General features: G+C 41.4%; 1 long non-coding RNA gene across 1 annotated transcript; it reads right to left on the bottom strand.

Moving 5' to 3' along the window:
* Positions 1 to 32,983: 32,983 nt before the first annotated feature.
* Positions 32,984 to 66,577, bottom strand: LOC138369144 (uncharacterized). The gene is made up of 2 exons (XR_011229767.1): positions 66,375 to 66,577; positions 32,984 to 33,317 (listed from the first exon to the last, which is right to left on the bottom strand). It is a non-coding gene; the product is annotated as an uncharacterized lncRNA (long non-coding RNA).
* Positions 66,578 to 72,089: the final 5,512 nt, after the last annotated feature.

The following is a 72,089-nucleotide window of genomic DNA, read 5'->3' as shown; positions in this document are numbered from 1 at the left end:
GCGACCATCAAGGAACGGCTTTTTCAGGAGTGGTGTGCTTCTCGGAAGGTGAAGACAAAAGAAGACCTCTAGCAGCTCATACTGTTAAAGAACTTCAAAGACTGCCTATCAGGGGATCTAAAGACATACTTAGAAGAACAACAGGTGGAGACCTTAAATGCAGCAGCCACTATGGCTGAAGAATACATCTTGACGCATAGGCCTTCTGCTAGGTATGTCCCAAAGACCTACTCAAGATATTCGGCCAAACATAAACCGGAGGATAAGACCGCCCCTCGTAGTGCCGCCAAGTCAACCCCAGATAGTCCTAGGAGGTTTAGTCCAAAAAGGGACATAATGTGTTGGACCTATGGAAAGAAAGGGCACTTCGCTGCTAGGTGTCGTAGCAGTGCGGGTAACAATCCACGTAGGGAAGTTATGCTGGTAAGTAGTATAGTACCACCGACGGCCACCCTAGAGAAGAGTAAAGAGTTGTTCGCCCCATATACTTCCCAAGGGGATGTATCAAGTGACCACTCGGGTAAGCCCGTGGTAGTACTCAGAGACAGTGGAGCTGCCCAGTCTCTGATTTTGGAAAAGTCATTACCCGAAGGTGTATCAGCGAATGGGACACAGAAGGTAATCCTAGATGGTTTCGCTGGACGAGGAGACCAACGTAGACGTTGTGGACTGGCTATCCACAAATAAAGGCAGGTTGTTCTCTGCTTGAGAAATGGCAAAGAAAACCTTAGAGGATACTCAGAAGACCATCAAGAGCAGGTACGATAAGAAGACCAAACAAAGGGATTTCCTAGTAGGGGATCTAGTTTTCGTATGTACTCCCACAGTGACTGGAAGTTTGAGCGCTAAATTTGTAGGTCCTTACCAGGTCATGAGAAAGGTCACAATTACCTTCTTAACACTCCAGACAGCAGAAAGAAGGAAACTTTAGTTCATGTCAACATGATTAAAAAATATGAGGGCCAAGATACACTCCCAATAACCATGGTGACAACTAAAGATGACACTGAGGAGGATGAGGATGTACTAACTAACTCAGAGGTTCTATATAATTTGCAGGCATAATTGACGCATGTGAACGGAGGAGATCAACCATCATTGCTGAAAATGATCCGGAGATACAAGACAATCTTCAGAGATGTTCCAGGACTAACATCTGTCCTACAGCATGACGTTGTACTGGAGGAAGGAGTCCGGCCTATAAAGCAACACCCCTACCGACTCAACCCCCTGAAGAAAAAGGTGGTGGAAGATGAGGTGGAGTACATGTTGAAACACCATCTGATAGCCCCAAGCACGAGCCCATGGTCATCCCCGATACTACTAGTGCCCAAACCTGGTAAGAAATACCGTTTCTGTATTGATTATCGCCAGGTGAATAAGGTCACAGTAGCTGATAACTATCCTCTCCCCAGGGTAGAGGAATATCTCGATGCCATAGGCAAAGCTAGCTACCTGACGAAATTTGACCTATTTAAGGGCTATTGGCAAGTTCCCCTCTCGGATAGGGCCAAACCCATCTCTGCGTTCGTGACTCCCGACGGCCTGTTTGAATGTCAGGTGATGCCGTTTGGGATGAAAAACGCAGCATCCACCTTCCAGAGGCTGATGGGTATTGTTTTGCGTGACGTAGAAAACACCTTGGTCTACATCGATGATGTATTAATATATGATGTTAATTGGCAGGACCATCTACGTCACATAGAGGACTTCTTCGAGGCCATGCTCCAGTCAGGGTTGGTAGTCAACCTGCACAAATCTGAGTTAGTCAAAACCTCTGTCATCTTTTTAGGTCATAAGGTAGGAGGAGGATGGATTGCGCCAAAGGCCAGCAAGGTAGAGGCAATAGTCCAGTACCCTACACCAGCCACCAGGAAGGACATCTTGCGTTTCCTTGGCATGGCTGGTTTCTACCGTAAGTTTGTCCCTAACTTTTCGTCCATCGTCGCCCCCCTGACAAATCTTTTGAGGAAAGTTGTGAAACTGTTGTGGGATGAGTATTGCCAGGAAGCTTTTGAGAGCCTCAAGGCAATTCTAATCTCTTCTCCAATCCTCAGGTCCCCGAGTTTTGAGGATAGATTTATCCTGACAGTCGACGCTTCCGACTATGGCCTGGGGTCCGTATTATCTCAGACGGATGAAAAAGGGGTGGAACATCCTGTAGCCTACCATTCTAAGAAGTTTACCCCCAGTCAGCTAAACTGTTCTGTCATAGAGAAAGAGACGTTGGCTTTGATCAGTTCAGTCCAACACTTTGAAGTGTATCTAACTAGTAATAGTCATCTTATCCTAGTACGAACTGACCACAACCCTCTAAAGTTTCTCGCCCAGTTTAAACAGAAAAATCTTCAACTCACCAGATGGAGTCTACATCTGCAACAATATCCCCTCCAAATTGAGCACATCAAGGGAGTGGATAACGTTGTAGCTGATGCATTGTCACGCATCTAAACTACTGATTAATTTGGTTTGTTTCCTTTGTTTTTAGAAACCCAAACCAAATTCTTTTGGTGGGGAGGTGTTACGAACCAAACTTCCTCGCCCGAGCACGAAGCCTTGGAGTTCGCGCCATCTGTGAGTCGGCTGCCGAAAACCCCACACCATGGACAACGCCATCTAGTGAGGACGGGAGATGCCGGCAATAAGTGCTGGATGCCTGTCCTAGTCGGCTCATGACGTAGCTGCTACTGACCTCTGGTGAGGTGGCGCTTAGACAGCAACGCCATCTATGGAGTGAAGAGGTGGACGTTTCTGTCTAAGCTAGTAAGTGAAGTTTCCTAGTGACCCTAGGTAGTGTCCCCAGTACTGATGATGTGTCTGGTTTCAGAGTCGACCTAGGACTGCTGTGTTGGACGATGGGGCAGTCTACCCAAGGCAGCCAAGGTCTCTTCACCAGTCTGCTTTGAAGAAGCTGTGAGCCACCCCTAGACGAACTCTGTTGAGAGTATAATAGCCTGCCTGAGGAGTGGCAGTGTCGGTAATCGCCTTATCCGGGGCTGGCTGGTGGAAGAGACTACCCACTGTGGTGCTGAATGAGGAGTGACCAGTGAGTCACATGAAGCTCCTGCCTAGGGCTCCCAACTCTAGTATCAGTCGTAGAGTAGCCTAAACAGCGAGGCTGATCGGTACCTGCCAGCTACAGGCTGGATTGTGGTTGAAGGCCATCACGACGAAGCACCCAGTGGGACTGTGATTCCTGGCCAGGGTAGATTCGTAGTAGTCATCGTGGTTTCATCGTGGGCCACGGAAGAAGGAACCAGGGCTACCCAGAGTGAGCGTGGCAGTGTCAAGTGTCTTCAGAGGAAGACTAAACTTTATATAAGTGTAGTAATAATTCCTGTGTCTTTTTACATATGGTGGTGGGAATATATATATATATCTATATACATATATATATATATATATATATATATATATATATATATATATATATATATAAATATATATATATATATATATATATATATATATATATATATATATATATATATATATATATATATATATATATATATATATATATATGGCACAACTCTCCTAAACACGAGAGTGAAATATACAAATTTAGAAACACTTTCCCACCAGGAGACTCGAACCCTAGCCAGCACAGAAGCCTTCCAGCAACTGGCATAACAGGTACGCCTTAACCCACTCCACCACCTGCTCAGACCCTTAAAAGAGATGGTAATTTCGGAGTATTTAACACTCCAAAGACCAACACCTCCCAAGAGCACTAGAGCAAGTGAGGGGTCATTTTTACGTTTTTTTCATCAAGTCCCTGTTAATATGGGAGAACACTGTGTCTATGCTTAAGGCACAACTCCCCTAAACACGAGAGTGAAGTATACAACTTTAGAAACACTTTCCCACCAGGAGACTCGAACCCTAGCCAGCACAGAAGCCTTCCAGCAACTGGCATAACAGGTACGCCTTAACCCACTCCACCACCTGCTCAGACCCTTAAAAGAGATGGTAATTTCGGAGTATTTAACACTCCAAAGACCAACACCTCCCAAGAGCACTAGAGCAAGTGAGGGGTCATTTTTATGTTTTTTTCATCAAGTCCCTGTTAATATGGGAGAACACTGTGTCTATGCTTAAGGCACAACTCTCCTAAACACGAGAGTGAAGTATACAACTTTAGAAACACTTTCCCACCAGGAGACTCGAACCCTAGCCAGCACAGAAGCCTTCCAGCAACTGGCATAACGGTTACGCCTTAACCCACTCCACCACCTGCTCAGACCCTTAAAAGATATGGTAATTTCGGAGTATTTAACACTCCAAAGACCAACACCTCCCAAGAGCACTAGAGCAAGTGAGGGGTCATTTTTACGTTTTTTTCATCAAGTCCCTGTTAATATGGGAGAACACTGTGTCTATGCTTAAGGCACAACTCTCCTAAACACGAGAGTGAAGTATACAACTTTAGAAACACTTTCCCACCAGGAGACTCGAACCCTAGCCAGCACAGAAGCCTTCCAGCAACTGGCATAACAGGTACGCCTTAACCCACTCCACCACCTGCTCAGACCCTTAAAAGAGATGGTAATTTCGGAGTATTTAACACTTTTGCGCTATCGGCGCTCAAAAAAAAACAATACCCCAGATGCTTTCCGCACTTCGCGCGCCTACGCGGTAAGACCGAAAAAGTGTACACTCTTTTGACTGTCCTGACAATAATTGAAGGCACACGTATTTAAATTTGATATCACTGTGTTCGCAATGTTCTCCCAAGACCAGCCCAACATCTTCAGCTGGTAAAACATAGAGGTATAGTTGCTATTGTTATGTATAGGAATAGTCTTCATTGCCATTCAGGTCAAGTAGGGAGTGTTAAAGTGACAGGGAGTGAACATATTTAGATTTTGTTTTAGTTTTTCTTTTAATAAATTAATTAGGTAATAAATTGCATTTTTATTATTTCCATGTGTTTTATGTGTATACTTGTCCTGGTCACGTGGTCCACACGAGGCAGAGTTGGATTGGGCGCCGATTCTAACATCGAATCGGAATTATCATTACCGTGCAATTTATTCCACACTCAAGGTCATCGGTTATAGTGGGGATCAAGCCCCTAGGTTGATTAATTAGCGTGATCGATCCAGACCTCGATCATTGCTCTTGTGTTACTGGTCTGGTGGTGGCAGCGTAGAGGCGACTCTAGGGTTTTGCTCAAAGCCTAGGTCACGCCATACTGGTTGTAGAATCCTAAGTCGGTCAATCGTCTTAGGACCACGTGGCGTGGAGTTGGCTTTGGTAAAAGTTTGGAGTCCCTTGTAAATTTATAAAGTAAGAATACGGGTAGAGGGCGAAGAAGGAAAGAGAAGTAGAGAGAGAAACCCAACCCGTGTTACATATATATATATATATATATATATATATATATATATATATATATATATATATATATATATATATATATATATATATATATATATATATATATATATATATATATATATATATATTATATATATATATATAATATATATATATATATATATATATATATATATATTATATATATATATATATTATATATATATATATATATATATATATATATATATATATATATATATATATATATATATATATATATATATATATAAGAATATATATACCTTCACTACAGCACACGTGAAAGCGGTGGTGCTGCTTCTTTCAGGGAATCGCAGAAAATTATTAAATACAGAGGTCTAGCACACTGCTACAGCTTTGTTCCGATCGGCTCGGAGACCCTCGGTTCGTGGGGAAAATGTGCATTGAAGTTCCTGAAGGAATTGGGGGTCAAATTGATCAGCGCTACAAAAGACCAGAGAGCAAAAAGTTTCTTGTTCCAGTGCCTCAGTGTTGCGATTCAGAGGGGAAATGCCTGTTGCGTCTTGGGCACTAGTCCAACTTCAGAGGAGTTCGAAGAAGTGTTTGACTTGCAACAATGATCGAACCCGTCTGTGACATTCATCAATGTTTCCCATTGTTGTGTTTTTCAAGAGATCCATAACCTTTAAGCACCTTTTTGCATTATTATTTTTGTATCAACCCATGTATATCTTGTAACCATCAAATGCATAATAAAGCACAAAAAATAAAAAAGGAAGGGGGTGGTAGGAGAAAAGCACACAGAAACTGTATTGGAGGGGGATCTAAACATTCCCTCTAATGCGTTATGTGTGGTTTCCTCCGAGGCTATGGGTCCCCCTTCGTCCAGCTAGAGGTGGTACTCCCTTCTATATAAGAATATACATATATTAGAAAACAAGAGTATTTGTGTACCTCCCCTATTGTTTTAACTTGCGTTACGGGGCTCACCCCTTGAAAGCCTCTACTAACTAGGGGCCGGATTCCCAAACTCTACTACCATCAGAGAAGAACCCGGTTGCGTCCCAGTAGGGCCGTAACATATAAACACTAGCTCTGGCTACACAAACTACTTCACACTTTTGCCAGAGACCGGTACACCATATACAATACTTATCTTGTAGAACTGAGAATCAGGATATGGTAAGGAGAGAGAGAGTGAAGGTAAAGGAGTACAGAACCCACGAGGAGGAGTGTGAACCCAACCACAGCCAGCACCAGACAGCGTGACCCAGAGCCCTCCTGCCTCCTACTCTGATGGCTGCTGGACTGATACTCAGCTGATGGTACAGCAGACATCATTCCAAGTTTACTCAGACATTCATTACTAGTTACTTTAATCATTCTAAGAATAGCTGATAATTAGTTCAATATTATATTTAATAATCAACAAGCCCAAAGTCTTAATGCTCTGTGAGAAACAAGATTCGTCTTACGTCTGGCAGGTAAGATAGGAACAGAAGCGCATCAGTGGTGAGAGAGGCCAGAGTATAAATGTTATTGTTAATTAACTATCCTTCTCACATGATCCAATCCTATCAATTAATGTAAAGTAATTATTTAGAGCTCAATTTGACCTCTGGTTTCCAACTAAGGAACCCAGGGTCGTAACAAACTGCCAGAGCCAGACTAATATAACTGCCAGTCAGACTAATATAACTCCCAGAGTCAAACTAATATAACTACTAGAGTCAGACTAATATAACTACCAGAGTCAGACTAATATAACTGCCAGAGTCAGACTAATATAACTGTCAGAGTCAGACTAATATAACTGTCAGAGTCAGCCAAATATAACTGAAAGGTTCAGACTAATGTAACTGCCAGAGTCAGACTAATATAAATGCCAGAATAATATAACTTCCAGTCAGACTAATATAACTACCAGAGTTAGACTAATATAACTGTCAGAGTAAGACTAATATAACTGCTAGAGTCAGACTAATATATCTGCCAGAATCTGACTAATAATAACTGCAAGAGTCAGACTAATGTAACTGGCCAACATGAGAACTGCCTTTAGAAACTTGTGTAAGGAAGCGTTCAGGACCTTGTGTACCACTTATGTCAGACCAATCTTGAAGTACGCAGCTTCAGCCTGAAATCCATACCTAGTGTGGTTATTTGATGATGTTTTGATGATGATGTTAGTGCCTTGATTCAAACCGTTGACAACAAATTCTCTTTTGTTGTGCTTACTGAAACGTGGTTAAGAGGGGATACTACTCAACTCTACAACATACCAAACTACTCAGTAATTCACAACTGTCGTCCTATTCAAAGAGGTGGTGGTACTGCTCTTTTCTACCACCAAGAACTGACTTGCTTAAAAGTAATTAAAACTAAGACACCCCTGTGGAGAGTATATCGTTGCTTGTTTCAGAGTCAAGGGTGGCGAGGCTATCCTGACTGTGGGAGCAGTCTATAGAATTCCTAACACTGATGTGTCTGAATTCAACTCTAACCTTAGAAATCTCATACTAGAAAACAGACTGAACAAAAACCACTTAACTATTTCTGGGGACTTTAACATTGACCTCTACGAGCCTGAAAACCCTCCTTCTGCTAATGATTTATAGATAGAGGTAGTTTCCTCAACTGTATGAATTCCTGCTTCCTCATACCCTTAATCACTAGACCTACTAGAATCATTGATAGTACTGCCACGGCTCTTAACCACACCTGAACTACCATAACCTCTCCGCTTACTTCAGGGATAATCATTGATAAAACCACAGACCATTACCCCACGTTTCTCATGACCAACATTACAAACCACCACCATATTTAAGGAAGATAAGCTTTAGGCTGCATACTGAAACTTCTATAGACAGTTTTATAGCTGCTGCTGCTAATATCAACTGGGAGTCCGAATTAGGTACATAGGGGACATCAACCTAGCAGTGCAATCATTTATTAAAAAACTCTCAGCCTTTATAACACCCACTGTCCTATGCTAACGAAACAAGTCACAACTAAAAGGCTAAACAATCCTTGGCTTACAAAGGGAATACCTAAATCTATTAATAAAAAACATGAACTTGAGAAGAAGTATAGGTTAGGAATCGTCTCCAAAGAATTTTCCAAGAATTACTCATCCGTGCTTCCTAAAATTATTAGGAGAGCCAAAAATAAATACTTCAAAAATAAATTTACCCAAATAAAGGGCAACATTAAGAAAACAGGAGCACTATTTCACAAATATTGGGATCAAAAAAGATCTTAAATAAAAAAACCAACACTCCTGTCCAATAACGATGGTTTGCTTTCAACCTCTGATACTGCTATTGAATTCAAATCAAATCAAATCAAATGTTTATTCAGGTAAAAGTACATACATAGAGGATTAGTTTCAAACATAATGTTGGATTTATAGATAGAAGTAGTACATACAAAATCTAAAGTCACTAGTACGCATAGCGTTTCGGGCAAGGTGAGGTGGGGAAAAAACACTTAGACTAATATTTAATAGTAATTGAGCTTAAAGTATAAATTGCGTTGAAAGCAAAAATAAAAGATAAAAAAAAGGGGGGGTAACATGGTAGAAAATAGCCAATATACAAGTTGGTCAACAAACAGCATTGTTTAAAAACAGTAGGAAATGGGTTGACATTTAGGGGTAAGGTAGGTTACATGGAGTTAATTAGGTAGTACTTAATTTATATCTGAAACTGGTTGAGAGAAGTACAGCCTTTGACATGATTGGGAAGGTCATTCCACGTTCTGGGTCCCTTGATTTGTTGAGCATTTCTAGTTTGATTAAGTCGTACCTTGGAATATCAAATAGGTATGTGTTTCTTGTGTGGTGCCCATGGGTTCTGTTACAACCTTCTAAGAAGCATTTAAGGTCAATTGACATTACAATTCAATTTTAAATATATAGAGTGCACATGAGAGGATGTGCAGTGACTTAATATCTAACATATTCAGAGATTTGAGTAAGGGTACCGAGTGCTGTCTGCGGCAAGAGTTAGATATTGTTCTAATACAATTCAATAGAGTCTTCTCATTCATTAGGTCATCCCTTGTTAATGATATTCCATCCTCCCGTACTAATGTTCAGGACTACCTTGCAGGTAACTATGCACAGCCTCTGTACCTAACGCATACTAATTCCACTGATGTTAATGAGATAATCCTTTCCCTTAAAACAAAGTCTAGTGCCCTCGCGGAGTTACCAACTCTAATTTACAAAAAAATCCTCCAGAATTTTAGCTCCTGGCATTGCATTGCTCTACAACAAGTCACTTGAACTCCAAACCTTTCCAGATATTTAAAAAAAAAAGCGAGAGTAACCCCCGTCCATAAATGTGGTGATCTCACTGTCGTCAACAACTTCAGTCCAATATCAGTTCTGCCAAACTTGTCAAAAATATTTGAAAAACTAATCTCTAAGCAGCTTTATTCTTATCTAGCCAAACACAATATACTTAGCTCTTGCCAATATGGCTTCAGACTCCTAAAAGCACTAACGATGCACTTATTAGTATGATTAACTTGATACATGCAGAGCTTGATAAAAATGAGTTTCCTGTTGGGATATTTGTTGACCCACGTAAGGCTTTTGACACTGTCAACCACCAAAACCTTCTTTTTAAATTACATCATCATGGAGTTAGAGGTCACTCCCTCCAATATCTTCAGTCTTACCTTACTGACAGGCTCCAGTATGTTTCTGTGAATAATTCAATTTCTCCCACCCTACTCATCAATATTGGTGTTCCTCAGGGCAGCATACTTGGCCCTCTCCTCTTTCTCATCTACATTAATGACCTTCCAAATGCCTCTCAACACCTCAAACCAATTCTATTTGATGACGACACAACCTTCCTTTTCTCCAGTCCTGACCCCCTTGCTCTAAATGTTACAGTGAATACTGAACTAAATAAAGTCCATCTTTGGCTAACTGCCAACAAACTCACCCTTAACATTGACAAAACTTTCTATATTTTGTTTGGCAATAAATCCTCAAATCAAATTAATATAAAATTAAACAATACCCAAATTAGTAACAAAGTAAATGGAAAATTCCTTGGTGTTCTCATGTAACAAGCTGAATTTCCAGGGACACATTCTAAATATATCATAAAAGTTTCTAAAACTGTTGGCATTCTTTCTAATAGATATTATATACATCGCCCTGCCCTGGTGACGCTCTATTACTCTCTCATCTATCCTTATCTCAATTATGGTATTTGTGCTTGGGGGTTCTATTACACAAAATCATTTACGTCCTCTAATTATTCAACACAAAACTGCTATTAGAACAATATTTAATTCTGGCCTCAGACAGCACTCGGTACCCTTACTCAAATCTTTGAATAAGTTAGATATTAAGTCACTACACATTCTATCATGTGTACTCTATATATTTAAAACTCTGAACTGCAATGTCAATCCTGACCTTAGAAGCTTCCTAGAAGGTTGTGACAGAACTCATGGGCATCACACCAGAAACAAGTACCTATTTGATATTCCAAGAGTGTGATTTAACCAAACTAGAAATGCTCTACAAATCAAGGGACCCAGAATGTGGAATGACCTTCCAAATCATGTCAAAGGCTGTACCTCTCTCAACCAGTTTAAGAGTAAAACCAAGTACTACCTAATTAACTCCATGTAACCTACCTTACCCCCTAAATGTCAACCCATGTCCTGCAGTTTTTAAATAATGTTGTTTGTTCCCCAACTTGTACAATTGATGATTTCTTCCATGTTCCCCCCTTTTTATTTTTTTCCTTTTTTCAACATAATTTATACCTAATCCCAATTACTATTAAGTTTTAGTCTAAGTGGGGTTTTTTCCCACACCTTGCCCGAAACGCTATGCGTATTAGTGGCTTTAGGTATTGTATGTACTAACTCTATCTATAAATCCAACATTATGTTTGTAACTCCTCTATGTATGTACTTTTCCTGAATAAAAATTAGAATTTTGAATTTGGAGTTAAACATAAGTCAAAGTTAGAGAAAGTTCAGAAGTATGCCACCAGACTAGTTCCAGAACTGAGAGATATGAGGTACGAGGAAAGGCTATGGGAGCAAAAGCTCACGTCCCTGGAGGGCAGAAGAGTAAAGGGGAGACATGATAACCACCTACAAAATTCTCAGGGGAATTGACAGAATGAATAAAGACAAACTATTTAGCATGGGTGGAACACGAACAAAAGGACACAAGTGGAAACTTAGTACCCAAATGAGCCACAGGGACATTAGAAAGAATTTTTTCAGTGTCAGAGTAGTTAACAAGTGGAATGCATTAGGAAGAGATGTAGTGGAGGCCGACTCCATACACAGTTTCAAATGTAGATTTGACAGAGCCCAGTAGGCTCCAGAAAGAGCCAAAGCTCAACCCCCCGGCAAGCACAAGTAGGAGAGCACACACACACACACACACACACGCACACACCAGCAGGAAGGTCACGCTCATTCTTGGGTTTATTAAGGATACAGGGTCAGATCACAGATCTATGGTATCACTAAGTGTATAACCGCGAATAGGAAAGAAAAAAAGTACGGTGCTATCACTAGAACTTGGTGTAAAACAGTGAACAATCTCTAACACAGGCCACGTGGGAGGGCCACGAGGCTTTTTGTTTACATATTGGTGCCTAGGGATCTACAGTGGTACAGTAAATTAGTGAACAGTAACACAACAGTCACAACGATACAGTGACTGACTCCAGAACTTTGTTTTAGATAGAGAAGAACCCATGTATGTTTTTTGTTTCTCAAATCATCGCTGTTTGAATGTAATTTTCTGTAATAATTTGTAATTGTATTTGTGCTGCTTTTTCAAAAATGTTCCCCCCTCTTTTATCTCTATTTTTTATATGTACTCATCACATCTTTTCTTTTTACCCATTAGTTTTAAGCTTTAGTCATTAATGTTTTTCCTGCCCGAAACGCTTTGCGTAATAGTGGCTTTAGGTATTGTATGTACTAGCTCTATCTATAAAGCCAACAAACTTTGTAAAATCTCTTTTTGTATGTACCTTACCTAAATAAAAATTATTATTATTATTATTATTATTATTATTATTCTTATAACCACTATCATCAATCTACTGGAACTTAGTGAATCACCACTGTGGTGTTTGTGTGTTACTGAGGAAGTCTTGTTTGTAGGGTTGATATAAAACCATCGCTTGGTTACTGACTTTAATATTTATAAACAATTACATGACTAGTAGCTTCCAAGCTGGTAGCATCCTGTGTGCTCCTGTTTACCTTCTCTGGCGTGTGCTCCGCCACACATAGAAAACGGATGGTACCATTTTCTGTGAACATGACATCCCTCCTTTTCTTTAAAAAGAATGAATACAGGATGTCTACCATGCTTGTAGCACAAAGCAAAGTTATTGACACAAAGTAAGCTATTAACATATCAAGAGATATTGCATACATTTAACATTAATTAAGCACACAAAGAATTTAAACAACTTAATCTTTACCACAAAGGATTTCAATGTTAAAAACACAAATGCAATGTTAAACAAACATGAAAGAAACTGTAATACAAAGTTACAAAATATTGAATGAGAGATCTGCATTATTCAAACAATATTAAATTTAGTTTAGAATAACAAGTAAATACTTTGCATTACATAGGAACACAATTAATCATCAAATCGTGTAGGGCGTTTAACATGACGTTTAGGACGAGTCTCTCCAAATACAATAATATCCCTTGATGAATTGTTTATTGAGTTATAACTCATTTTTTCTTTTTCTTTTGCACGACTTTGCACTTCATCATTTTCTACACTAGTTGGAATCACTTTGAAATAGGCCATATTACGTGTTATACTATGATCTCTATTACTAGCTGTTACCATAGTTCCTTTTACACTAATCACTTTATATGGTTTTGTATCATACAGCATATCTAGCTTTCCCTCTTTTTTTCTTTTTAACGAGAACAGTATCTCCAACCTTTATGAATTGTTCCTTTGCACGTTGATCATGAGCAATTTTCATTTTATCCTTGGCTAGTGCATCCTTCTGAGCGAGACGTTTATCCGTTACCTCGGCTGGCATGACAGGTAGTGAGATTCTCATAGGACGTCCAAATAAAAGTTCACCGGGTGACTTGCCCAGTGTTCCATGTGGTGTTGCACGGTAGTTCCTGAGAAAAGCATACATAGCTTGTTTCCAGGATCGTCCTACGGCATGAGCACAGCGTACCGCTTTCATGAGAGGTTGCATGAATCTCTCAACTTTTCCATTTGCTTGAGGATGTAGTGGCATCACACGGCGGTGTTTGAATCCAATATGCTCAGCAAAGTTGACGAAGTCTTGTCCATTGAATGACGGTCCATTGTCCGTCTTGACAACTTCAGGAATGCCAAAGTTTGAAAAGATGTTGTCGAGTTTCGGGATGACAGCCTTTGCAGATGTGGAAGTGATGATTTCTACTTCTGGACAACGTGAGTGATCATCAATGACTACCATCAAGTACTCTCCAGTTGGTAGTGGTCCACAGAAGTCCATCGATACTTCCGTCCATGGTGCGTGAAGGTTGTAGAGGTGTTGGTCTTGAAGTATCCACTGCAGCTTGGCAAGGGACACAGGCATCATTCATGTCCTTTGCTTGACGATCAATGCCAGGAAACCACACCTTTTCTCGTAGCAGCTGTTTGGTCCTAACAAGACCTTGGTGTCCTTGATGTGCAAGCTTCAGAGCACGTTGCTGGAGAACAGCTGGAATGACGATACGAGTACCTCGCAGCACAGTGTCGCGTTGTTGCGTAACACTTAATTCTGTCTGGATGCGTTCAAGTGCTTTGAATGCATCTTGGTCAACTCCTGAGGGTGGGATGCGTGGAAACTTTTTCTTAGTCAATGCATCCACTGTTGCTTGCAGAGTTGGGTCCTCTAGGGTTGCAGTATGTATTTCATCAAGAGTGAGAGCCTTAGGGACTGCATCACAGGTTACATATTCCTCGGCAACTTGCTGATGCTTGGTGATGGTGAAACGGTTGGCAGGATGTGGACTGATATAATCAGCGGGATTGCCTGCACCCGGCTTGTATTTCACCGTAAAGTTGTATGGTTGCAGACGAAGAGCCCATCTCTCAATGCGAGCTGGTGGTTTGGACTTTGGATTATTGAAGATGGTCTCCAACGGTTTGTGGTCAGTGACTATCGTGGTGAAGGGTGCACCAAGCAGATACACATTGAAGTGTTCACAGCCCCATACAAGAGCAAGAGCTTCCTTCTCTGTCTGACTGTATCGTTGCTCAACATCTGTGAGAGAACGGCTGGCGTAGGCAATTACTACTCTGGAATCTGGTTGACCAGGTTTGTGTTGGGCTAAAACAGCACCTAAACCAACAGGACTAGCATCCACCGTTAACTCAGTGTCCATTGATGGATCAAAATACGCAGCAGTCGCATTCTCTACTAGTGCATCTTCCACAGCATCAAATGCATTTTGCTCGATATCGCTCCAGTACCATGATGCATTTTTCTTCAGGAGCTCACGTAGAGGCTTCGTAATGGTAGCAAAATCTGGAATGAAGCGAGAACAGTAGTTTGCCATTCCCCGAAAACTATGTACTTCAGTGGACGTTGAAGGAGATGCAGCATTCTTGATATCTGCAACTTTCTTAGGATCTGGAGACAGACCTTTGTCACTAAGTACATGTCCAAAGAATTCAATTTTATGTTGATTGAACTCACACTTTGCTCGGTTTACTGTCAAATTCTTTTCTCGTAAGCGTTGCAATGTTGCACGAAGAGCTTTGTCGTGTTCAGCTTGGGTACGACCATAAACAATGATGTCATCAGACATGTTGTCAGCATTAGGTATATCTTGCAATACCTGGCTGATGATGTGCTGGAATACCTCGGCAGCACTGTTGATACCAAAACTCAGGCGCTTGTACCTATACAGACCTCGATGTGTCGTAAACGTTGTGATGAAGCGACTCTCATCATCAAGTTCAAGCTGATGATAGCCCTTGTTTAAATCTAACTTGCTGAATACAGTTGCACCATTCAAGCGGTAGATCATATCATCTACAGTGGGTGTAGGATGGCGTTCACGCATTATTGCCTTGTTGGGAACACGCATGTCTACACAAATGCGTATCTCATCTGGATTCTTCGGCATTGGTGGAGTGACAACTGGGCTTACCCATGGTGTTGGGCCTGTTACTGGTTCAATGATATCTAGTTCCATCAGCCTATCCAGTTCGGCATCGACTTTCTTGCGAGTATGGAATGGTTGTCGGCGATGTGGTTGGGCAACTGGAATTACATCTGGGTTGATATGCAGATGTACTTTGCTATCAGTATAACAACCTATGGATTTAAATCGATCAGAAAATTCAGCAACAATACCGTCAACATTGTTTGCAGATTCCACTGCTACAGCATTAGAAAGCTGAAGTAGCCCGTAGCCCCAATTTGGTTGAAATCTTGTAACTGAATAAAGACTCCTTTGCATTCCTAACAACATGGAATGTAGTAGTGAGCATTGCACTCTTTGACTTAATCTCTGCAGTGAAAGTTTCAATCACTGGCACGGCTACCTTTGAAGCATAGGCAGTGGCTTTACCATTATAGTTTTCAAGCATCGGGAACTGTTTTTTAAATTTTTCATAGTGGCACTCAGCAATGGTGTCAATGTTTGATCCAGTGTCAATGAGAACTTTGAGACAAATACCAGCTATGTATACTATAGTCTCTGGGTTGTTTTGAAGATCATTCCATTCTGTGATTGATTGTACTCCATAAGTATAATCACATTCACTGTCATCTGAGACTGGTTGTAATGAAATGTTGTCTTGTACATTATTAACATTCTGGATATGAGGTGCAATATTGTGTTTACCACCTCGACACCTATGGCCTGATCCTCGTACAGTGCTTTTATTCACTGACTGTGGTTTCTTTAGTGCAGACCGACACATAGCACCAAAATGACCTAGTTTTCCACACTCATAGCACTTCTTACCTTGAGCAGGACAAACATTATCTTGGTGTGGGTAGTCTCCTCCACAATTGTAACATTTATTGTTGACACCCTCTGATGTGAGTCGTTGTGACTGCTTGAGTCTTGTTCCATGACTCCAGGTGTGATGTGGCTCTCGGCTCAATTTGCTGTTAGGTTTGCCATGATATCTTCTTTGATCACGGTGTCCTCCCTGAACCTTACGTACCTCATCACTGTTAGTAACAGTGGCAGAACCGTTGTTGGCACTGCACTCCATGACACGAGCATCACGTGCAGCATCTTCCATTTGACGAGCCATATCCAGTATCTTGGTCAGAGAACTTTCATCATCAACAAGTTCTAGAGCTCTTCGATGGAGACGTGTAGATGTGCATGTTTCAATTATTTGCTGTTTGATTTCTTTGTCTACATCAGCAAACTCACAATGGGCTGCAAAACTTTGCAGACGTGTGTGGTATTGATCAACGGTTTCATTAGAGAGTTGTCTGGCTCTCCTGAAATGCATAATTTCCATTGCAGTATTTTGCTTTGGTTTGAAATGCTCTGTTAGTTTGGCTTTGGCAATGTCATAATCTTTGGCACTACCAGTGTCTTTCAGTGTATCAAAGATGTCACAAACTCTATCACCTGCATAATGAAGTAGAAAGGCACGCTTTCTTTCAGCACTTTTGATGTCAGAAACTATCGACATATTTTCAAACCTTTTAAGCCATTTGATCCACCTCTGTGACAGGTTTGTCTGGTCACAGTCAGGATTAAATGCAGGAAACTGAGGTATATTTGCCATTTTTTACTGAATAAATGTAAACTTATCACTTAAATGTTCCTCAAAATATTAAACACTTACTGCACTGTATATGTTAGTTAAGAATTCACTGTAATTATATTAATTTTGCAAAGCACACAAGCATTTTAATGCAAAAGTTCACAACAGTGCACAATATTTTTTTTTTTTTTTTTTGAGATATATACAAGAGTTGTTACATTCTTGTACAGCCACTAGTATGCGTAGCGTTTCGGGCAGGTCCCTGGAATACGATCCCCTGCCGCAAAGAATCGTTTTTTTATCCAAGTACACATTTTACTGTTGCGTTAAACAGAGGCTATAGTTAAGGAATTGCGCCCAGTAAATCCTCCCCGGCCAGGATACGAACCCATGACATAGCGCTCGCGGAACGCCAGGCGAGTGTCTTACCACTACACCATGGAGACTGTAAAGAGAATATAGCAGCAACTGACTTCTTACCTAGCCCTTGTGTACATGTGTTGTTCCTACTCACAGCAGTTGTCAGCAGTTGGCACAACCGTAGTTAGCAGTTGGTACAGCAGTTGGTACAGCAGTTGTCAGCAGTTGGTACAGCAGTCAGTTCACAGCGTGAAGAATTTTGTAGCACGGAGCGTCGTTTCGTAACCAAAACATCAGGTTTTGTACACATCAAAGCGTCGTTTCGTACACAGCATCGGCTCGCAGATTACTCAGTACACAGCTTGAGTCAGCACATAGCTTGGGGTAGCACATAGCATTGGTTAGCACATAGCATTGGTTAGCATATAGCATCGTTTAGCACACATCATTGGTTAGCACACAGCATTGGTTAGCATACAGCATCGGGTATGGTGCTCACAGTTTCTCTTCCTCCTCCAGGCAGCATGCTTCTCCCTTGTGTTTTAAACTGAACAAATACCTGCGCTCACAGTTCATCCTCGTCGCCAATGTGGTGTTTGTGTGTTACTGAGGAAGTCTTGGTTGTAGGGTTGATGTAAAGCCATGACTTGGTTACTGACTTTAATATTTATAAACAATTACATGACTAGTAGCTTCCAAGCTGGTAGCATCCTGTGTGCTCTTGTTTACCTTCCTTGGCGTCTGCTCCACCGCACATAGAAAACGGATGGTACCATTTTCTGTGAACATGACAACCACGTGGGAGGCGACGGCACCTCGTCATCCATACATTGTCCTTATTCATCTAGTTGTGCGAGCGGGAGGCTGGCTGGTAGGTACCCCTCTCTGGTCAATTATTCAGGTGTACAGAGTGAGGTAAAATATCAGATTCTTGTTCAGTATATCTTATATATATTTAAAATTTCAAAGTGTCTCATCCGGGCAGAGGTTGACACTTAATGGGCTTTTGTGGCACACGCATGCACGCACACCACTGGAACCACTGGAAGAGTTTGAGATTACCAGCGGGGAAGTAAGGAGGAGTTTACTAGAGTTGGATGTGACAAAGGCTAAAGGCCTAGATGGAATCTCCCAAGGATACTAAAGGAAGGAGAAGAAGAACTGTGCCTGCCACTCTCCATAGTGTATAACAAATCACTGGCAACAGGGGAACTGCCAGAAATTTGGAAAGCAGCTAATGAAGTCCCAATATACTAGAAAGGGGATAGACAGGAGGCACTGAACTACAGGCCAGTGTCCCTAACCTGCATACAATGCAAGCTGATGGAGAAGATTGTGCAAAGAAAGCTAGTGAAACATCTGGAGCGAAGGAATTTTGTAACACATCATCAACATGGGTTCAGGGATGGCAAGTCCTGCCTCACATGGCTACTTGAATTCTACGACCAGGCAACAAAAATCAGGCAAGAAAGAGAAGGGTGGGCAGACTGCATAATTTTTGGATTGTCAGAAAGCCTTTGATACAGTACCACACAGGAGGCTAGTGAAAAGTTTACCCTACCCATCAACATCGGTGTTTCTCAGGGCAGCATACTTGGCCCTCTCCTGTTTCTCACCTACATTAATGACCTTCCAAATGCCTCCCAACACCTCAAACCAATTCTATTTGCTGACGACACAACCTTCATTTACACCAGTCCTGACCCTCTTGCGCTAAATGCCACAGTAAATACTGAGCTAAATAAAGTCCATCTTTGGCTAACTGCCAACAAACTCACCCTTAACATTGACAAAACTTTCTATATTCTGTTTGGCAATAAATCCTCTAATCAAATAAATCTCAGAATAAACAATACCCAAATTTGTAACAAATTTGATGGCAAATTCCTTGGCGTTCTCATTGACCACAAGCTGAATTTCCAGGGACACATTCTAAATATATAAAAAAAAGTTTCAAAAACTGTTGGCATTCTTACTAAGATCAGATATTACTACCCCTCCCTGCCCTCCTCTATTACTCCCTCATCTATCCATATCTCAACTATGGTATTTGTGCTTGGGGTTCTACTACCCAAAATCATTTACGTCCTCTAATTACTCAACACAAAGCTGCTATTAGGACAATTTCCAACTCTGGCCCCAGACATCACTCAGTACCCCTACTCAAATCTCTGAATATGTTAGATATTAAGTCGCTGCACATTCTATCATGTGTATTATATATATATATATATATATATATATATATATATATATATATATATATATATATATATATATATATATATATATATATAACATATATATATATATATATATATATATATATATATATATATATATATATATATATATATATATATATATAAAACGCTGAACTGTAATGCCAACCCTGACCTCAAAAGTTTCATTGGAGGTTGTAACAGAACCCATGAGCACCACACCAGAAACAAATACAGTTTTGATATTCCAAGAGTACGACTTAATCAAACTAGAAATGCTCTACAAATCAAAGGACTCAGAATGTGGAATGACCTTCCCAATCATGTTAAAGACTATACCTCACTCAACCAGTTTAAGATAAAAACGAAGCACTACCTAATAAATTCCCTGTAACTACCTTACCCCTCTATTGTCAACCCATGTCTGTTTTTTTAAACAACGCTGTTTGTCGACCTAATTGTATTTGTTCCGCTTTTTCAGCCATGTTCCCCCCCTTTTTTATCTTTATTTTAATTTGTTCTCAACACATTTTATCCTTTATACTCAATTAGTATTGTTTTAGTCATTAATGTTTTTCCTGCCCGAAACGCTTTGCATAATAGTGGCTTTAGGCATTGTATGTACTAGCTCTATCTATAAATCGATCACTTTTTGTAAAATCTCTTGTATGTACCTTACCTGAATAAACATTTATTTATTTACTTATTTATTTATTTAAAAAAGCTGGAGATGCAGGCTGAGATTGGAGAGACGTTACATGTAGAGTCCCACAGGGTCTGTCCTTGGACCTATAATGTTTCTAATATATGTAAATGATCTCCCAGAGGGTATAGACTTATTTCTCTCAATGTTTGCTGATGATACAAAAATTATGAGGAGGATTGAAACAGAGGATGACAGTAGGAAGCTATAAGATGACCTAGACAGACTGAATGAATGGTCCAACAAATGGCTTCTAAAGTTCAAACCGAGTAAATGCAAAGTAATGAAACTAGGCGGTGGAAACAGGAGGCTAGACACAGGATTCAGAATAGGAGATGAAGTACTTAATGAAACGGACAGAGAGAAAGATCTTGGAGTTGATATCACACCAAACCTGTCTCCTGAAGCCCACATAAAAAAAATTACGTCTGCGGCATATGCGAGCTAACATATGTTCATATGCATATGTTCTGGCTAACATCAGAACAGCCTTCAGGAACCTGTGTGAGGAATCATTCAGAATCTTGTATACCACATATGTAAGACCAATCCTGGAGTATGCTGCCCCAGCATGGAACCCGTACCTTGTCAAGCACAAGACAAAGCTGGACAAAGTTCAAAGATATGCCACTAGACTAGTCCCAGAACTAAGAGGCATGAGTTATGAGGAAAGGCTGCGGATGCACCTTACGACACTGGAAGACAGAAGAGTAAGGGGAGATATGATCACTACCTACAAAATCCTATGTGGGAATCAACAGGGTAGACAAGGATAAACTATTCAACACTGGTGGTATGCGAACAAGGGAGCACAGGTGGAAACTTAGTACCCACATGAGCCACAGGGACGTTAGAAGGAACTTTTTCAGTGTAAGAGTAGTTAGTAGATGGAATGCATTAGGAAGTGATGTGGTGGAGGCTGACTCCATACACAGTTTCAAATGTAGATATGATAGAGCCCAGTAGGCTCTGGAATCTGTACACCAGTTGATTGACAGTTGAGAGGCGGGAACAAAGAGCCAAAGCTCAACACCTGCAAGCACAAATATGTGAGTACACGCACGCATGCGCAAGCATGCACATGCACACATGCGCAAGCATGCACACGCACGCATGCGCAAGCATGCACACGCACACACACAAACGTTCATTCAGGGTAGAAAGGATTAACACTTTTGTGGAAAGGTGATAAGGCCTCAAACACTCATACTCCACCCCTCTCTTACCCCCCATCTCACTAACTCAAATCACTCCTCCCCCCACTCCCACTCCCCCCTACAACTGACCTGAAGTGACCATCTCCGCCCCCTCCCACCCTCCCAGTTTCCCACGCATCCCCCCCCCCTGCAAATACACACCTACTCCCCCCACCTCTCTCTCCCTCTCTCCCTCCCCAATCTCTCTCTCTCTCTTTCTCTCTCTCTCCCTCTCTACCTCCCTCCATATCTCTTACTCCCCCACTTCTCCCGCTCTCTCTCCCTTTCCACCTCTTTCTTGCTCTCCCACCTCTCTTGATCCCCCACCTCCTCCCCCCCTCTGAACCACCTTTCTCCCTACGTCTCTTCCTATCTCCCTATCTGTCTAGCTCACCTTTCAGGCCCTTATCTCCCCCCCCCCAGCATTCCAAGCCTTAGCACTATCCAAATCTCCACCCCCCCCCCCCTTCCTCCTCCTAAGCACACCCCTTCCTTTCCACCTCCAATTCCCCCACTATTCCACTCCCCTCTCTCACCCCACTCTCCCACCCCTTTCTCTCACCCCTCTCTCCCACCCCTCTCTCCCACCAACTCTCTCTCTCTCTCTCTCTCTCTCTCTCTCTCTCTCTCTCTCTCTCTCTCTCTCTCTCTCTCTCTCTCTCTCTCTCTCTCTCTTTCCCCCCACTCTCTCTCTCTCTCTCTCCCCACTCTCTCTCTCTCTCGCTCTCTCTCTCTCTCTCTCTCTCTCTCTCTCTCTCTCTCTCTCTCTCTCTCTCTCTCTCTCTCTCTCTCTCTCTCTCTCTTTCTCTCTCTCTCTCTCTCTCTCTCTCTCTCTCTCTCTCTCTCTCTCTCTCACCCTGCTTGCCCTCTTGACAAATCCTATCACAGCATAAAAGGAACAGGGGCAAGCATGATAGCCAATGGTAACAAGGGAATAGGGAAAAGTCAAGGTGATGAAATGAAGGAAATGTTCGCCCAGTTTTTGGAGGATATCAAGAGTGAGATGCAGGGAATGATGCAGGAAATGAAGAATGAAATAAGCAACCTGAAAAGAGAGCTGACAGCAGCAAAAAGAGATTAAAACCCTCAGAGAGAACAGTGTTGATGCTGAGACTCAGATAATCATCCAGGAAGAAGGTGGAAATAGTATACCGGAAGAGAATGCCACTATAAAAGCAACATTTGCAGAAATGCTGAAAAAATAACTCTGAAGTAATGTCCACAATGATGGAGGTGGCCATGAATGTAGCCACCTCATAGGAAGCAGCACGCTCCACAAGCCAGCTGCTGGAAATAAAAAGATCAGTAGTAGCTGTGGGTATTAAAGAGCAGGAAGGCTCCAATTTGACAGAGTGGAATGATAAGCAGCAACGCGGCAGTGAATGAAATACTGAAGGCACTATAGAGATGAAAGGGGCTGAGCATAGCATTGAGAAGGTTTTCAGGCTAGGCTGGTACAACAAAGACCGAGACCGTGTGTTAAAGATAGTATTTGCAAACGAGAACACAAAGGAGATGATTCTAACAAGGAAGAGCCAATTTTCCTAAGAGTGGAAGAATTAAAAAAAGTATTCCTCCAGAAGGGCATGATGAGGGAGAAGAGTGCCATGGCGGCAGAAGCAAGGAAGAAGCGCAGGGCGAGAGGGGAAAATAAGGAACTCACAGCTCCCAACACAACATCCCCAGATGCGAGGGGGGAACCCACAACCAGCTACCCAGTAACACCAGAGGGGAGGGCAACCACACTGCCCTCCTCTGCACAGAAAACTCCCCTACCCCAAACCCTCCCTGCCCCCACTCAAATGCTCAGCCAAATCTCCTATCCCCCCCACACCCCATTCCCACCCTGCTACCCCTTCCCTTATCCCGCCATGTCCCCCCCTCATCCCATACCCTTCCTGTCCCCCCCCTTCACTTGATGCCCTGCCCCTCACCCCAGTATCCTCTTGAGACCCTGTTATCCACCTCACACCCATGGAACAGCTTCCCCCACCAGCAGAACACTCACCAAGGAGGCGATTTCAGAAGGGACAGAAGAAAGTGAGCCTCAAGGCAATGTACACTAACATAGATGGAAATACAAATAAAGCAAATGAGCTTGGAGAATGGGTACTAGAAGAAAACCCAGACATGATAGCACTCACAGAAATAAAGCTAACAAAAACCCTAACAAATGCAGTGTTCCCACAGGAATATTATGTTATGAGGAAAGACAGAGAAGGAAGAGGTGGTGGTGTAGCTCTGTTGGTAAGAAAGGGCTGGGATTTTGAGATGGTTATTCAGGGCTGTGAAGGTTTCAGTGACTACATAACAGATACCATAATAACTGGAGGACAAAAAATTATAATCATAGTCATATATAATCCACCACCAAATAACAGAAGGCCCAGACAGGAATATGATAGAAACAACGTGGCCATCATTAACATAATAGAGAGAGCAGCTTCTGTTGCTAGCAGGAATGGATCTGGACTACTAATCATGGGAGACGTCAACCATGGGAAGATAGATTGGGAGAACAGAGATCCGCATGGAGGACCAGAAACATGGAGAGCTAAGCTGCTGGACGTGGCAACAAGACACTTTCTAAGCCAGCACATCAAGGAACCAACAAGATTGAGAGAAGATGAACCAGCCATGCTCGATCTGATATTTACACTAAATGAGTGGTATATAAGAGAAGTTAAGATGGAAGCACCCTTGGGAATGAGTGACCATAGTGTATTGAACTTTGAGTACCTGGAAGAGCTAGGAATTATCTCCCCCAAAAAAGAACTAGGAAACAAAAGGCTGGCATACCGAAAGGGGATCTATGAGGAGATGAGAAGTTTCCTAAGGGAAATACCTTGAGACACAGACCTCAGAGCTAAGCCTGTACAAGATATGATGGACTATGTCACCCAAAAGTGTCAGGAGGCTGTAAACAGATTCATCCCATCCCAAAGGGAAAAATCTGAGAAGAAAAAGAAGAATCCGTGGTATAATAGGGCATGTATGGAAGCAAAGGGACTGAACAAAAGGGCGTGGAGGAACTTCCAGAATAACAGAATACCAGAACAGAGAGAGATACCAGAGAACCAGGAATGAGTATGTTAGGGTGAGAAGAGAAAAATTATGAAAATGATATAGCAAACAAAGCCAAGACCGAACCAAAGCTACTCCATAGTCACATCAGGAGGAAAACAACAGTGAAAGAACAGGTAATGAAACTTAGAACAGGCGAGGACAGGTATACAGAGAATGACAAAGAGGTGCGTGAAGAACTCAACAAGAAGTTCCAGGAGGTCTTCACAATAGAACAAGGTAAGGTCACTGTGTTAGGAGAAATGGAAGTAAACCTGGCGGCCTTGGAAGGGTTCGAAATTACGAGTGAGGTCAAGAGACACCTGGTAGATCTGGATGTTAGAAAGGCTGTTGGTCCAGACGGGATCTCACCATAGGTACTGAAAGAGTGTGCAGAGGCACTTTGCTTGCCACTCTCCATAGTGTATAGTAGGTTACTGGAGACGGGAGACCTACCAGAAACATGGAAGATGGCGAATGTGGTCCCAATATACAAAAAGGGCGACCGGCAAGAGGCACTGAACTACAGGCCAGTGTCCTTGACTTGTATACCATGCAAGGTGAGGAGAAGATTGTGAGAAAAAACCTAGTAACACATCTGGAGAGAAGGGACTTCGTGACAAATCGCCAACATGGGTTCAGGGAGGATAAATCTTGCCTGACAGGCTTAATAGAATTCTACGACCAGGTGACAAAGATTAAGCAAGAAAGAGAGGGCTGGGCGGACTGCATTTTCATGGAATGTCGGAAAGCCTTTGACACAGTACCGCATAAGAGGCTGGTACATAAGCTGGAGAGACAGGCAGGTGTAACTGGTAAGGTGCTCCAGTGGATAAGGGAGTACCTAAGCAATAGGAAGCAGAGAGTTACAGCGAGGGGGTGAGACCTCAGATTGGCGTGAAGTCACCAGTAGAGTCCCACAGGGCTCTGTACTCGGTAATATCTTGTTTCTGATATATGTAAATGATCTCCCGGAGGGTATAGATAAATTTCTCTCAATGTTTGCTGACGATGCCAAAATTAAGTTATAATTTAATATTGTACTTTATAATTTACCTGCTCAAGTATCTAGGTAATTTTCCAATTGTTTTGGAATGATGATAGATTAAGTCGCCTTCAGCGATCAGTACAAGATTAATCTTTGTTAATCATCCTTGAAGATTAATTTGGCAACTAGCCTAGGTTAGTCTCTCAGCTTGAGAGAGCAGGCTAAGAAGTTTAGGGTGGTTTGGGCAGGGACTGGTGGAGGTGGCTCCTCCTCCTAGGAGGAGGTCAAGGTCACGACACCTGGTCCAGGACTTCGCAAGGGGTAAAGTAAAAGTCTGTTTTGTTAATGTATTGTTTAAGAAATCATGCCATTGCCCACTTTAGGATATTATCAGCTAGGGAGTGTTCGTGTGTAACTAATTGGTGTTTTAATAAATTTGATTATTCATTTATTCGTGTTTAATAAGTTCCCTTTCTTGTCTTTCATGATTATGCGCATCTTTAGATCCTGGGCTTTGGGCGATAACACCATAGACTCCCTGTAAGTTTCTTTACCGTTTTCAATAGCTTTTCCCTTGTTCAGTAAGCCACATTTAATAGTAAATTCATCACTCCTATTCATAACTGGGGAGCCATATTCGGGGAAATATATCTAATTGGCGGTTTCCTGTTTGATCGTCAATTAGGGAGATTAATCAGGGTTGGAGTGAATTAGGTGGTGGCAGTGGAATGTTCTAGAGTTCTCTAGAGTTACAGGTAGCTGATAAAGTACAATACCTTGTTGGTGTAGTACCTAGGTAATCAAATACCTAGGTGACAAGGTTTTGAGTTAGAGAGGTTGCAGTGGAAGCTCTGGGGGATCTCTAGAATAGTTAATTAAGGGCGGGATAATCGATAATAGAGAGCCATTTCCCTCGTCCCCGTTACAATGTGTAGTGAAGGTGGTGAAGGGTAGTGAGGGTGGTGAAGGGTAGTGAGGGTGGTGAAGGGTAGTGAAGGTGGTGAAGGGTAGTGAAGGTGATGAAGGGAAGTGAAGGTGACGAAGGGTAGTGAAGGGTAGGGAAGGTGGTGAAGGGTAGGGAAGGTGGTGAAGGGTAGGGAAGGTGGTGAAGGGTAGGGAAGGTGGTGAAGGGTAGTGAAGGTGGTGAAGGGTAGTGACGGTGGTGAAGGGTAGAGAAGGTGGTGAAGGGTAGTGAAGGTGGTGAAGGGTAGTGAAGGTGGTGAAGGGTAGTGAAGGTGGTGAAGGGTAGGGAAGGTGGTGAAGGGTAGGGAAGGTGGTGAAGGGTAGTGAAGGTGGTGAAGGGTAGTGAGGGTGGTGAAGGGTAGAGAAGGTGGTGAAGGGTAGTGAAGGTGGTGAAGGGTAGTGAAGGTGGTGAAGGGTAGTGAAGGGTAGTGAAGGTGGTGAAGGGTAGAGAAGGTGGTGAAGGGTAGTGAAGGTGATGAAGGGAAGTGAAGGTGGTGAAGGGTAGTGAAGATGGTGAAGAGTAAAAATAAGTTTTTTTCGCACCAACATTATAGTGAGTAAATATATCATATTTCTTCATTACTTACGTAATGTCAGGAAGCTTTGTGTAGATCTGGTTAGTTTTGGGTAATTAGACAGACCGGGTGTGTACTCACCTAATTGTGCTTGAGGAGGTTGGGCTTTGGCTCTTTGGTCCCGCCTCTCAACTGTCAATCAACTGGTGTACAGGTTCCTGAGCCTATTGGGGTCTATCATATCTACACTTGAAACTGTGTATGGAGTCTGCCTCCACCACATCACTTTCTGATGCATTACATTTGTCAACTACTCTGACAGTCCAAAAGTTCTTTCTAATATCTCTGTGGCTCATTTGACCACTCAATTTCCACCTGTAATTACCTAAGTGTAGTTACAGGATGAGAGCTACGCTCGTGGTGTCCCGACTTCCCAGCACTCTTTGTCATATAACGCTTTGAAACTACTGACGGTCTTGGCCTCCACCACCTTCTCACCTAACTTGTTCCAACCATCTACCACTCTGTTTGCGAAAGTGAATTTTCTTATATTTCTTCGGCGTATGTGTTTAGCTAGTTTAAATCTATGACCTCTTGTTCTTAAAGTTCCAGGTCTCAGGAAATCTTCCCTATCGATTTTATCAATTCCTCTTACTATTTTGTATGTAGTGATCATATCACCTCTTTTTCTTCTGTCTTCTAGTTTTGGCATATTTAATGCCTCCAACCTCTCTTCGTAGCTCTTGCCCTTCAGTTCTGGGAGCCACTTAGTAGCATGTCTTAGCACCTTTTCCAGTTTGTTGATGCGCTTCTTAAGATATGGGCACCACACAACCGCTGCATATTCTAGCTTTGGTCTAACAAAAGTCGTGAACAATTTCTTTAGTATATCGCCATCCATGTATTTAAAAGCAATTCTAAAGTTAGAAAGCGTGGCATAGGCTCCTCGCACAATATTCTTTATGTGGTCCTCAGGTGATAGTTTTCTATCTAGAACCACCACTAGATCTCTTTCTTTATCAGAATTCTTTAAAGATTTCTCACATAATATATAGGTTGTGTGGGGTCTATGTTCTCCTATTCCACATTCCATAACATGGCATTTATTAATATTAAATTCCATTTGCCAAGTGGTGCTCCATATACTTATTTTGTCCAGGTCATCTTGAAGGGCATGACAATCATCTAAGTTTCTTATCCTTCCTATTATCTTAGCATCATCAGCAAACATGTTCATATAATTCTGTATACCAACTGGTAGATCATTTATATAGACAATAAACATCACTGGTGCAAGAACTGAACCCTGTGGTACTGCACTTGTGACATTTCTCCAGTCCGATACATTACCTCTGATCGCTGCCCTCATTTTTCTATCAGTCAGAAAAAATTTTCATCCATGTTAGAAGCTTACCTGTCACCCCTCCAATATTTTCCAGTTTCCAGAACAACCTCTTATATGGAACTCTGTCGAAAGCCTTTTTTAGGTCCAGATAGATGCAGTCAACCCAACCATCTCTTTCCTGTAATATCTCTGTTGCTCGATCATAGAAACTGAGTAAATTCGATACACAGGATCTTCCAGATCGAAAACCATACTGTCTGTCTGATATCATATCATTTCTCTCCAGGTGTTCTACCCATTTAGTTTTAATTATTTTTTCCAATATTTTGACTATTACACTTGTCAATGATACAGGTCTATAATTAAGGGGGTCTTCCCTGCTTCCACTTTTGTAGATTAGAACTATGTTAGCCTTTTTCCACACATCAGCTAAAACTCCTGTAAACAGGGAGCCTGAAAAATCAGTTGAAGTGGAATGCTGAGCTCAGGTGCACATTCTCTCAGAACCCATGGTGAAACTCCATCTGGACCAACTGCTTTGTTCTTACTGAGCTCCTTTAGCATTTTTTTTCACTTCGTCTCTAGACACCTCTATGTGCTCTATGTCGTTCTCTGGAATTCTTATTGTGTCTGGTTCCTTGAAAATTTCATTTTGTACAAACACACTTTGGAACTTTTCGTTTAATGTTTCACACGTTTTACATTTGTTTGCAATCCCTTTTTCAAAATTTCTTTCTGCCTCTCTCCTCACTGCCGTGTAGTTGTTTCTCGCATCTTTGTATCGCTGGTATGTTTGGGGGTTTGGCCTCTTCCAGTATTGATTCCATTTTTGTGTCTTTTGGTCTCTGGCCTTCTCACAATTTCTGTTGAACCAATCCTGTTTCTTAGTTCTGCATCTCTGTTTTGGTATAAATTTTTTGTGCCTTTATCATATATTTCACAAAACTTGACATACATCTCATTCACTTCCTTGCCTAGCAACAAGTCTGTCCAATTATACTCACTAAAAATACTGTGTTCCCCTTCTTCAGGCCAGAGGTGGTACTCCTTCCCAATTTAAAATATTGTGTGTGTGTGTGTGTGTATATATATATATATAAATATATATGCGTTATGGTGGTTATATATATGCGTTATGCGTGGTTTCCTCCGAGGCTATGGGTCCCCCCTTCTTCCATCTAGAGGTGGTACTCCCTTCTATAAATATATATATATATATATATATATATATATATATATATATATATATATATATATATATATATATATCACTAAGTACTCTTTGACCCGGCCAGGATTCGAACCCATGCCGTCCAGGATCACCCCTAAACGTACACAGTATTGTGACCACCGCACCAATGATTGCGCATTCATGCAGCTTTCTCATATATATACATACATATATATATATATATATATATATATATATATATATATATATATATATATATATATATCACTAAGTACTCTTTGACCCGGCCAGGATTCGAACCCATGCCGTCCAGGATCACCCCTAAACGTACACAGTATTGTGACCACCGCACCAATGATTGCGCATTCATGCAGCTTTCTCATATATATACATACATATATATATATATATATATATATATATATATATATATATATATATATATATTATTAAATATGACCGAAAAAGTAAGATTAATAATTCTAACACGAATTTTCTCAATCTTTCGTACATTATGCTTCACTGTTGGAGGTAAATCAAAAATCACTTCTCCAAAATTCATTTTTATTTCTAGTCTGACGCGACACGGGCGCGTTTTGTAAAACTTATTACATTTTCAAAGACTTCACAAATACACAACTGATTAGAACTTGCGTTTCTCTGATTTTATATCTACATTTGAGTGAGGTGGGAAGGATGATGTGGCATTAACACAAGACAGAACACTAGGGGATATTAATAGGGTATTAAAAGTATCAACACAAGACAGAACAGAAACAATGGGTATTGAATAGAAGTGTTTGTAGAAAGCCTATTGGTCCATATTTCTTGATGCTTCTATATTGGAGCGGAGTCTTGAGGTGGGTAGAATATAGTTGTGCAATAATTGGCTGTTGATTGCTGGTGTTGACTTCTTGATGTGTAGTGCCTCGCAAACGTCAAGCCGCCTGCTATCGCTGTATCTATCGATGATTTCTGTATTGTTTACTAGGATTTCTCTGGCGATGGTTTGGTTATGGGAAGAGATTATATGTTCCTTAAGGAACATATAATCGGGCCTTGCATAGTAGGCCGAGAAGTGCATTCTAGCTACTAGGTACGACATATATATATATATATATATATATATATATATATATATATATATATATATATATATATATATATATATATATATATATATATATATATATGTTATATATGACCGAAAAAGTAAGATTAATAATTCTAACACGAATTTTCTCTATCTTTCTTACATTTATTTTCACTGTTGATGGTAATTCAAATATCAATTCTCCAAAATTCATTTTTATTTCTAGTCTGACGCGACATTTGAGCGCGTTTCGTAAAACTTATTACATTTTCAAAGACTTTAGTTTACAAACACACAACTGAAACTGAATAGAGCTTTACACATCTTCGAGGTTTATATCTACATTTGGGTGAGGTGGATGAGGTGAAAAACGAACTTTCAACAATGGGTATTCAATAGGTATTAAATTCCAACACAAGACAGAACACGAAACAATGGGTATTAAATTCAAACACAAGACAGAACACGAAACAATGGGTATTGAATGGAAGTAATTGTAGAAAGCCTATTGGTCCATATTTCTTGATGCTTCTATATTGGAGCGGAGTCTTGAAGTGGGTAGAATATAGTTGTGCATTAATTGGCTGTTGATTGCTGGTGTTGACTTCTTGATGTGTAGTGCCTCGCAGACGTCCAGCTGTCTGCTATCGCTGTATCTATCGATGATTTCTGTGTTGTTTGCTAGGATTTCTCTGGTGATGGTTTGTTTGTGGGAAGAGATTATATGTTCCTTAATGGAGCCCTGTTGCTTATGCATTAGCAACAGGGCTCCATTAAGGAATATATAATCTATATATATATATATATATATATATATATATATATATATATATATTATTAAATATGACCGAAAAAGTAAGATTAATAATTCTAACACGAATTTTCTCAATCTTTCGTACATTTCTTTTCACTGTTGGAGGTAATTAAAAAATCAATTCTCCAAAATTCATTTTTATTTCTAGTCTGACGCGACACTTGAGTGCGTTTCGTAAAACTTATTACATTTTCAAAGACTTTACACATACACAACTGAATAGAACTTACATATCTCCGATTTGTTTATATCTACATTTGAGTGAGGTGGTATTTAATAGGGTATTAATTTCATCAACACAAGACAGAACATGAAACAATGGGTATTGAAATGGAAGTGATTGTTGAAAGCCTATTGGTCCATATTTCTTGATGCTTCTATATTGGAGCGGAGTCTTGAGGTGGGTAGAATATAGTTGTGCATTAATTGGCTGTTGATTGCTGGTGTTGACTTCTTAATGTGCAGTGCCTCGCAAACGTCAAGCCGTCTGCTATCGCTGTATCTATCGATGATTTCTGTGTTTTTACTAGGATTTCTCTGACGATGGTTTGGTTGTGGGAAGAGATTATATGTTCTTTAATGGAGCCCTGTTGCTTATGCATCGTTAAACGCCTAGAAAGAGATGTTGTTGTCTTGCCTATATACTGGGTTTTTTGGAGCTTACAGTCCCCAAGTGGGCATTTGAAGGCATAGACGACGTTGGTCTCTTTTAAAGCGTTCTGCTTTGTGTCTGGAGAGTTTCTCATGAGTAGGCTGGCCGTTTTTCTGGTTTTATAGTAAATCGTCAGTTGTATCCTCTGATTTTTGTCTGTAGGGATAACGTTTCTATTAACAATATCTTTCAGGACCCTTTCCTCCGTTTTATGAGCTGTGGAAAAGAAGTTCCTGTAAAATAGTCTAATAGGGGGTATAGGTGTTGTGTTAGTTGTCTCTTCAGAGGTTGCATGGCGTTTCACTTTCCTTCTTATGATGTCTTCGACGAAACCATTGGAGAAGCCGTTGTTGACTAGGACCTGCCTTACCCTACAGAGTTCTTCGTCGACTTGCTTCCATTCTGAGCTGTGGCTGAGATCACAGTCGACATATGCGTTAACAACACTCCTCTTGTACCTGTCTGGGCACTTCGTCGACTTGCTTCCATAACAACACAAGAGGAGTGTTGTTAACGCATATGTCGCCCGTGCTCTCTCTGTCTATATATATATATGCAAAATCTAAATATAAAAAATCTATATAAAAAAAAAATGGAAATCACACATAATGCAATAGAGGGAATGTTTAGGTCCCCTTGAATACAGTTTCTGTGTGGTTTTCTCCTACCACCCTCTTCCTGTTGTGTTTTGTTGTCTTTTATTAGATATTTAAAGGTTACAATATGTACATTAGTTAATACAATTAGCACTTAAAGGTCATGGATCTCTTGTGAAACACATGGGTATTAATAGTTGTTTTATTATGTAAAATAAATATAAAAGGCCCAAGGGCCATGTAGGAACAAGAATGCAAGGCCGGCAGAAGCTGCCATAAGTCTGGGAAGACAGAAGATTCTTTTGCTTTGAAGAAATTAGAAGACCCTGCTTCTCCATCCTCCTGTTTCCAAGATGGCGGCCACACCCTGCTTGCCCTGGACAATCACCATATGGAGGACTGTGTGTTTACTGTGAAGGGAAGGTCAACAAATGCAGTGCCAGCATGAGTCAGTCTTGAAAGGTAAACGGTGATGGCACCCTCCCAGTAACACAAAAGCCAAGCAGGCCCAGTGAGGAAGACCTGTTGAAGGGAAAGAAGGAGAAGTTGTAGTCATACATTTTTATTATATAAGATTCCTAAATATTAGATTGATATAAATTTGTGAGAGTATTCTGAGCATTTTGAATCATCTTGAGTCTTCTCCTCCCTAAGCAAATAAACTGTCAAAAGATTAAACAACCCCTGGCTCACAAGTAGCATACCCATCAATGCTTACCAATATAATACAAAGAGCCAAAGCTTCCTTTTATGAGAATAGATTTAAAGAAGCAAAAGGAAATATGAACATTACATGGAAAGTCATCTCTAACATCCTAGGGTCTAAACAACAATCACATACCAAGCAGATAAAACTCTCCAAAGATGGTTACACACTTGCAACAGACTTAGATATTGCAACTAATTTCAATAGCTTCTTTTCATCAATTGGTGCATACCTTGCCAGAAAAATTCCAGAGACCCAGACTCAATATACTACATATCTCACAGGTAGCTAACTCTCTATTCCTTTTACCAGTCAGCCCGACAGACATTATATCCATAATTCAATTACTTAAAACCAAAACTTGGAACATTAATAAAATACCATCTATGATATAAAAGAGTGCTGCCCCTGTTCTTGCAACACCCATTCCTCTGCTATTCAACAAATCTCTAGTGTCCTACTTTTCCTGATATCCTTAAAAAAGCAAGAGTGGTGCCAGTTAATAAAGGAGGCGAGGCAACTGACAATTACAGAATAATATCACATCTACCTATACTTTCAAAATTTTTTTTTTTTTTTAAACAGCTCTATTCCTACTTCGTAAAATCTATATACTAAGTCCCTGCCAGTTTGGCTTTTGTTTCCAAATGAGTATCAATGATGCCATCATTAGACTGTTTGATATAATCTACACTGCCCTAGACAAAAATGAGTTCTCAATTGGCCTCTTCATTGACTTGAGAAAAGCCTTTGATACTATAAACCATAATTACCTCTTATTTAAACTTCACCACTATGGTATTCAAGGCCTTGCTTTGGACTATATTCGTTCCTATCTAAGTGACAGGAACTAATATGTACTCATCAATAGCATAACTCCAACTTTTGGACAAAAGTCCAACTTTTGCCTTATTCAAAAATAAAACCAAAAAGTACCTAATTTCATCTTCATAGTTTTCTACCTAGTACTTTATGTTCACACTGTATCTAGTGCTACCTAATCCCCCAACATTTGTACCTAAGCCATATTACTTTACCACTGTAATCTTAGATATCATCTGATATCATGGTTGTTGTATTGAGTGCATATTCTACTGCATTATTCCTTGAGATTTTTCCTTGAAACGATCCTCATATTATGCTTCAGTGAACCAACTATAACCCTGAAATGTTATCCTCATGTACCTAGTAATCCTTGTTTCATTATTGTGTATTGTTATTATTGTGTATTGTTATTAATAAAAATATTAAAAAATTATCCATTAATAAAAAACATGACTTTGAGAAGAAGTATAGGTTAGGAACCGTCTCCAAAGAATTCTCTAAGAATTACTCGTTATTGCTATCTAAAATAATTAGTCGAGCCAAAACTAAATACTACGAAGATAAATTTACCCAAATAAAGAGCAACATTAAAAAAACTTGGAGCACAATTTCACAAATATTGGGATCAAAGAAGATTTTAAATAACAAACCAACAGTCCTGTCCAATAACGATGGTCAGCTTTCAGCCTCTGATTCTGCTATTGAGTTCAATAGGTTCTTCTCTTCCATTGGGTCATCCCTTGCAAATGATATTCCATCTTCCAGTACTGATGTTAAGGACTATCTTACAGGTAACTATCCACAGCCTCTGTACCTAAAGGCTACAAATTCCACTGACGTTAATGAGATAATCCTTTCCCTTAAAACCAAGTCTAGTGCCCTTGAGGAGATACCAACTTTAATTTACAAAAAAGCCTCCAGATTTTTAGACTCTGCTATTGCATTGCTCTTCAACAAGTCACTTGAACTCCAAATCTTTCCAGATATTCTAAAAAAAAGCGAGAGTAACCCCTGTCCACAAATGTGGTGATCTCACAGATGTTAACAACTACAGACCTATATCAATCCTGCCTAACTTGTCAAAAATATTTGAAAAACTAATCTACAAGCAGATTTACTCTTATCTAGCCAAACACAATATACTTAGCTCTTGTCAATATGGCTTCAGACCCAAAAAAGCACTAACGATGCACTTATTAGTATGATTAACTTGATTCATGCAGCTCTTGATAAAAATGAGTTCCTTGTTGGGCTATTTGTGGACCTGCGTAAGGCTTTTAACACTGTCAACCACCAACACCTTCTTCTTAAATTACATCATTATGGAGTCAGAGGACGCTCCCTGCAATACCTCAAATCTTACCTTACTGACAGGCTCCAGTATGTTTCTGTGAATAGTTCCACACAGGAGGCTAGTGAAAAGTTTACCCTACCCATCAACATCGGTGTTCCTCAGGGCAGCATACTTGGACCTCTCCTGTTTCTCATCTACATTAATGACCTTCCAAATCCCTCCCAACACCTCAAACCAATTCTATTTGCTGATGACACAACCTTCATTTACTCCAGTCCTGACCCCCTTACTGTAAATGCCACAGTAAATATTGAGCTAAATAAAGTCCATCTTTGACTAACTGCCAACAAACTCACCCTTAACATTGAAAAAAATTCTATATTCTGTTTGGCAATAAATCCTCTAATCAAATAAATCTCAGAATAAACAATACCCAAATTTGTAACAAAATAGATGGCAAATTCCTAGGCGTTCTCATTGACCACAAGCTGAATTTCCAGGGACACATTCTAAATATATCAAAAAAAGTTTCAAAAACTGTTGCCATTCTTTCTAAGATCAGATATTAAGTTCCCCGCCCTGCCCTGGTGACGCTCTATTACTCCCTCATCTATCCATATCTCAACTATGGTATTTGTGCTTGGGGTTCTACTACCCAAAATCATTTACGTCCTCTAATTACTCAACACAAAGCTGCTATTACGATAATATCCAACTCTGGCCCCAGACATCACTCGGTACCCCTACTCAAATCTCTGAATATGTTAGATATTAAGTCACTGCACATTCTCTCATATGTATTATACATATATAAAACGCTGAACTGTAATGCCAATCCTGACCTCCAAAGCTTCATTGAAGGTTGCAACAGAACCCATGAGCACCACACCAGAAACAAATACAGTTTTGATATTCCAAGAGTACGACTTAATCAAACTAGAAATGCTCTACAAATCAAGGGACTCAGAATGTGGAATGACCTCACCAATCATGTTAAAGACTGTATCTCTCTCAACCAGATTAAGATAAAAGCGAAGCACTACCTAATAAATTCCCTGTAACTACCTTACCCCTATATTGTCAACCCATGTCTGTTTTTTTAAACAACGCTGTGTGTCGACCTAATTGTATTTGTGCTGCTTTTTCAGTCATGTTACCCCCCTTTTTTATCTTTATTTTAATTTGTTCTCAACACATTCTATACTTTAAACTCAACTTGTATTAAGTTATAGTCTTTAATGTTTTTCCTGCCCGAAACGCTTTGCGTAATAGTGGCTTTAGGCATTGTATGTACTAGCCCTATCTATAAATCTAGAAATTTTTGTAAAATCTGTTGTATGTATGTACCTTACCTGAATAAACATTTATTTATTAATTATTTATTATTGTGTATTGTTATTATTCTAATCTGCTTTTGTGTCAAATTTCTTCAATGTACCTGTAAACATTTTTTTGTTAATTTTACTGTAATTCTTCTACTTAAAATTATCTGTACAGGTAAAATAAATCTGTAAAGTACCTGTAAACATTTTTTTATCAATTTTACTGTTAATTTATGTAAAAAATTTCTGTTAGTTTAAGGACTTGCCCGAAAAGCTATGCTTGCTAGTGGCTTTACAAGAATGTAAATTCAATTTAATTTCTGTATTCTCTGTTAACCCCCAATGTACCTTCTTGTATATAAATAAATATAAATAGCCTCCCCCTACTCTACCATTGACAGTAGGGGGTGCCACAGGGCAGCATCTTGGGACCTCTCCTATTTCTTAGACATTATATATATATATATATATATATATATATATATATATATATATATATATATATATATATATATATATATATATATATATATATATATATGTCGTACCTAGTAGCCAGAACGCACTTCTCTGCCTACTATGCAAGGCCCGATTTGCCTAATAAGCCAAGTTTTCATGAATTAATTGTTTTTCGACTACCTAACCTACCTAACCTAACCTAACCTAACATTTTCGGCTACCTAACCTAACCTAACCTATAAAGATAGGTTAGGTTAGGTTAGGTAGGGTTGGTTAGGTTCGGTCATATATCTACGTCAATTTTAACTCCAATAAAAAAAAATTGACCTCATACATAATGAAATGGGTAGCTTTATCATTTCATAAGCAAAAAATTAGGGAAAATATATTAATTCATGAAAACTTGGCTTATTAGGCAAATCGGGCCTTGCATAGTAGGCTGAGAAGTGCGTTCTGGCTATTAGGTACGACATATATATATATATATATATATATATATATATATATATATATATATATATATATATATATATATATATATATATATATGTCGTACCTAATAGCCAGAACGCATTTCTCAGCCTACTATTCAAGGCCCGATTTGCCTAATAAGCCAAGTTTTCATGAATTAATGTTTTTTCGTCTACCTAACCTACCTAACCTAACCTAACCTAGCTTTTTTTGGCTACCTAACCTAACCTTACCTATAAATATAGGTTAGGTTAGGTTAGGTAGGGTTGGTTAGGTTCGGTCATATATCTACGTTAATTTTAACTCCAATAAAAAAAAATTGACCTCATACATAGAGAAAAGGGTAGCTTTATCATTTCATAAGAAAAAAATTATAGTAAATATATTAATTCAGGAAAACTTGGCTTATTAGGCAAATCGGGCCTTGAATAGTAGGCTGAGAAGTGAGTTCTGGCTACTAGGTACGACATATATATATATATATATATATATATATATATATATATATATATATATATATGTCGTACCTAATAGCCAGAACGCACTTCTCAGCCTACTATTCAAGGCCCGATTTGCCTAATAAGCCAAGTTTTCATGAATTAATGTTTTTTCGTCTACCTAACCTACCTAACCTAACCTAACCTAGCTTTTTTTGGCTACCTAACCTAGCCTTACCTATAAATATAGGTTAGGTTAGGTTAGGTAGGGTTGGTTAGGTTCGGTCATTTATCTACGTTAATTTTAACTCCAATAATAAAAAATTGACCTCATACATAATGAAATGGGTAGATTTATCATTTCATAAGAAAAAAATTAGAGAAAATATATTAATTCAGGAAAACTTGGCTTATTAGGCAAATCGGGCCTTGCGTAGTAGGCTGAGAAGTGCATTCTGGCTACTAGGTACGACATATATATATATATATATATATATATATATATGTCGTACCTAGTAGCCAGAACGCACTTGTCAGCCTACTATGCAAGGCCAAATTTGCCTAATAAGCCAAGTTTTCCTGAATTAATATATTTTCTCTATTTTTTTTCTTATGAAAAGATAAAGCTACCCGTTTCATTATGTATGAGGTCAATTTTTTTTTATTTTAGTTAAAATTGACGTAGATATATGACCGAACCTAACCAACCCTACCTAACCTAACCTAATCTATCTTTATAGGTTAGGTTAGGTTAGGTAGCCGAAAAAGTTAGGTTAGGTTAGGTTAGGTAGGTTAGGTCGTCGAAAAACAATTAATTCATGAAAACTTGGCTTATTAGGCAAATTTGGCCTTGCATAGTAGGCTGAGAAGTGCGTTCTGGCTACTAGGTACGACATATATATATATATATATATATATATATATATATATATATATGTCGTACCTAATAGCCAGAACGCAATTCTCAGCCTAATATGCAGGGCCCAATTTGCCTAATAAGCCAAGTTTTCACGAATTAATGTTTTTTTGGCTACCTAACCTACCTAACCTAACCTAACCTAACTTTTTCGGCTACCTAACCTAACCTAACCTATAGAGATAGGTTAGGTTAGGTTAGGTAGGGCTGGTTAGGTTCGGTCATATATCTACGTTAATTTTAACTCCAATAAGAAAAAAATGACCTCATACATTATGAAATGAGTAGCTTTATCATTTCATAATAAAAAAATTAGAGAAAATATATTAATTCAGTAAAACTTGGCTTATTAGGCAAATCGGGTCTTGTATAGTAGGCTGAGAAGTGCGTTCTGGCTACTAGGTACGACATATATATATATATATATATATATATATATATATATATATATATATATATATATATATATATATATATATATGTCGTACCTAGTAGCCAGCCAGAACACAGTCCTCGGCCTACTATGCAAGGCCCGATTTGTTAAATAAGCCAAGTTTTCCAGAATTTACATATTTTTCGATTTTTTTGTAATGAAATGATAAAGCTATCCATTTCATTATGTATGAGTTAAGTTTTTAATATGATTTAAAACTAAAGTAGGTACGTGACCGAACCTAACCAACCCTACCTAACCTAAACTAACATAACTAAGTCAATAATTTATGTTCTTAGTATACAGACAATCTTCAGAATAGACAGTACGTTTTAATACTAAATGTAATAAGTACAATCCTGACTATCGGCATAGTACATAAATGCACTTAATCGCCAGCATTGCACCAAAATATTGTGAATATTAGAGTTTACCTAAAAAGCTGTATAGAAAACCACGACCTAAACTTACCTTGGTTATGTAGGAGGACAAACATGTAAATAGCATTTATTGCTTATTAATTACAATTAATACCTAACCTATATCTATATGGATATTACAGTTTTATAGAACTAATAAAACAAAACTAAAGTCTTTCAATAAATTATAAAGTATCTCAGGATATTTGCATTTTTTTTTATAAAATCTCTATTGTTTAAAACAACGGAAAAAGAAATTCTTTATATTTAAAACTTGTGTGCATAGAATTGAACACAAAAACTTCAACCTAAAAATTTTGAGTGTATTAACAAGAAATAAGGAGAATATATGGGAAGGTAAATGTAACAGCATAATTAAGTGTAATGATATACTATTTAGACAGTCAGGAATGTACTTATTACATTTAGTTTTAAAGGGTACTGTCTATTCGAAAGAAGGGTTGCACTCACAAGATGAGTATGGGGTGTCCAATAAACTACAACTTGCATGATGAGTATAATATTCATGCTATATATTACAGTAAATAAAATATAACATTTTATCTGTGGCGTACCAAAGGTAAAATGGTAAATTTTAAGGGTTAACTGGAGAAGATCATCACAACAAATGGGGGGACCATCGACAAGCCGCCAGCTTCTTGTCCTCGTCGATGCCACTAATGTAAGTGACCCTCAGGTATATAAATACTTTAATGACAAAAATTTGAAAATATATAGTATGGTTCCGAATGTCTCATGATATAGAACATATTAAGGTTTAAAATCAAATTAATTAGGAGCTCTACTTGTGGCTGACATTCCCCAGCTTGGCGCCTTCTTTTGGTAATTACTTGCTTGTGGCTGACATACTGTATATAATCAGACTATTTCTGCCATAATTCAGCTACACATCAGTCATGCATCATAGTTAGCATATGCATATCTTTACTGCTGTTTTGTGTATTAACGCAGGTAAGTAATTATCAAAGAAGGCACCAAACCGGAAAGGCTATGTAGCACCATCAAATGTGTGGAATAATCAGAGGGCGCTAAATATCACTAAGGATGCCAATACGAGAACAAACGCTTAAGGCGAACGATATCAAAAGTATCCGATTCTTGGTGAATCCTATCGAGGGACAAGTGACCGCGAGGGACGGTCGGAAAGTAAGACACGCTCGTCCTGGAAGTGAAGACATTCAACAAGGATATGCACAACTGTAAGAGGGATAATGCAGTTAGGACAATAAGGAGCAGGGCGGCGCTCCATTAAGTGTCCATGAGACACTTAAGCTCGTCTGGCCAATACGCAACCTCGCCAGAACCGTTTCCCACTCGGTTACGGTGGTAGGAGGAAGGCCACGGGGACACACTACTCTTAAGAGTATGCAGTTTGTTACCAGTATCAGAAGACCAACAACTCTGCCATTGGGCAAGGATGGAGGAATGAATAACTGGGTAAAAGTCAGAATAAAGAATACCTTTATGGGAGATAGGATAGGTGCGGAGAGCTTCCTGAGCGGCAGCATCCACACGCTCATTGAAAGAGACACCAATATGGCTGGGAACCCAGCAAAACTCAATTGTCTTAAATCTACTGGAGATAAGAAACAGTCAATGTTGAACCTCGACGACCACCAGATTGACTGGATTAAAGGACTCCAGAGCCATAAAGGCACTGCGAGAGTCAACTACAACCACAAAGGAGGATTGACAGCGAGAAAGCAGGAGACGAAGAGCATAGAGAATAGCATAAAGTTCTGCAGTGAAGATGCTAGTCTCCGGAAGCAGGCGACACATATAGGTGTGGTCAGGAAAAACAACAGAGTTGCCTATACCATGCACAGATTTAGACCAAATGGTGAAGATGGAAACGGAGTGGGAGTGTGAAGATAAGTGTTCAAGGAAAAGGCGTTTCAGAACTGTAGAAGGGGTAAAAGCGTTAGTGATGTGAGTCAGAGATTTACAATATTTAGGAAGGGGGACCCTCCACAGAGGCATGCACGGAACAACACGAGGAGAAATGTTAGTAATACTAACTGAAAGAGAATGTTGCAGGAGAGACAACCAGACAGAAAGAGGGAGATGGTGAAGGGGAACAGGAACTATAGGACTGGGGAAAAGTCAAAGCACGACACAGGCAAGAGTGAGGGTGTTGTAAGGACCACGCAAGGTAGCGAAGATAGTAGCGGTCTCGGCGGTCCTGGAGAGACAGGAAGCGAGTGTCAACATACAAGCTGAGGGCAGGAGTTGAACGAAAGGCACCAGAGCTGAGGTGCAACCCAGTATGGTGCCAAGGATCAAGACGGCGAAGAGTAGAAGGAGAAGCAGAAGAGTAAGCAATGCAACCATAATCGAGATTGAACAGTACGAGAGAGGAATGTAAAGAGAGGAGTGTACTCCTATCCGGTCCCCAAGAAGTATGGGACAAAACCTTAAGTAGGTTAAGGGCCTTAGAGCATTCAACACGGAGGTAAGAGATATGGGGTGACCAAGACAAACGAGTGTCAAAGATTAACCCCAAAAGCTTAGGAAAATCTTTGTACACAAGGGGATGACCATAAAGCGACAAAGAGGGACGGAGAACGACATGCTTCCGAGTAAAAGTCACAGCAAAAGTCTTAGTTGCAGAGAACTTGAAGTCATGATTGGAGCCCAAGACAACACAGTATCAATCGCAAGTTGAAGCCGCCGTTTAAGGATAGGTGAATCATCACTTCGACAACAGAGGGCAAGATCGTTGATATAGAGAGCGGAGAAGACGCCAGAAGGAAGGGAAGAAGACCATTGAGGGCAACCAGAAAAAGATTAGTACTCAGAACACTACCTTGGGGTACACCTTCGTATTGTCGAAAAGAGGCAGAGAGAGTGGCACCAAGCCTCACTCTAAAGGAACGATGAGAGAGGAAGCTTCGGAGGAAGAGAGGGAGATTACCACGAAGGCCAAAATAACGAAGTTGGGACAGAATATGGTATCTCCAGGTGGTGTCGTAGCCTTTTCCAGGTCAAAAAGGAAAGCTACAATGAAGGTCTTCACAGCAAAAGCAGTGCGAATATGAACGTCCAAGTTCACCAGAACATAAGTCGTGCTGCGGCACTTGTGAAAACCAAATTCAGAAGGGAAGAGGAGGTGAAAGCATTCCAAGTACTACATCAGACACACATTGTCCACTCATTCAAAGAGTTTGTTAACACAACTCGGTGAGGGAAATAGGGCGGAAGTCCTTAGGGAATGTCCCGAGAGACCCCGGTTTCCGAATAGGGCAGTACAACGGCATTGAGCCAGTCCTCAGAGACTGACGACGACTCCCAGACCTGATTATACAGACTCAGTAAATACTGAGACGTGCAAAGAGGGGGATGCCGAAGCATCTCAAAATGAATTTCATCTCAACCCCCCTGCCGTAGAACCGCAGAGGGCCAGGGCAGACTGCAGTTCAAAGAGAGAGAGAGAGAGAGAAGGCATCTTTATAGGGAAGGTGGAGATGAGTGCAGAAATCTAAGGGATGAGATTCAAGAGCGGGCTTAAGAAGAAGGAAGGATTGAGGAAGATGAGAACCAGAACTAACAGTAGAAAAGTGGGAACCCAGTTCGGTTACGACCTTCACTGGGTCTGCCACAAGAGTACCTGGAGGTGAAGGACCGTGAGACATCTGGAACGAACTTACTTCTTGCGGACTTTCTTCCAGATTTGCGGTAGAGGAGTTTCGGATGTAATGGTGGAAACATAAGATTGCCAACTCTCACGTTTAGCTGTACGGATGGTCCTATGGGCCACTGCTCTTGCCTTCCGAAACAAAATAAAAGAATCAGCCGTCTGCCGACGTCGGTATTTATTCCAGGCTGCACGCTTACAGCGGACATAGTCCGCATTCCACCAGAGAACGCACTTCCACGTGCCCCGGAAGGTAGAGCGAGGAATAAAGAGGAAGGCAGTGTCGAAGACAGTATCATGAAAAAGGAGGAGGGCGTGAGGGAAAGGCAGAGCGGAGAGGTCGGAGAGAGTAGCATGGAGGGTGAATAGACTCCAGTCAGCCTTGGCAAACTACCACCTAGGGAAGGAAAAGGGAGGGTGAAAAGAGAAAAAGATAACAAGGATGGGGAATGGTCACTGTTATGGAGGTCATTAAAAACCCGTCACGTGAAATCTAAGTAAAGAGACAACAAGCAAAGAAAAAGATCAAGACAGGAAAGGGTGCGAGTGCGAGAGTTCACTTGAGTGGTTTCACCAGGATTCAGAAGAGAGATAGGGGAAGAAGAGAGGACAAATGGTTCCAGAAGGCGGCCTCGGGTGTTTGTCAGAACATCACCCCAGAGGGTATTGTTGGAAATTTCCAACACTGATACATCTCTATTGTATCACAATACACTACTGTTGTATATTAATTACAGTATCAATTAACTTTAGTAACTGTAGTACTAATATAAATTAATATTTCTATCTGCGCGTCATTTGCTGAAATTCTCACCACATCGAGAGGCAGGATTGCTTCAGATATTGTCTAGCAAGACATATTTATTACCAATATGTTAGAGAATTGAATAAGGTTCTCTACTTTTATCAGTATTCTGTATAATAATTAATTACTGATAATATAACCACTAATGATCCAATAACCGAGTTATTAATTAAAAATATCACTATTTAACAGTTTTATCTGTTATATACGAACGCCATGGAAATTCTCCCCCGATTTCTTGTTAATAAGGACACTGTGCTTAATCAACACCATCTAACGAGAATATAAACAATATTTAATTCCCTACAATTGCAACCCTATTCTCTTTAACGCATTACGTAAGTAATTATACAGAGAAGAATTCTCCGTCCTTACTAAATTCTATTGCGAATGCGAGAGGGGTTGAGGGAGACGCTAGCGGTACGACGCCATATTACTACAGACGAGACGTGAGGATTGGCAATGCTGACGAGTCGCACAGCGAGACGTGAGGATTGGCGTGGCTGACAAGTCGCACAGCGAGACGTGAGGATTGGCGTGGCTGACAAGTCGCACAGCAAGACGTGAGGATTGGCGTGGCTGACAAGTCGCACAGCGAGACGTGAGGATTGGCGTGGCTGACAAGTCGCACAGCGAGACGTGAGGATTGGCGTGGCTGACAAGTCGCACAGACGAGACGTGAGGATTGGCGTGGCTGACGAGTCGCACAGACGAGACGTGAGGATTGGCGTGGCTGACGAGTCGCACAGCGAGACGTGAGGATTGGCGTGGCTGACAAGTCGCACAGACGAGACGTGAGGATTGGCGTGGCTGACAAGTCGCACAGACGAGACGTGAGGATTGGCGTGGCTGACAGGTCGCACAGACGAGACGTGAGGATTGGCGTGGCTGACAGGTCGCACAGCGAGACTTGAGGATTGGCGTGGCTGACAAGTCGCACAGACGAGACGTGAGGATTGGCGTGGCTGACAAGTCGCACAGCGAGACGTGAGGATTGGCGTGGCTGACAAGTCGCACAGACGAGACGTGAGGATTGGCGTGGCTGACAAGTCGCACAGACGAGACGTGAGGATTGGCGTGGCTGACGAGTCGCACAGACGAGACGTGAGGATTGGCGTGGCTGACGAGTTGCACAGCAAGACGTGAGGATTGGCGTGGCTGACGAGTCGCACAGCAAGATGTGAGGATTGGCGTGGCTGACGAGTCGCACAGCAAGACGTGAGGATTGGCGTGGCTGACGAGTCGCACAGCATTAGTCGCGTGGTAGCTCAACAGACGGCCGCCATTCAATACCATCACGTGGTCAACAGTGCTCAACTGTTTAATAACGCGTCTACAATTATAGCCACGACCCGTAATTACGCGTACACAGCAGTGGACGCCAGGGACTGACAGATGCGATACCGGCAGACCTTAGTGTTCTCGCACGCTCACGTTAAGTATACTTTTCTGGTTTGATGCATCATTCAAGATCGTGTATTTGTGGGTAGTCTGTCGTTATATTACAAGAAGACCTATACTACAATGTTAGTTGATTTTCCCTTTTTATTTCAATATCAATGAATATTTAAATAATTCATAGCCTAATCAAATGCTACTCATATTTCCATGATTGCAGCGTGCAGGCGAGGATGTAACAAGTTGTCTCTCTTCACCTACGATGTTCACTGCTGGTTTCTTCCTTATTGGAATCTTGTGATCACGTGTGCGAGTAACGAAACGGACTTAATGAAGTCGTCTTACAGCTAAGACATATGTTTTCGTAGAAATTTGAATAAGATTATTAGTAGTTTCTATATATAAATTCATATAGGATAGTTAAGAGGAATAATCTAACGCAAGAATTTATCACTCGGTGTTTAATAAATCTACATTTATTATTTCTTAAGATTTAATAATCTTTCAATATTAATTATTTAATATGTCATATCTTGAATCTACATTCTAGTTCAGTTTTTGCCATGTTACTGACTTTTTAATGAACTAGTGACGAACCACACTGGTTCCTAGATATATATGAACGTCTAGAAATAACCCCCCAATGTTGATATTTGAGGCTTTAACTTTAATCAATTAACAATACAGTCTATTCATTTTCTTTAAGTGATTGTTAAATCAATTACCATACTTAGGCACTGGTTCTATAGTGTTAAATTCATACTCACCTTTATATGTTTTCCCTCTTTTCTCAAAAGTGGGCGGTCCTTCGATTTATGTTAATTATCATTATTAAATAATTCAATATGTGAGTAAAGCCCCAGATACCCAACAGGTATGTCAACAGTTGAAATCACCCAACAGAAGCACAGGCTCCGGCAAGGAGTCCAGTAGGTCCTTAGGATCAGGAAGAGAAAGTGGGACATTTGGGGGGAAGATAAATGGAACAAACCGTATACCATTTACTCTGACAAAGACATGGGCAGCAGAACATTGGATAAGGATGGAAAATGTAGGGGGACGAAGGGAATATTAGTACGAATCGAGAGAGCAGTAGAGTTATGAGCCCCAGAAAAAGTTGGGGGAAGGAGGGAGAGAAAAAGGAATAACCACGAAAGCACCAAGACGAGCACCAAGCATCGGCTCCTGGAGACATACAAAAAGGGGTGAAAACTGTGTAATCATGAGTTGTAGTTCATGGAAGTTGGCATAAGCTCAGGATCAGGATCAGAGTCAGCAAAGTCAGGGTTAAGGGGGCATTTATAAATTGAGTAAGGATGGAGTGAAGGGAGTGGGAGGACAGTCCAGAGGCGGACGGGTAGATTCCGGAGGAGGAGAAGACAACTGAGAGGGGTGGTCTGGGACAGCAGGACGAGGGGGTGGGGCAGAAACAGGGGAGGGAATCAGGGGCTAAAGTAACCTCCATGGCTGGGACAGGGGGCACGACCACCGAAATGGGAGGGGATGGAGTGAGAGAGTCAGGGGTGGGGGGGGGGGGCAAGGAAGAAAGTGTTGCCTTCTTACCCGCCGGGGAGGACAAAAGAGAGGAGCCAGGCTTATGTTTCTGACTCGAAGAGACAGGTGTTCCAGCAACAACGTACTGGGTGACAGACTCAATTGTCTCAACAAGAGAAGATGAATGGGAGTGAACAACATGGAGATTGCAGGGAGGATGATGTATATCAGCCTGGACAGACAGGCGGTGTGGAGGGCCAAGAGACTGGGGGGAGGGATGGGAAGAAGGATCGGGGAAAGAAGACACAGGAGACATGGCAGACTGGGTAGGAAGGGGGGAAACTCCAGATGGAGAACCAGGAGGGGGGCCCCTTCAGGACAGGACGTAAAGGAACAGGGGAGGAGGAGGAGGGCGTGTCCGTGTCTAAGGCCTGGAAACGGTTGAGACTGAGTAAGGTGGGAAGGACGAGGAAAGGTAGAACGCAACACGCGAGCATAAGATACGCCAGTGAAAGGGGTGAGACAGCGAACTTGGCGTCTCGCTTCAGGAAAAGACAGACGATCCCAGTGTTTCAAGTGTAGGACGACTTCCTTAAGATTGTAGTGAACATACGCGCGGGAGAAGGTTCACCGCAATTGAGTTAGCGAGCCTGAGGGGAAGAGCACTCTGACTTAAAGTGATCATCATCCCTACACAAGGGGCATAGATACACAGTACTTGTGCATTTGAGAGCACCATGCCTGAACTTTCAGCACTTATTGCAAAGTCAAGGAGAGGGAATGTACTCCTGAACGTAGCATCTGGCACCAGCAAGAATGATAGAGGGCGGAAGGCTCCTATTATCAAAGGTGATTTTTAGAACTCGAAGGGGCTGACGGCGATGACCACGAGGGGGGTCGAGTAAACGTGCCCACCTGGAGGACAGAATGGCCTTAGGCTTTGAGGATATATTTAATATTCAAATTCAAATGTTTATTTAGGTAAAGTACATACATACAAGGGGTGATACAAATACTGATGAATAGTACATACAATAGTACGTACATAGAGCTAGTACATACAATGCTTAAAGCCACTATTACGCAAAGCGTTTCGGGCAGGAAAAACACTAAAGACTAAAACTTAATACTAATTGAGATTAAAGTATAAAATGTGTTGAGAAAATAAAAAAATAAAAAAAGGGGGGAACATGGCAGAAAAACAGTAAAAATACAGTATGGTCGACAAACAGCATTGTTTAAAATAATAAAATACATGGGTTGACATTATAGGGAAAAGGTAGGTTACAGGGAGTTAATTAGGTAGTGCTTAGTTTTTATCTTAAACTGGTTGAGAGAGGTACAGTTTTTAACATAATTGGGAAGGTCATTTCACATTCTGGGTTCCTTGACTTGTAGAGCATTTCTAGTTTGATTAAGTCGTACTCTTGGAATATCAAAACTGTATTTGTTTCTGGTGTGGTGCTCATGGGTTCTGTTACAACCTTCAATGAAGCTTTTAAGGTCAGGATTGGCATTACAGTTCAGCGTTTTATATATATATATATATATATATATATATATATATATATATATATATATATATATATATATATATATGTCGTACCTAGTAGCCAGAACGCACTTCTCAGCCTACTATGCTAGGCCCGATTTGCCTTATAAGCCAAGTTTTCCTGAATTAATATATTTTCTCAATTTTTTTTCTTATGAAATGATAAAGCTTCCCATATCCTTATGTATGAGGTCAATTTTATTTTATTGGAATTAAAATTAATGTAGATATATGACCGAACCTAACTAACCCTACCTAACCTAACCTAACCTATCTCTATAGGTTAGGTTGGGTTAGGTAGCCGAAAAAGTTAGGTTAGGTTAGGTTAGGTAGGTTAGGTAGACGAAAAATAATTAATTCATGAAAACTTGGCTTATTAGGCAAATCAGGCCTTGCATAGTAGGCTGAGAAGTGAGTTCTGGCTACTAGGTACGACATATATATATATATATATATATATATATATATATATATATATATATATATGTCGTACCTAGTAGCCAGAACTCACTTCTCAGCCTACTATTCAAGGCCCGATTTGCCTAATAAGCCAAGTTTTCCTGAATTAATATATTTACTATAATTTTTTTCTTATGAAATGATAAAGCAACCCTTTTCTCTATGTATGAGGTCAATTTTTTTTTATTGGAGTTAAAATTAACGTAGATATATGACCGAACCTAACCAACCCAACCTAACCTAACCTAACCTATATTTATAGGTAAGGTTAGGTTAGGTAGCCAAAAAAAGCTAGGTTAGGTTAGGTTAGGTAGGTTAGGTAGACGAAAAAACATTAATTCATGAAAACTTGGCTTATTAGGCAAATCGGGCCTTGAATAGTAGGCTGAGAAGTGCGTTCTGGCTATTAGGTACGACATATATATATATACATATATATATATATATATACATATATATATATATATATATATATATATATATATATATATATATATATATATATATATATATATATATATAATCACGTGTTTATTTTCGTGATATACACATATATATATATATATATATATATATATATATATATATATATATATATATACCCACCTCAAGACTCCGCTCCAATATAGAAGCATCAAGAAATATGGACCAATAGGCTTTCTACAAACACTTCTATTCAATATCCATTGTTTCGTGTTCTGTCTTGTGTTGATACTTTTAATACCCTATTAATATCCTCTAATGCCACATCATCCTTCCCACCTCACTCAAATGTAATGCCACATCACCCTTCCCACCTCACTCAAATGTAGATATAAAATCAGGGAAACGCAAGTTCTAATCAGTTGTGTATTTGTGAAGTCTTTGAAAATGTAATATATATATATATATATATATATATATATATATATATATATATATATACATATATATATATATATATATATATATATATATATATATATATATATATATATATATATATATATATAAATAATACACATGAGAGGATGTGCAGTGACTTAATATCTAACATATTCAGAGATTTGAGTAGGGGTACAGAGTGATGTCTGGGGCCAGAGCTGGATATTGTCCTAATAGCAGCTTTGTGTTGAGTAATTAGAGGACGTAAATGATTTTGGGTAGTAGAACCCCAATTACAAATACCATAGTTGAGATATGGATAGATGAGGGAGTAATAGAGCGTCACCAAGGCAGGGCGGGGTACATAATATCAAAAATCAAAATCAAAATGTTTATTTAGGTAAGGTACAATACATAAAAGAGATTTTACAAAGAGTGATGGATTTATAGTTAGGGCTAGTACATACAATGCCTAAAGCCACTATTACGCAAAGCGTTTCGGGCATAAAAAACTTAAATGACTAAAGCTTAATACTAATTGAGCATAAAGAGTAAAATGAAAACACGGAATGAAAACATAGCTGAAAAAGCAGCACAAATACAATTCTGTCGACAAACAGCGCTCTTTAAAAAAAAACAGACATTGGATGACATTAGAGGGGTAAGGTAGGTTATGGGGAATTTATTAGGTATAGCTTAGTTTTTAACTTAAACTGGTTGAGAGAGGTACAGTCTTTAACATGGTTGGGAAGGTCATTCCACATTCTGGGTCCCTTGATTTGTAGAGCATTTCTAGTTTGATTAAGTCGTACTCTTGGAATATCAAAACTGTATTTATTTCTGGTGTGGTGCTCATGGGTTCTGTTACAACCTTCAATGAAGCTTTTAAGGTCAGGATTGGCATTACAGTTCAGCGTTTTATATATATATATATATATATATATATATATATATATATATATATATATATATATATATATATATTTATTCAGCATTGAAAGACCCCAATGCATCGTTCTGCATTGGGGTCTCCCCAATGCAGAACAGTGCGGCTAAGCAGGTAGCTGCATCCTGAGAAGGAGCTGCGACGACACGTGTACTGAGACGGGCGGGGTTAAAAGTAACAGAGGCATCTACCGAATCAACAAGGTGTTTGTGGAGGGAGAAATCGTCAGGAAAAGTTGAATCAAGATGATGTAGATCAAGTGTGGCCGTGGTGGGGACGGCATTGAGAACCCCCAGAGAGAGAGAGGGGGTTAAAAGGTGCGGTAGTCACAATGAGAGACAGAGCCGTGCCAAGGTCACCCGTGAGGGCTTGGGACTCAACCCTACCAAAGAAGGAGGTGGGAGCGGGGTGTCGGAGTAGTTCGGTCTGGGCCCAATGCAGCGAGGGCTACAAAGTCTTCCATCACAGTCCGACTCAGGGGCAAGGTCGTCCACCTCACGAGTCTGGGTAAGAAAGATCGTGTCGGTTTCCATTCGGCATTCACTTTAAAAGCCTGGGGCTTGGAAACACGGGACACCACCTACCAGGGCAGCCAGGGAGGCAGAATGCGGGCCAGTGCAGGAAGGGTGCGGCGTCCCCAGCGATTCTCCCCCTTTTTAACAGGGGAGTCCTACTGCTTCTTCCAGTCTCCCTCACTGGTGCAAAGACCCCATTCCCCCTTTTGTCCCAGCCTGGACCCCCAACCATCCACTTAAGGCAGCCCCTCACGGGCGACCCCTCCAGTGGGCGGCCCGATGACTCACAAGGCCCCTACATGGTGCCTTTTAGCATGTACAACACCCAAAGAGGGGAGGAGAGGGGACAAAGGCAACCCTCACCAGTCCCAGGGAGGTTTATGTGAGCCCCTCACTACGACAAGGCGACACCACGGAGGCGTTTGTGTATTAAAGTGACAAAAATTTTAAGTTAATTTCTGTCTGAATATGATGATAAAGTACAATTAAGGTATCATTGCAACTTTATAGGAAATCGTTAAATGCTAAATATATCTTGGTTCTAATACTTGAAATATTGTTACATTAAATGTTTAAAACAAAGTTTATATCTGTATTTTTAATAAATATAAAATATTAACGTTTATCAATGCATCTCTGAGAGTTACATAATTTATTAGGATTGTGCAGCCTGTGTTCACCATCTGGCTGGACACTGTTGCCTTGGTAGTGTTCATGTGTCCGGACACTGGTGATGGTGGAGTAGTATTTATTTAACCATATCTGGGTTTTCATGTAAGATATATGTTCCTTGAAATGTACACACATTATCATCTACATCTGTCTTTATTCTGACTTATAGACCTTTAAGGTTACTTTGTATATATGCAATTTAATTACGAAATTTATTGACATTTGTGCAGGGCTTCACACTCCCTGAGCTAGCCATCAACAATAAAAATGCTTATATCTTCACTGTCACTTCAGTTGAATAGGAACAGACAAAATCTTTTATTTAAACTACATCAAGTTCGTAAAAATTCCAATGGACCAATTAAACATTGTTTTGTAAGAGGTGGTAAAATACTAGCTAAGAAGTCTGACACTGGGAAGACCTATGAAATAACCACTGAGGCGCACCTCAGATCTCTCCTCACTGACTGTGGGTTATTGACTGAATAACCAGATGCCAAGTGAACACTATCCCTGGAGTCCCCTCTACCACAGAACACTATCCCTGGGGTCCCCTCTACCACAGAACACTATCCCTGGAGTCCCTCTACCACAGAACACTATCCCTGGGGTCCCTCTACCACAGAACACTATCCCTGGAGTCCCATCTACCACAGAACCCTATCTCTGGGGTCCCTCTACCACAGAACCCTATCTCTGGGGTCCCTCTACCACAGAACCCTATCCCTGGGGTCCCCTCTACAACAGAACACTATCCCTGGGGTCCCCTCTACCACAGAACCCTATCCCTGGACTCCCCTATACCACAGAACCCTATCTCTGGGGTCCCTCTACCACAGAACCCTATCCCTGGGGTCCCCTCTACTACAGAACACTATCCCTGGGGTCCCTCTACCACAGAACACTATCCCTGGAGTCCCTCTACCACAGAACCCTATCCCTGTGGTCCCCTCTACCACAGAACCCTATCCCTGGGGTCCCCTCTACCACAGAACCCTATCCCTGGAGTCCCTCTACCACAGAACACTATCCCTGGGGTCCCCTCTACCACAAAACCCTATCCCTGGAGTCCCCTCTACCACAGAACCCTATCCCTGGACTCCCCTGTACCACAGAACCCTATCTCTGGGGTCCCTCTACCACAGAACCCTATCCCTGGGGTCCCCTCTACTACAGAACACTATCCCTGGAGTCCCTCTACCACAGAACACTATCCCTGGGATCCCTCTACCACAGAACCCTATCCCTGGGGTCCCCTCTACTACAGAACACTATCCCTGGAGTCCCTCTACCACAGAACCCTATCTCTGGAGTCCCTCTACCACAGAACACTATCCCTGGGGTCCCTCTACCACAGAACACTATCCCTGGAGTCCCTCTACCACAGAACACTATCCCTGGGGTCCCTCTACCACAGAGCACTATCCCTGGAGTCGCTCTACCACAGAACACTATCCCTGGGATCCCCTCTACAACAGAACCCTATCTCTGGAGTCCCTCTACCACAGAACACTATCCCTGGGTCCCTCTACCACAGAACACTATCCCTGGAGTCCCTCTACCACAGAACACTATCCCTGGGTTCCCCTCTACCACAGAACCCTATCTCTGGAGTCCCTCTACCACAGAACACTATCCTTGGGTCCCTCTACCACAGAACACTATCCCTGGAGTCCTTCTACTACAGAACACTATCCCTGGGGTCCTTCTACCTACCTCAGAACACTATCCCTGGAGTCCCTCTACCACAGAACACTATCCCTGGGGTCCTTCTACCTACGTCAGAACACTATCCCTGGGGTCCCTCTACCACAGAACACTATCCCTGGGTTCCCCTCTACCACAGAACCCTATCTCTGGAGTCCCTCTACCACATAACACTATCCCTGGAGTCCCTCTACCACAGAACACTATCCCTGGTGTCCCTCTACCACAGAACACTATCCCTGGAGTCCCTCTACCACAGAACACTATCCCTGGGGTCCCCTCTACCACAGAACACTATCCCTGGGATCCCTCTACCACAGAACACTATCCCTGGAGTCCCTCTACCACAGAACCCTATCCCTGGAGTCCCTCTACCACAGAACACTATCCCTGGGGGTCCCCTCTACCAGAGAACCCTATCCCTGGGGTCCCCTCTATCACAGAACACTATCCCTGGAGTCCCTCTACCACAGAACACTATCCCTGGGGTCCCTCTACCACAGAACACTATCCCTGGAGTCCCTCTACCACAGAACACTATCCCTGGGGTCCCTCTACCACAGAACACTATCCCTGTGGCCCCTCTACCACAGAACACTATCCCTGGGGTCCCTCTACCACAGAACACTATCCCTGGGGTCCCCTCTACCACAGAACACTATCCCTGGGGTCCCTCTACCACAGAACACTATCCCTGGAGTCCCTTTACCACAGAACCCTATCCCTGGAGTCCCTCTACCACAGAACATTATCCCTGGGGTCCCCTCTACCACAGAACACTATCCATGGAGTCCCTCTACCACAGAACACTATCCCTGGGGTCCCCTCTACCACAGAACACTATCCCCGGGGTCCCTCTACCACAGAACACTATCCCTGGAGTCCCTCTACCACAGAACCCTATCCCTGGAGTCCCTCTACCACAGAACACTATCCCTGGAGTCCCCTCTACCACAGAACACTATCCCTGGGGTCCCTCTACCACAGAACACTATCCCTGGGGTCCCTCTACCACAGAACACTATCCCTGGGGTCCCTCTACCACAGAACACTATCCCTGGAGTCCCTCTACCACAGAACACTATCCCTGGAGTCCCTCTACCACAGAACACTATCCCTGGGGTTCCTCTACCACAGAACACTATCCCTGTGGCCCCTCTACCACAGAACACTATCCCTGGGGTCCCTCTACCACAGAACCCTATCCCAGGAGTCACTCTACCACAGAACACTATCCCTGGAGTCCCTCTACCACAGAACACTATCCCTGGGGTCTCTCTACCACAGAACACTATCCCTGGAGTCCCTCTACCACAGAACACTATCCCTGGGGTCCCTCTACCACAGAACACTATCCCTGGAGTTCCTCTACCACAGAACACTATCCCTGGGGTCCCTCTACCACAGAACACTATCCCTGGAGTCCCTCTACCACAGAACACTATCCCTGGGGTCCCTCTACCACAGAACACTATCCCTGGAGTCCCTCTACCACAGAACACTATCCCTGGGGTCCCTCTACCACAGAACACTATCCCTGGGGTCCCTCTACCACAGAACACTATCCCTGGGGTCCCTCTACCACAGAACACTATCCCTGGGGTCCCTCTACCACAGAACACTATCCCTGGGGTCCCTCTACCACAGAACACTATCCCTGGAGTCCCCTCTACCACAGAACACTATCCCCGGGGTCCCTCTACCACAGAACACTATCCCTGGGGTCCCTCTACCACAGAACACTATCCCTTGGGTCCCTCTACCACAGAACACTATCCCTGGGGTCCCTCTACCACAGAACACTATCCCTGGGGTCCCTCTACCACAGAACACTATCCCTGGGGTCCCTCTACCACAGAACACTATCCCTGGGGTCCCCTCTACCACAGAACACTACCCCTGGGGTCCCTCTACCACAGAACACTATCCCTGGGGTCCCTCTACCACAGAACACTATCCCTGGAGTCCCTCTACCACAGAACACTATCCCTGGGGTCCCTCTACCACAGAACACTATCCCTGGGGTCCCTCTACCACAGAACACTATCCCTGGGGTCCCCTCTACCACAGAACACTACCCCTGGGGTCCCTCTACCACAGAACCTTCTCAACACCAGAGTGTACCTTATAGTTTCATCTAACAACCAAAGTATACTATAGCTCTGCCTTTCCATTCAAAAGGTTTTAAATTTTATTTTGTTTTTATCTTGTTTATCCCACCATTTTACATTGTTCATTTCTTCATTTGTCACTTACTGTATTGTTATTTGTTATTACTGTCACAGTACAATGAGCTATATTTTACTTTTACTTGTTTCATTTAAATGTGGTTCTTCATTTTTATTTTTTTACTATTGTTATTTAATATTTACAGCAGATATAGTATTTGACTAAATTGCATTGGGAAATTTTCGGTAATTTCTTACCTTATTGTATTTTGACTCAATTGCATCTACATGCAAGCTGATAGTGATCCTGAACTAAATCTGCTGTCACAAATTTACAATAGCCAGTATATTGATCATCACTACTGCAGGTATTACACAGCAAACCTTGCAAAAAACAAACTCCAGAATAACATTTGCCTATCAGTTTTTCACCAAAATGTCAGATCACGTGGTAATCATTTTTGATGATATAAATGCACTATTCACAGCAGTAAGTACTAAACTATGGGTCCTTATTTTAAAAGAAACCTGGCTAAATAGAGACCATACCCAACTTTACAACTTTGTTGGTTACAAAGCCATTCACAACTGTAGGCCTAACTAAAAAGAAAGTAGCACAACTATATATTACCAAGATACCTTCATCTGCAATAGTATCATTAGTGATAGAGATGATTACTGTGAATATACCTTTGATCACTTCAAGGAGTTCCCTTAAATCCTCCTTGATTATAGGAGCTATCTATAGATTTGCCAATACTAACAAAGCTTCATTATCAGATAACCCAAGGAATCTTATCGTAAATAACAATCTCAACTAAAATCACATCATTCTAGGAGGTGACTTCAATACTGACCTGTGTCAACAAAATAGCCTCAAGTCGACTATTTCCTAAACTGCATGAACTCCTGTATGCTAATCCCCACAATCACCAAGCCCACCCGAGTCACTCAAACATCTGCCACTACCTTGGAACACTTATGGACTAACGTAGTAGCTCCCATTGCATCTGGTATAATCACTGACAGAACTGACCACTATTCTACCTTCCTTATAGCAAACATGGACATAACACCACCAGCGAACAAGAAACTTACCTTCAGGTTACACAGTGAAGCAGCAATTGACAATCTCACAAATGCACTTCACAATATATACTGGGAATCTGAATGTAATAATACACAGGATATAAATTCATTAGTTAATTAACCTCTTCCTTTCCAAAACTCTGAGTCTTTACAACACTAATTTTTCTCTCCTCACCAAGCAAGTAACCGGCTAAAAATTAGACAATCACTGGCTCACAAGTGGCATAATCAATCAATAAGAAACATGAATATGAAAAAATCTTAGGAATGGCCTAGTTACAAAGGAAGTAGTTAAGAGGTACTCAACAATGCTTACCAGTATAATAAGAAAAGCAAAACTTTCCTATTGTGAGTAGATTCCAAGAAACAAAAGGCAACATGAAAAGCACATGGAGAGCCATCTCTATCATCCTAGGAGCTAAACAACATTCACATAACCAGATGAAACTCTCCAAGGATGATTATACACCTGCAACAGATCTTGAAGCGGGAACAGAATTTAATAGGTGCTTGGTGCTAACCTTGCCAGAAAATTTCCAAAGACTCAAGACACATATTACCACATATCTTTCAGGCAGCTATCCAAATTCTTTTCTCCTTTCACCAATCAGCCCGACTGGTGACTCATTGAATCACTGAATTGTGTCCATCATTCACTTACTGGAAACCAAAGCTGGGAACATTAGTGAAATACCATCTATGGTATACAAGAGCACCTCCCATGCCCTTGTGCACCCAAAGCTCCGCTGTTCAACAAATCTCTAGTATGTCATTCATTCCCTGATATCCTTAAAAAAACAAGAGTAACGCCAGTTCATAAAGGTTCATCCGAAAGACATAAGCAATTACAGACCATATCAAATCTACGTATATTATCAAAAATATTTGAACAAATTATTTACAAACAGCTCTACCACCACCTCCTAAAACCTAAAATTCACCATACTAAAAAACCTACCTAAAATTCAACATATTAAGTCCCGGTCAGTCTGGCTACCGCTCCCTAAAAAGAGTTCCAACGATGCAATTATTAGTCTCCTTGATATAATCTACTCAGCCCTTCACAAAAATGAGTTTCAGATTGGACTCTTCATTGACCTGAGAAAGGCCTTTGATTCTGTTAACCATAACTACCTCTTACTTAAACTCCACCATTATGGAATCCGAGGCCTTGCCCTGAACTATATATGATCCTATCTTAGTGACAGACACCAATATGTAGCCCCATCAATGATAAAACCTCTCCCACTCTACCATTAACCATAGGAGTGCCACAGGGCAGCATCCTAGTGCCTCTCCTATTTCTTATATACACCAATGATTTTCAAAACCCTGCTCTTAAATGCAAACCCTGTTCTGAAACTCTTCCTGGACAGATGTAATAGAACCCATAATCACCACACCAGAAATAAATATCTCTTTGGTATCCCCAGAAGTCAAACTTAATCTGTGTAAAAACACTATGCAAATAAAGGGACCTAGTCTATGGAACTCACTCACTAACGAATTGATAAGCTGTCCAACTTTTGCCTTATTAAAAAAAAAGTGCCTAATTTCACCTTCATATTCCTACTTAGTGCTTTTAACTCGCATTGTATCTAGTGCTATATGTACATGAGCCTTTACATAACATGTACATTACTTTACCCTTGTAATCATTGCTATCCTCTTATATCATGGTGTTACTCTGAATGCATATTTTACTTCAAAATACCTTTAAATAATCCTCAAATTTTGCTACAATGTACCTGTTGATAACCCTCAAATTTTATTTTAATGTACCTATTAATGTCAAATTTTCTTATAAATTACCTACTTAAAATTATCTGTTAGATTAATGACCTGCCTGAAACGATATGCGTGCTAGTGGCTTTACAAGAATGTAAAGACACCAATGTTATGTATTTTCATAAACCCAATGTACCTTCTTGTATATATATATACATATATATATATATATATATATATATATATATATATATATATATATATATATATATATATATATATATATAAATAAATAAATAAATATATATTTATACAAAAGTATTAACATGCAGCTTATATTTCTGTCTTTATGATGACATAGAAAACTTCATTTATTACAGTATCAAGAAGTTTTTTAAGTTAACATTGATCTTCTAAAGGTCGTAGTTCCCATTGATAGGGAGAGCGCTGGCCAAGAACCTTGTTCAAAATATAAATATCTTTCCTATCTAATAAGATGAATCCATCTCTGTGATGGATTCACAAAAACTATTTTATCTCTACCACTCTGATAACATATACAAATATAATCTTTATTTGTGAATCTCTGTTAATTAATTAATTAATTAATTAAGCAATATATCAGAGAGCATGTAGGGTTTGGTGTTTTATGAGCGAAAAAGACATGGGTAGTTTAAGTAGTGAACAAATACCAATGAATAACGTTAGTATCTATATAACAAAACTATTGTCCTATGAAGTTTATTTAACTTCAAGTCACGTTTTTTTAATAAAGATTAAATGTTTTATGGCTATTTATGCAGGATATTATTATATTATCAACGAAGCAGCAAAACAACTAAAAAATCTGGACGATGTAACAATAAGAGAAGCTGACAAGACAGCAGCATATGTGATGATTACTACCCAAGAATACATGAATAAAATCAGCGACATCCTCAGTGATGACACTACATTTCAACGAATCACGAGGAACCCTGTGGAAGACCTTAAACACAAAGTGAACAAAACCATTACTAGGTAACAGGTAAACCACTACGCTCAATAATCAGCCAAATACCAACTCCAACCTATCACCTGGCAAAAAGGCTTAACGAACTCCTACCTCCATACACTACAGGCAATTACAGTCTACAATCAGCAGATTTCCTAGAATTAATCAAAACCACACAGCCCGATGAAATTATTGCTTCCCTGGATGCCGAATCCCTATTTACCAACGTCCCAGTCGACACCACCATAGACATGATACAGGACATCTTTCATCAGTCCGCAAGGTAACATGTATCTACAAATAGACGGAGTAGCAATGGGCTCCCCTTAGGAGCGTTATTCGCTATTTTTTACATGGGAACTATCGAAGACAGAGTCTTCAGTAGTAGGTAAACACCAATTGTATACTGCCGTTATGTAGATGACATATTCGTCATAGTAAAAGACTCAGATGAACTAATTGATCTAAAAAGCCATCTAGAGTCAGTCCTCCTATTTACAAATGAAAATAGTGAAAATAACAGTCTGCCATTCTTGGATGTACTAATAAAAAAACAGGAACCTCTTTATTAGTGAATGCCTCCTTCAGGGCATATAATTCTGTTTGCAATGTTGAGCACCCACTACTCATGCTCCAGTAAGCTTCATGGTTGGTAGTGTAAACTGCTGCCCCAGCAGAACCTCTTTCTTGATCAACTGATCCGTCTGTGAAGATATGAGTCGTTGAAGGTCTTGAGATGGTTTCCAGTTGTCGTTCTATGACTGCTTTGAGCCTCTGCGAAAAGTATACTCATTGTTCATTCCATTTGTTCACACCTGACCCCATTGTTCGATCCACTTGTATTCACCTGATCCACTAATAGTATAAATATAAATTTCCTGTACTGTAACATCACTTGAGAATGAACCATGTTGGTTCAAAATGTTGTGTAAATTTTATAATAAGTGTAATACATTCTTCAGTTATTTATTTCTTTTTTTCTTCACCTCGAACGAACATGACTTTTGGAGAACTCCTCTTCCAATTAAACCCGGATGCAAGAGCACTAGTCAGAGGGATAGAAGCCTTAAAACAGAAAATAATCAATACAGAATATGCAGTCATATTCAGTGAGACATGTATAAATGAAAACCTGCTGCCAGTATACACCGATATTATTATAAATACGCATTCTTCTTGTTTATATCACCACTTAAATTTGCGACAATTTGAGCAGAGATGTGCGACGACTGGATCACTGTGTTCAGGAGGCTGATACGCCAGCAAACACTCTCCAGGCAACCATATATCTTGCATAAGTCAATCAACAACATTGTCGCTTGGACCAGCGACTTCCCATGGCGTCACCTGCAACATATTTACTTTTAATTTCGTTATGAAATTAGATTATTTCAGAGTAAGAATAGGTTTGATCATGTTCTGCACTCAGCACCAACTTTATAGTAAATATACCATATTTCTTCATTACTTATGTAATACTAGCTGGCTCTGAGTAGCTTGTGGTGACTTTGGGTAGCTTTGAGTAATTCTACAGATCACACTCTTGGTACTGTAGCGAGTAGATTATCCCAATAATATACTCGCTCCAAATGCATTGTTAATATTCCTGTCAACCTTTGGAGATGAATGAGGTGAGGCGTTGCACGGGCAACACGGTGAGGTGTTGCCCGAGCATATAAGCAGCAGAATAACAAACATTAACTAGTCTACTTTCAAGTGTGGTCTAGGGCAGACACTTGCGAGATACTGTACCGACGCTCAGTGCGCTCAACTCACACCAAAGTATCACCTGTGTACTTCTGTATATTCGACCAAATATATATATAGTATCTTAGTGTCTGTGTTTATTTGTCACCATGCTTTACGTAACAATAGAAACGTTACAGTACAAATACAGTAGTGGCTACTTCAAGTTTAAGGACTACATATGGAACTTTTGTGACAAGAAAGGGCACTTGAGAAAAGTGTGAAGAGAAAACTTGAAAACAAATAGCTAAGTCTTGGAGAGGATACGACCAGGGAATGCAGGAAGAAGAGATAATGGTACTGTGGTCAAGACAGTAGAGGAAGGTAAACCGTCTGAAGAAGCTGCAGGTGAGGAAAGCAGACAATATTCGGAGAAAGGAAAGGAAGGTATGTTCTGTGAAGTCACAAGTGGTGAATTTTTGTAATTGATGGGAAGTTAGTTCCCTTGAAATTGGACACCGGTGCTGCAGTGTCAACACTGTCTAGAGAGTGGGCAGATACGTTACAATTAAATGTTAAACATGTGGAAAATCATTAAGTGCATACGATAATGCCAATTATCGTATCGTATATGTTAGAGCCAATTTCACATAGTGAATGGGCATCCCCAACTGTACCAGTGATGAAGGCAGACCGCAAAATCCATGATAATATGTGCAGATATTTAAAGAATTAAATAACCTAATCCATTGTAAAAATACCCATTACCAAAAATAGATGAGTTGTACCTGGGTTGCAAGGTGTTACGAACCCGGATCCAGTGTCCGAGCCTGGAGCAGTGACAACCACGCCATCTGTGGGTCAGCTCCCGAAACCCCCGCCAAACGGACGACGACACCTAGTGAGGACAGCGTGTACTGGCCTCGAGGACCAGTTTCCAGTCAGGTTCAGCGCTCAACACCGTCGCCCCTGACCTCTGGTGAGGTGGTGCTCCGACGACAGCGCCATCTATGGACTGGATACGTCAGGTGTTTGCGCCCGAGCCCGTAAGTGTGTTGTATTAGTGTCCCGGTTATTGATGACGTGTCTGCTTACAGAGCCGACCTGGGACCACTGTGTTGAAGGTGGAGTCAGTCTACCCGAGGCAGCCAGTCTCCATACTGTGAAGATTGCTGCAGCTGTTGTGACGTCGTCCCCCCGGAAGAACACTGTGGTGTGTTAGCCTGCCAGTGGAGTGGCAGTGAAAGGATTTACCCGGGACCGACTGTTGGAGACGATCATCCACTGGGGTATTGAGGACAGGAGGGTGATTTGTGATATCACACGAGACTCCTGTCTAGGGCGTACCCCTTTTATCGTTCGTGGAGTGGCCGTACCAGCCTTGGTGGCTCAGTACCTGCCAGCAGACCTGCTGGACGTGTGGTTGACGGCCTCCACGACGGTGCCCCCAGTGGACCTGTGTTTTGGCTGACCTGTGGCCAGGGTAGGCTCGGCATTCTCAGAGGACACGTCTTGAGGCCACGAAGAAAGCACCCCGGACTCAGCATCTAGCTTCTTGATCAAGAGTCTTCAGCAGAAGACTAGATTGTGCATGATCCCCTTTGTAAAGTGTTAATACCCCTCCCCCTTGTGTACTCTTTTATTTTATATATTTAAATGGTGATGGTACTAATTATAATATTAAGTTCTTAGCTTTCTTTCCCTTCCCCCTTTAAGTTACTTGCGTCACGGATCGCATCCCTTGAAAGCCTCTACTGGCTTGGGGTCGGATATATATATCTTCCTCAAACGACATCAGAGTAAGAACCCCGTTGCGTCCCGAGAGGGCCGTAACACAAGGGGAACAAAATTTTCTAAGACTTACCTGAAATATGCCTACTTGCAAACTCCTGTAGATGCAGAGTGTCAGAAATTGTTAGTTATTAATTTTCATAAGGAGTTATTTAAGTGTAAAAGTCCCTTTTGGACTCTCCTCGTCTCCAGAAATTTTTCAGTGATTCATGTCCCATTTGTTAGTAAACATTGAGGGTGTTGCTAGCTTTTTAGATGACATTATTGTATGCGGGGAGAATGAGGAAGAGTATGATACAAGATTAGAAAAGGTTTTGAATCTTCTGCAAGAGCACAATGTGAAGATTAATGCGGGTGAAACAGCAATGAAGACCAATGTCATTGAATACCTGGGGTACCATATTTCAGGTAAGGGCTTTACTCCTCACAAAAACGTATTTACTATATAGCCCCCCCCCCCCCCAGCCCCAACATCAGTGGGGAAGTACAGTCTTTTGAAGGCATGGTGACATACTTTTTGTAAGTTCGTGAAGAACTTTTCAACAAAATTAGCTGACTTGTATAAATTATTGAAAAAAGGGGCTAGAGTTAGGTGGGCAGCGAATGAGAAGGATTTCAGGAATATTAAGCAGGAATTGATAAATTCTCCAGTGCTCACTAATTTTACTGGTAAACTTCCTTTAAAACTGGAGATTGATGCTTGCCCAGTACGAGTGGGCTGAGTATTATTACAGGAAGTAGATGCCAGGAAAAAGCAGTCTGTTTTGCTAGCAAGAAATTATCTCATGCAGAGAAGAATTATTACCAATTAGACAAAGAAGCCTTAGATTTGGTATATGCTGTAAAAAAAACTGAGGTATTTTCTGATGGGTAGGAAATGTCTTGCTAGAACAGACTTCTAAAACAGAACAGAAAAAAATCCCAACCCCTGTTAAGATTATTTGGTAGAGGTAAACAAATTCTTGTTAATGATAATACTAGAATTCAACTATGGGCATTGCTACTTTCACGGTTTGAGTATGATTTGGTATTAAAGTCGGGCAAGGATAATGTAGTGGCTGAGCATTAAGTAGATTGCCTGTTACAGAAGAGTTTAATTCCAGTATTCCAGTGGAGTATGTTAACCTGGTGAAAACTATGTCTTTTGAGGATATTTCATTCCAGACTATTAGGACGGCAACTGGTAGAGATCCCAAATTAAATCTGTTGAGGAAGAATCTCAAATATGGCTGGAATGATAATTTATTATTGTCAGAGTATGCTGCGGTAAAGGCTGACCTTAGTATTCACCAGGATATACTCTTATATGGGAATAGAATGGGGGTTCCTCTGGAACTTAGATGTAAGATTTTGGAACATTTAGGCCATAATGGCATAAATGCTATGAAAGAAGAAGCTAGAAGTTGGGTTTGGTGGCCAAAAATGGACCAAGATATTGCTGAAGTAACTAAAAATTGACACATTTGCTTTAAGAATTATCAGAAACCCCAGGCCCCAGTACTTTCCTGGCCATACACTGGGAAACCCTGGTCTAGACTTCATATAGATTATGCTGGACCTATGGATAACAAATATTACCTGGTGGTGGTGGATTCATACACAAAATTTATGGATGTTCATGTGTGTAATTCCATGACATCATCTGTAACTTGTGAATTGCTCAGGAAAATTTTTTATAATTTTGGATTGACAGACATGGTTGTGTCAGATAATGCTTCTTATTTTGTTTCTGAGGAAATTGAGGATTTTTTTTAGAAAGATTGGTATTAAACCTGTAACACCTGCCCTCTATAATCCTTCTTCAAATGGTCTGGCTGAGAGAGCAGTGAGAGCCTTAAAAGAAGAGTTACAGCGATTTACAGAAGCCACTATTAGTACAAGGCTTTGAAGATTTTTGCATTATCAAAGAAAAGCTGTTCATTCTGTCACTGGTAAATCTCCTTCTGAATTACTGTTTAATAGGTTCTTCAACGTGCACATGGTAGCAGTAAAGACAGATCTAGATCAAGAAAAATCTGTAACTAGCTCGGCCAATTAGTTGGCTCAGGGAGAAGAAGTTTTGTTTAAAGAGGAAGATGCAGTATATGCAAGGAATTTTGTAATGGGTAATGGGTGACCCATGCAAAGGGTCACTGGGAATTTTGAGGTCCCATTGGGTGTGGATGAGGCAAATAGGGATGCTGAAGCTAATAATGAAGGGGTAACACCTGCAGGAGACAGGAAGGCAGAGCAAGGCTCAACAGGGGTAATGTGGATACAGATAATCCTAGGGACTCTGCTGTTAGTAACTCAGAAGAAGGTTCTCCAGATGTAACGGGCCCAGAGTCCCAGTTGAGAAAACTGGAAGAGTCATACAACCGCCTGATAGACTTAACCTGTAGGCGGTTTAATTCAAAGGGGAGGAATGTTAAGGTATTTTGTAGGATTAAGTTAGGTGCCGTTATTTTGTAGGACTCGCCTACTCAGTGAGTAGGTACATAGGTGAGGTGCATAATGTTTCCAGCAGATGCTCTTTTATAAGTACTGTAAATAGCAAGTCATGTAACCTATAACCGGTGAATACTCTCTCTCTCTCTCTCTCTCTCTCTCTCTCTCTCTCTCTCTCTCTCTCTCTCTCTCTCTCTTTCGGTGTGGGTGTGTCAGTATAATTAAAATAAGGAGTACCAACATGTCGAAAAGCGTCTTCTACAGTCAATACATTATTGAATTTCACATCATAAAGTTTGTGAGACACTATTACATTACATAAAAATATATAATTTTAACAATCGTACCTAATACAAGTGATCATATCCTCGTTCTTTTGATCAGTCCGGAAGTCGGTGGAATGTGAGTCCAGTCTCCTCCTGCAAGAAGAAATATTCACATTAATTTTGGGAAAATCAGTGAGTGATGCTACAGAAATAAGGAACGGATGACAACATTGTATAACAGCTTAAGTTTTCTGCCTATTGACATCATCTTGTTAGATGTTGAGAGTCATTCACTAATGACCTGCTGGAAGATATAAAATATCTAGTTATAGTCAGCTCTCACCGGCAGCAAACCATTCAAAAACCCAAAAGAAATTTATGGAGGAATTTCTAGAGCTAATGCCCGCCAAACACACACCGAAACTACGACGTTGGTACAACGTTCGAACAGGGGTTTACAGGGAAATTTTGATTTTACCAAGATGTCGTTTAAGGATTTACCTCGTTTCTAAGCTACCATCTTGAGGTTGTCCTGAGATGATTCCAGGGCTTAGTATCCCTGCGGCCCGGTTCTCGATCAGGCCTCCTTTTTGTTACACACCCCCAGGAAGCAGCTGTCTAACTCCCAGGTACCTATTTACTGCTAGGTGAACAGGGGCATCAGGGTGAAGATACTTTTTGCACATTTGTTTCTGCCTCCACCTGGGATCGAACCCGGAACCTCAGGACTAAGGATCCGAAGTGATGTCCACTCAGCTGTCAGGCACCATGGATATTTCTTGTAGGAATTTCTTCCATGCTTGATGATTTCCGTGTGGCCTCCTTAGATATCCCCAGAGGTTAAGGAGTTATCTCCGGAGCTGCCCGGCCATTCTTGGAATATAGAGGGATGAGAGGATTAACCTCTCCTTAGTTGGCTGTTGTTCCCTGTGCTGTAACCAATGAAGATCTGGTTCTTTGTGCTAACTTTATAACTGCATCTTGTAGGATTTTATCAGAGTATTCTCTGTGTCTGAAAAAATCCCAGAGACGCTTGAGGATCCCCCCCCCCCCAGTCTCTCCCCATCGCTATTTGTTTTAGTGAGGTTCCCAGGGAGTAGGGCAGGGACCTTGTTAATGACAGTGGCTGGCATGACGAGTAGTGGAGATGCGAGTGAGTGTTCATTGGTTTGTAAAAGATTCTTGTTTGAATCATCCTGGGTTTGCCGAAATAAACGTGTCCAAAACGTTCAGTGCTGTTTCACTAATTTCTAGGGTGAAACGGAGCTTAAGTTGGACTCCATTTGTCCAGGAGAAGAAAGCTGTGAGATCGTGTTCGCCTCCAATCATTACTCCAAAACTATCATCTATGTAGCGCCGGTAGATCCGCCGCTGGTCTGTACTCTTGCCTGGCCGCTTCATATGTTGTGTGTGTACAAATATTTCCGCGTTGGCTACGCTGCTAGATGCCCCAGTCACCATCCCTTTAATTTGTGTGTAGGTCTTCCCTTGGAAAGTCCTGATGGTGTCTCTTATGATATGTAGTATTGCCTCTTGTAGGAGCTCTATGGTCGGGGCTTCTAGAGACCTGCCTCCTTAAGTTCGTGCAGGATCTTGTGGCCATGTCAAAAAATGTCGCCACTTGCCATGCTGCTTCTCGTTGCAGAATACTTGGGTACAAGGATAGTGCATCAAGCGAAAATACACATATTTCTTGAGGCAAAAGGTCGCTATAGTTCCGCAAGCATTCAAGGAAGTCAGTAGTATCCTTTAGTCGTTCCGGGGGAAGGTTTAATAGCTGTGTGAGTAGCTCGGTACAGATGAGGTTAACAGGTTTTGTTGGTGCTTGGCAGTCCCTCAACACTGGTCAGTCTGGCCATGAGCCTGTTCTAACCTGTCTTTATGGATTTTTGGGGAGGCTGTACAGAGCCGTAACTTTCGATGGAAAGTTAAGAAAAATTATGTCGTCTCTGCTGTGAGACACCTTCCTACTCCCTGGGACTCCGACTGAAAATATAGTCAGTGATGGCGAGAGACTAGAGGGTATTCTTTAGTGTCTAGGGGATTTTTTCAGACACAGTGGATACCCAATAAAATCCTACAAGATACATATAGAAAGTTTGCACAAAGAACCAGATGTTCATTACTACAACACAGGGAACAACAGCCAACTAAGGAGGGGCTAATCCTCTCATCCCTCTATTTTCCAGGAATTGCAGGGCAGCTCCGGAGATAACTCATTAACTGCTGGGGATAGCTAAGGAGGCCACACGGAAATCATCCATCATGGAAGAAATTCCCACAAGAAATATCCATGGTAGCTTGGTGTGGAGGTAAATCCTTAAATGACATCTTCGTGAAGTAAAAATCTATCAAACCCAGACACACACCATAGGGTCAAGGAGACCCTCCAATATAACGAACCTTCCAATTGTATAAATTGCTTGACAACACTGCACTGACTGCGAGTTCTCCGCGATTTGTTTACATAACTTCCAGTCGGAGGTAGTTGGGGTGTGGTGACAAAGTTAGAGACGTCGGAGATCATCCTGGGTTATAAAACGCCTTCCTTGTTACGAGACCCGACCGCTCAGTGGGTCAAGTTCCCGGTCGCCGCGATGTGACACATCCTCACCACATCATCCTCACCATCACGGCGAATCCGTCTACATACGAGGCCAGCTCCTGGACCCCATTCATGCTGGGAGTCTCGGCCTAAACTATTCTTAGTTCGAGGCCTTCTCACAAGTGTCAAAGTGGAAACAAGCCCAGGTAAGAACGGGAGCACAGACAGGATGTCCGCCCCCGCTCGTGCTCAGAAGTGAAGGGACGAGTGGCTGCCAGTCGGCGTCTTCTGGGTGTGACGTCACCGTCATGCGGGATTCTGACTAGTCCACACCGCCTTCTCTTGCTCAGTTTATAATCTCAAGCTCCTAGCATTTCCTGGGGCATCCCCACCTCGTCCAGGAAGAGGTACATCAACTTCTGAGCCTTCCTCCTCCTCTTCCTCACAGTATGTCCTTAACTAGTCGTGAATCTAATTAGTCTTTATCTTATTAACACGTGAAGGCAGCCGAGGCTACGACCACTCACGTGAAGGCAGCCGAAGCCACGACCACTCACGTGAAGGCAGCCGAGGCCACGACCACTCACGTGAAGGCAGCCGAGGCCACGACCACTCAGGTGAAGGCAGCCGAATCCACGACCACTCACGTGAAGGCAGCCGAGGCCACGATCACTCACGTGAAGGCAGCCGAGGCCACGTCCACTCACGTGAAGGCAGCCGAGGCCACGTCCACTCACGTGAAGGCAGCCGAGGCCACGACCACTCACGTGAAAGCAGCCGAGGCCACGACCACTCACGTGAAGGCAGCCGAGGCCACGACCACTCACGTGAAGGCAGCCGAGGCCACGACCATTCACGTGAAGGCAGCCGAGGCCACGACCACTCACGTGAAGGCAGCCGAGGCCACGACCACTCACGTGAAGGCAGCCGAGGCCACGACCATTCACGTGAAGGCAGCCGAGGCCACGACCATTCACGTGAAGGCAGCCGAGGCCACGACCACTCGTGTTCATAACACCAGTTAATAACAAACTGGCCTCGGGTCTCCACCTCTGACACGCTACCAGTAAGCAGAAGGGAGACATTGTATTGGAAGTCCGAAGACAGACATGTTCTCATTAATTGTATGTTGAACAGGCAATGTCTCACACACCTTGTGAGAGCCTTGGTCTTGTCTCACACACCTTGTGAGAGCCTTGGTCTTGTCTCACACACCTTGTAAGAGCCTTGGTCTTGTCTCACACACACACCTTATGAGAGCCTTGGTCTTGTCTCACACACACACCTTATGAGAGCCTTGGTCTTGTCTCACACACCTTGTGAGAGCCATGGTCTTGTCCCACACACCTTGTGAGAGCCTTGGTCTTGTCTCACACACCTTGTAAGAGCCTTGGTCTTGTCTCACACACACACCTTATGAGAGCCTTGGTCTTGTCTCACACACACACCTTGTGAGAGCCTTGGTCTTGTCTCACACACACACACACACACACACACACACACACACACACACACACACACACCTTGTGAGAGCCTTGGTCTTGTCTCACACACACACACACACACCTTATGAGAGACTTGGTCTTGTCTCACACACACACCTTGTGAGAGCCTTGGTCTTGTCTCACACACCTTGTGAGAGCCTCGGTCTTGTCTCACACACCTTGTAAGAGCCTTGGTCTTGTCTCACACACACACCTTATGAGAGCCTTGGTCTTGTCTCACACACACACACCTTGTGAGAGCCTTGGTCTTGTCTCACACACAAATGAGAGCCTTTGTCTTGTCTCACACACACACACCCACCTTGTGAGAGCCTTGGTCTTGTCTCACACACACACAAACCTTGTGAGAGCCTTGGTCTTGTCTCACACACACACACCTTGTGAGAGCCTTGGTCTTGTCTCACACACACACACCTTATGAGAGCCTTGGTCTTGTCTCACACACCTTGTGAGAGCCTTGGTCTTGTCTCACACACACACACCTTATGAGAGCCTTGGTCTTGTCTCACACACACACCTTGTGAGAGCCTTGGTTTTGTCTCACACACACACCTTATGAGAGCCTTGGTCTTGTCTCACACACACACCTTATGAGAGCCTTGGTCTTGTCTCACACACCTTGTGAGAGCCTTGGTCTTGTCTCACACACACACACACACCTTGTGAGAGCCTTGGTCTTGTCTCACACACACACACACACCTTGTGAGAGCCTTGGTCTTGTCTCACACACACACACCATGTGAGAGCCTTGGTCTTGTCTCACACACCTTGTGAGAGCCTTGGTCTTATCTCACACACACACACACCTTGTGAGAGCCTTGGTCTTGTCTCACACACACACACCTTGTGAGAGCCTTGGTCTTGTCTCAAACACCTTGTGAGAGCCTTGGTCTCATCTCACACACACATACACACCTTGTGAGAGACTTGGTCTTGTCTCACACACACACACCTTGTGAGAGCCGTGGTCTTGTCTCACACACACACACCATGTGAGAGCCTTGGTCTTGTCTCACACACACACACACCTTGTGAGAGCCTTGGTCTTGTCTCACACACACACCTCGTGAGAGCCTTGGTCTTGTCTCACACACACACACCATGTGAGAGCCTTGGTCTTCGTCTCACACACACACACACACCTTGTGAGAGCCTTGGTCTTGTCTCACACACACACACACACACACCTTGTGAGAACCTTGGTCTTGTCTCACACACACACACACCTTGTGAGAGCCTTGGTCTTGTCTCACACATACACACCTTGTGAGAGCCTTGGTCTTGTCTCACACACCTTGTGAGAGCCTTGGTCTTATCTCACACACAAACACACCTTGTGAGAGGTTTGGTCTTATCTCACTCACACACACACACACACACCTTGTGAGAGCCTTGGTCTTATCTCACACACACACACACACACACACCTTGTGAGAGCCTTGATCTTGTCTCACACACACACACACACCTCGTGATAGCCTTGATCTTGTCTCACACACACACACACCTTGTGAGAGCCTTGGTCTTGTCTCACACACACACCTTGTGAGAGCCTTGGTCTTGTCTCACACACACACACCTTGTGAGAGCCTTGGTCTTGTCTCACACACACACACCTTGTGAGAGCCTTGGTCTTGTCTCACACACACACACCTTGTGAGAGCCTTGGTCTTGTCTCACACACCTTGTGAGAGCCTTGGTCTTATCTCACACACACACACCTTGTGAGAGCCATGGTCTCATCT

Source organism: Procambarus clarkii, chromosome 27 (genome assembly GCF_040958095.1).
Source record: "Procambarus clarkii isolate CNS0578487 chromosome 27, FALCON_Pclarkii_2.0, whole genome shotgun sequence".
In the NCBI taxonomy this organism is placed as follows: domain Eukaryota; kingdom Metazoa; phylum Arthropoda; class Malacostraca; order Decapoda; family Cambaridae; genus Procambarus; species Procambarus clarkii.
The sequence above is the reverse complement of the archived record's forward strand: the minus strand, read 5'-3'. Positions and strand labels throughout refer to the sequence as shown.